This window comes from Salvelinus sp. IW2-2015, unplaced genomic scaffold (assembly GCF_002910315.2).
Source record: "Salvelinus sp. IW2-2015 unplaced genomic scaffold, ASM291031v2 Un_scaffold1464, whole genome shotgun sequence".
NCBI classification, from domain to species: domain Eukaryota; kingdom Metazoa; phylum Chordata; class Actinopteri; order Salmoniformes; family Salmonidae; genus Salvelinus; species Salvelinus sp. IW2-2015.
The window spans coordinates 180,417-252,505 of NW_019942925.1; the positions used below are offsets into that span (position 1 = coordinate 180,417).

General features: G+C 41.6%; 2 protein-coding genes and 1 pseudogene across 3 annotated transcripts; 1 reads left to right on the forward strand and 2 right to left on the reverse strand.

Moving 5' to 3' along the window:
* The window catches only part of LOC112070940 (adenosine kinase-like), a 36,928-nt pseudogene extending 36,519 nt beyond the window's left edge, over positions 1-409 (reverse strand).
* A 23,350-nt stretch (positions 410-23,759) lies between these two features.
* erlin1 (ER lipid raft associated 1) lies at positions 23,760-36,192 on the forward strand. The gene is made up of 12 exons (XM_024138397.2): positions 23,760-23,849; positions 31,718-31,846; positions 31,946-32,027; positions 32,142-32,188; positions 32,278-32,339; positions 32,524-32,649; positions 32,744-32,817; positions 34,495-34,553; positions 34,706-34,797; positions 35,004-35,093; positions 35,188-35,267; positions 35,373-36,192. The coding sequence occupies exons 2-12, from the start codon at positions 31,734-31,736 to the stop codon at positions 35,532-35,534; spliced, it is 987 nt and encodes a 328-aa protein (XP_023994165.1). The 5' UTR covers positions 23,760-23,849; positions 31,718-31,733; the 3' UTR covers positions 35,535-36,192.
* A 12,228-nt stretch (positions 36,193-48,420) lies between these two features.
* Positions 48,421-58,066, reverse strand: spef1 (sperm flagellar 1). 2 transcript variants are annotated; one of them, XM_024138398.2, is made up of 7 exons: positions 57,864-58,066; positions 52,539-52,650; positions 50,571-50,718; positions 50,339-50,384; positions 49,623-49,710; positions 49,324-49,414; positions 48,421-48,922 (listed from the first exon to the last, which is right to left on the reverse strand). In XM_024138398.2, exons 1-7 carry the CDS (start codon positions 57,970-57,972, stop codon positions 48,809-48,811), a joined length of 708 nt encoding a protein of 235 aa, XP_023994166.1. In that variant the 5' UTR covers positions 57,973-58,066; the 3' UTR covers positions 48,421-48,808. The 2 variants fall into 2 exon arrangements, with proteins under 2 accessions (XP_023994166.1, XP_023994167.1); XM_024138399.2 differs by having other exon boundaries at positions 50,664-50,718; positions 57,864-58,056.
* Positions 58,067-72,089: the final 14,023 nt, after the last annotated feature.

The window sequence follows — 72,089 nt, forward strand, 5'->3', positions numbered from 1 at the left end:
TGTTAATAGGCCTCTAGGGAGTTGGCCCGTTCATAATAAAATTATTATCAGTGTTTCATTGACACCCCACCCTTAATACACACAGGTTCCTACTGAACACGCTCTCCATCTGCTCGCTTAAGATTACAGAGTGGTGAGCCAATTTCCCTACCACCAGACCAGCTACACCATCACCATCATTTCAGCATCCTACCATCCACTGTATAGATAGACCCAACACCTCAGCATTGAACCATGTACTTTACAGACTATATAACACAATGCACATCAGGTCCTCTCCCTAGTCTAGTGTCCTTACCGTGCTGCTGGCATGGTGTGCGTCTTTTTGTCTCAGTAACAGTTTCACTCTGTGTAACAGACCTGTTGGCCGCCTCAGACAAACCAGCCAAAAAGGACTCTTCGTTCCCAAACCTCGGGTTAAAATCTCTCTTGATGAATCGCTTGAATCGATTTTTTTCTGAAAGCCTGACCCCTCCTTTCTAGCTGGTCTGATAGGCTACGTGAGAAGAGGGCGTGACAAAGTACTGCTGTCTGGATCTGTGATTGGTGAGCTTCACTATTTTGTCTCCCGGCCGTTCATTATTACAGCGTAATGTGTGTGACAAAATGTGCAGATCATATTCAGACACTTTCGCGATAGAATAACACCCACACCAAGTATCAGAATAGCTAACGTTAGCTGGCTAAATTAGAGGGCGATGTACAAGTATTTAGAAAATTGCGTATAATAATGATGCAATGAATCAATTGTGAACACGCGGGAGGCATGCATGCATTTACTAAATAACGTCCAAGTCGTTATCAGAGCAACTCAGAAAACACATTCTTGTAAATTATAATTAGCTGACGTTAGCGAGCCTAGACGACGAGCTAGCGGAGTGGGTAGCTCCCGGTGACACGACAGTGACATTGAAATTATGCTGAGGAAAGCGCTACTCAGCCTCAGACTAAACATTAGTTTCGTCGGTGCTTCAAGGACTTTGAGTCACAGACAGACCGAGACTTGGGTGACAATGTATTGAGCCCCTACCACAGACAGACCGAGACTTGGGTGACAGTGTATTGAGCCCCTACCTCTGACCCCTAACCTACTATGAACGCAGAGAACTTCACACGCTAACTACACCGGCCACGCGCGTGCTCATGTTGATTTTGTCCATCCACACCAACTATATTAATTTGGGGACAGGTAGAAACATTAATGGGCATTTAGCAGTAGTGAAAAGTACTTTATTCGTTTTTTGAGAGGGTTTTATATATTTTTTTACTATTATACATTCCTTTAAGAAAATATTGTACTTTTTACTCCATACATTTTCCCATTCCATCTTGTGAATTGAAATAATGAGAAATTAAATTGATTTCGGTTGCAGACAACACTGGTTATTTTACTAAGATTTCTGAAGTCAAGAAGCTACTACTACTAGCTAGCTACATTGACTAGCTAGGCTCACAATGTAAACAAATGCAACTTGTGCAATTAGAGGATAATTTAGTACAACCACTAGTAACAATTTAATGAGTACTTGCAGAAAACTGGACCAAATCTACTGTATTTACACATAATATATTAATTTGGTACAGTACAGTAGATATAATAAAATATAATAAAGTATAATAAAGATATAATAAAATATAATAAAGATGCTCTTCCTCTCTGCTCCTCTCCCAAAACAACGCACTCTGTGTAGGAGGTAGAACTTCAAGCAACAGCTTACATGCTGACCAAACCGCATGTCCGCATGCGCCATCACGTGCAAGTTGATTTTGTTCACCCACACCAGAAGCGACCAGGACACGCAGGTTGAAATATCAAAACAAACTGAACCAATTATATTAATTTGGGGACAGGTCAAAAATAAGTAAACATTTATGACAATTTAGCTAGCTAGCTTGCTGTTGCTAGCTAATTTGTCCTGGTATATAAACATTGGGTTATTTTACCTGAAATGCACAAGGTCCTCTACTCTGACAATCCACAGATTAAAACGGTAAACCAAATTTGTTTCTCCTCATCTCTCCTCGTTCCTTCCTTCAGGCTTCTTTTTCTTCTTTGGACTTTATATGGCGGTTTACAACCAACTTTACAGCATTACTACAACCAACCGGTGTGGTCTTAAATTCATCTTTCAATCACCCATGTGGGTATATGCTCCTAAAAACCAACGAGGAGATGGCACGTGGGTATATGCTCCTAAAAAACAATGAGATGGGAGAGGCCGGACGAGCGTCACAAATAGAACCAATTTCTATTGAGACGCGCGACAGCAGTGTGGGTGCAATGATTGAATAACATGTATGTGCACATTTATTTTGCAACGCGAGCGGTGTGGTCAGCATGTTATAGTGGAGCTGAAATGTAAAGTGTTTATCAGAGTCCAAAACATGTATGTACAGCAGTGTTCTAGACTATTGGTCAGTTGGCTTTCATACTTTTCGATTTTCAGCACAGCTCAAGTAATTTCTCCAACTGTCAACACATTCAAAAGAATAGAAGATGCATTGGTTGGGAATTGTGGGGATGTGTGTGTGTGTTCAGGCTGTGTCCCCCCTGCATATGGAGCCGTGTAGCTATTTCACAATGGGACGCAGGACTATTGCATCCTAGTGTCTGTGGACTATGATTTACTCTTAAGTCTGCACCAACGGTAAGCACACAGAGCAGGCTTTATACATTGGAACACACTGCTACCTCACCTATATATTATGTCAGTGGTGTAGTGGAGGGTAGGCCTATACGTAGGTACARTGCATTCGGAAAGTATTCAGACMCCTTGACTTTTTGCAMATTTTGTTACATTAGTGTTATTCTAAAATGGCTTCAATATTTTTTTCCATCAATCTACACACAATACCCCAAGACAAAGCGAAAACAGAAATACCTTATTTATTTACATAAGTATTCAGAACCTTTGCTATGAGACTTGAAATTGAGCTCAGGTGCATCCTGTTTCCATTGATCATCCTTGAGATGTTTCTACAACTTCGAGTCCACCTGTGGTAAATTCAATTGATTGGACATGACTTAGAAGGCACACACCTGTCTATATAAGGTCCCACAGTTGACAGTGCATGTCAGAGCAAAAACCAAGCCATGAGGTTGGAGGAATTGTCCTTAGAGCTAAGAGACATGATCCGGAGGCACAGATCCGGGGAAGGGTATCAACAAATGTCTGCAGCATTGAAGGTCCCCAAGAACACAGTGGCCTCCATCAATCTTAAATGGAAAAAGTTTGGAACCACCAAGACTCTTCCTAGAGCTGGCTGGCCGGCCAAACTGAGTAATCGGAGGTGAAAGGCCTTGGTCAGGGAGGTGACCAAAAACTCAATGGTCACTCTGTCAGAGCTGCTGAGTTCCTCTGTGGAGATGGGAGAACCTTCCAGATGGACAACCATCTCTGCAGCACTCCACCAATGAGGCCTTTATGGTAGAGTGGCCAGACTGACGCCACTCCTCAGTAATAGGCACAACAGCCCGCTTGGAGTTTGACAAAAGGCACCTAAAGGACTCTCAGACCATGAGAAACAAGATTCTGTGGTCTGACGAAACCGAGATTGAACTATTTGGCCAGAATGCCAAGCACCATGTCTGGAGGAAACCTGGCACCATCCCTACGGTGAAGAATGGTGGTGGCAGCATCATGCTGTGGGGATGTTTGTCAGCGGTAGGGACTGAGACTAGTCAGGATAGAGGGGGAAATGAATGGAGCAAGGGACAGACAGATCCTTGATGAAAACCTGCTCCAGAGCGTTCAGGAACTCAGACTGGGTTCACCTTCTAACAGGACGACACTAAGCACACAGCCAAGACAATGCAGGCGTGGCTTCGGGACAAGACTCTGAATGTCCRCGAGTGGCCCAGCCAGAACCCGGACTTGAACCCAATCGAACATCTCTGGAGAGATCTGAAAATAGCTGTGCAGTGACGCTCCCCATCCAACCTGACAGAGCTTGATGTGATCTGTAGAGAAGTGCCAAAGCTTGTAGCGTCATACCCAAGAAGACTTGAGGCTGTCATCGCTGCCAAAGATGCTTCAACAAAGTACTGAGCAAAGGGTCTGAAAACGTATGTAAATGTAATCAATTTATTTGTAATAAATCTGCAAAAATGTCTAAACCTGTTTTTGCTTTGTAATAATGGAGGCATTGTGTGTAGATTGATGAGGGGAAAAAACTATTTAATCAATTTTAAAATAAGGCTTTAACATAACACAATGTGGAAAAAGTCAAGGGGTCTGAATACTTTCCAAATGCACTATATACCCACAAATTTCTCAGTAGGCATTGTGTATAGGCCTACTCACTTCTTAATCCCCACGATTCGTATCAAAGTAGTGTAGTGGTTATATGCTGTATCAATTAATAAGGTTGATGGAATAGATCAAAATGTTTAGCTTAAAATGTTTAACTTTTATTTCTTCACATTTTAGGCACTACAATGTGCACACAGTGGTAGGCCTATGCAGGAATGTTCTAAAATTATATTTACGGGAAAATGCCTAAAATGCGCACAGCACATGCAAGCGGTTTCACAGATAGAGATGGAAATATCTGTTTGAAATTTAGAGAGGGGAGATCTAAAGATGGATCAACTATCATGGGTTGCTAATATGACTAGGATAAAGCCTTTGGCTGCTAGATAATTAAATAAAGTTGAAAGAAAACCAATAGAACAGTATAATAGAACAGGAGAACATCAACATTTATTATGAGTATTTCTGTGAATTCATGYGGCKCTCTGCAATATCACTGCATGTTTTGGAACTACTGAATCTAACACGCCAATGTAAAATAAGATTTTTGGATATAAATATGAACTTTACCGAACAAAACATACATGTATTGTGTAACATGAAGTCCTATGAGTGTCATCTGATGAAGATCATCAAAGGTTAGTGATTCATTTTATCTCTATTTGTGCTTTTTGTGACTCCTCTCTTTGGCGGAAAAAATGGCTGGGTTTATCTGTGACTTGGTGGTGACCTAACATAATCGTTTGTGGAGCTTTCGCTGTAAAGCATTTTTTAAATCAGACACTGTGTCTGGATTAACGAGAATTGTATCTTTAAAATGGTGCCTAATACTTGTATGTTTGAGAAATTTGATTTATGAGATTTCTGTTTTGTATTTGGCGCCCTGCAAATTTATTGGCTGTTGGCGAGGGGTTCCGCTAGCGGAACGGGGTACATGCATACTGCATGTAACAACCAGTTACATGACCTACAGCGTGGTCAAGCAAGTTAATGTTAATCATTTTTAGACTACTAAACAACTATTGATTTAGAACCACAGAGTTACTGCAAGTCGCAAAGAAAACAGGAGCTGCCTCCACTATTCCAGCACCATCAAATCACCTATGCTTAGTCTAAYACAGTGACAACTAAAAGATAACAAAAACAATTTAGTCCCATCAACGTACRCTAAATATGATGTGGCTGTCCATGGTTCTGATTTGTGTGTGTGTGTCTGCGTTCGTGCAAGTAGAAAAAAWTGTTGACTCACCCTACTTGTAGAGAAATGCCAATGCCATCCTCCTCTCTTTCATGTTGACGAAACGGTCTATGACTATGCCATACAGTAGGCCTAAACGCTTTTACCACRAGTCCAAATCCCCATCTCCATCCATGGCTAATTTAGGAAAAGGACAATTTTAGCTAGCTTGCCAGCCACTAGAGGACAACAACGTATTTTTCTTGATGCGATAGGAGTGATGCCAAATACAAACTGGCTTCCCTTGACACTTTTTTTTGGTGCGCCAGGACCATTCACATTTGAGCTCACCCAGTTGAGCTCAACGCTGATTGGCTATTATTTTATACTTAATTTTTTATCAATGGAGGCCAAATTCCATTTATCAAGGGAGGCTTGCTTCCATTGCATTCAATGCTACGGGTGGCAACAATGTCATGCTGTTTCTCTCGTTCGGATGCTTTCTCTGGTGAGATACATTCAGCCTCTTGGGAATTTAAGGAAAATTACGAAAATACAAAGACGAAAGATATATTTTTATATCGTTTTCTTGGTCCATTTTTTGAGAAGCCTGGCTTCACTTGGCATCCATGAATACACGGCACTGGTATTTCAATAGTCCACCGAAATATTTTTTCTGCATTAAAAAAAATGGCCTAGAGTAGTGTCCCAGTTTGACAGTGGGCGATTGGCATACCGGGACACTGTCAAAATGTCAATATTCTAAAAAGGTGTGAGTAGTAAGGATAGCATTAACAGTCATTTTGACTTACAATTACATCCCATTACAAAATGTTGCAATGACACTGAATATCCGTAATTTTTTTATAACCCTAGCATGATTTACCTCAGAACCCGTCATTTTCCTTACCAGGCAGTGTTTCAAACTCATAAACCCTCATCCACTTATCCTCGCCTTATGCCTGTGGGATAATCCCCGCGGCCATATTTGTTGTTGGTCCAAATGATTAGCCAAGCAAGGGAAGTTTTTGCAACGTAAGCCCCTCAGCCCTCGTTTTTATTGGAGTTTGTGAGTGTACAATTATGTTCACTTCGGGGCCTGAAACGTCCTATAATTCAATTTGCGATGATTGTACATCCGCTAGAAAAGTCACGTTAGTAACGTAAGTTAGCTAATTAATTGGCTAGCTTGCATACAGTATGCGTATATTGATAATAATATAGTTAATATAAGTAGACATGCAATTATAATTGACTGTAGCACATTTAAAGCACCACAAGCTACTGGTGGCTGAAAACACAATTGTCGCAGGACAAACGAATGACGAATTTCCGGGCAAGGGCAGGCCATTTAAAATGTATTCCTTCCTCCCTCACCCCTTGCCCTGCAAGTGTAAACTCATCAGACATCANATACCACGCGGTGTCAGAGGAAGGCCCTAAAAATGGTCAAAGACTCCAGCCACCCTAGTAATAGACTTATCTCTGCTACCGCAAGGCAAGTTATACCGAAGCGCCAAGTCTAGGTCCAAGAGGCTTCTAAACTGCTTCTACCCCCAAGCCATAAGACTCCTGAACATCTAGTCAAATGGCTACCCAAACTATTTGCAATGCCCCCTCCCCCTCTTTACACCACCGCTGGTCTCTTTTGTCATCTATGTATAGTCACTTTAATAACTCTACCTACATGTACATACTACCTCAACTAACTGTGCACTTGTGTAGTGCACATCAGAGTGCAGATGGTGTTCACACCTGTTCAAACGAACCAAACATAGAGGGTAAACGCACCAGAGTAAAAAACTAAACAAAAATCCTAACGAACTAGGTGTGAAAGCCACCGACGCCCCTTCCCCAGTGACTCACTTTTCCAGGAAGTCCTTGTCCACGACGGCTGAGATGTCCAGCAGGGGGTTCCCCATCCCGAACAGAGAATTAGGGCTGTAAAACACACACACACACACACACACATTATTACCAGTCACAACATTAGTTTTGTATTGTTACAAACCCTCAGAAAATGTCATATGCATATGGTGGAATAACATAGTCTATGCGTTCCATCGACCGTCCCATAAGTGCCCCGTTCACGCAACGGCAGAATTATAGGTAGGCCTAAACCGTCTAACGTCAATAGGTGAGAATATGGACTGTGAACACAGATGGTGTTAACACAGATGTGATAGAAGCCCTATGTTCATTCATGCATCATCACATGACATATTTCACGAAAAGGCACCATCAGGAGGATAGCAGTGTGTGTGTCTTCCAGGGATGAGTGGAACACAAAGCTTGACTTTGTAACAGTTGTGGAGTCTTGTGACGAGCGTTATCCCAAACATGTTTCTAAACCAAGGTCTCTCCATACCCACCTCTCCTCCCCCTCTGAGACCCAATAGTAAAACAGAAGACTGAACAAACAGACCTGCCTGCCTGCGTGTGTGGGAGAGTGTCAGGGAGTTTCAGCTACGAGTCAAAAGACTGACACCACTGAGGGACACAGTGCCAGAGTGATAAGCATATTAAAATCAGGCTTCAGTTCACACACACGCACGCACGCCTTCGGTATAATATTCAACCTTAAGAAAAAGAAAAGCGGACAGGCTGTGCAGGGTCAGGGTGAACCTTGTTGAACTCTCTCTCGCTACTGTACATCTGGGGTGTATTCATTAGTGCACACTGCAGCGAAACAAAAATAAGTGTTTCTTGATGGACAAGTTCAGGTTATTCCCTCCCTGTTTCAGCCGTTTGCTTCCTGCACAGCCTTGTAGCAGTGTGAAAATGTATCAGGTAACAATAACGTAAATTCCTGCGCCAAAGCCTGCTACCTTATCCTCCAACGGAGACATTTCTTTATAAGTGCCTAAATGTCCTTTCATCTACTGTACTTAATTGTTTTGCATACATGTTTATAAATGATGTAATGTATAATAACTGATACTAATATATACTATAGAGGATTAAATGTATTATGACGCCAAAGGAAATATGTACCATGTTTGATTATGATTGTTTTTTAGTGTCTCAAAACTCTTTGAGTGGTCCACAATGTAGTTTAAAAAAATATGTATTTTGTATTCTCAAATTGTATCAGTCTGCAGTGACACTTCAATAAAATGTAACTTACTATAGTCTTCATTAATACACTATGTTAATAGGCCTCTAGGGAGTTGGCCCGTTCATAATAAAATTATTATCAGTGTTTCATTGACACCCCACCCTTAATACACACAGGTTCCTACTGAACACGCTCTCCATCTGCTCGCTTAAGATTACAGAGTGGTGAGCCAATTTCCCTACCACCAGACCAGCTACACCATCACCATCATTTCAGCATCCTACCATCCACTGTATAGATAGACCCAACACCTCAGCATTGAACCATGTACTTTACAGACTATATAACACAATGCACATCAGGTCCTCTCCCTAGTCTAGTGTCCTTACCGTGCTGCTGGCATGGTGTGCGTCTTTTTGTCTCAGTAACAGTTTCACTCTGTGTAACAGACCTGTTGGCCGCCTCAGACAAACCAGCCAAAAAGGACTCTTCGTTCCCAAACCTCGGGTTAAAATCTCTCTTGATGAATCGCTTGAATCGATTTTTTTCTGAAAGCCTGACCCCTCCTTTCTAGCTGGTCTGATAGGCTACGTGAGAAGAGGGCGTGACAAAGTACTGCTGTCTGGATCTGTGATTGGTGAGCTTCACTATTTTGTCTCCCGGCCGTTCATTATTACAGCGTAATGTGTGTGACAAAATGTGCAGATCATATTCAGACACTTTCGCGATAGAATAACACCCACACCAAGTATCAGAATAGCTAACGTTAGCTGGCTAAATTAGAGGGCGATGTACAAGTATTTAGAAAATTGCGTATAATAATGATGCAATGAATCAATTGTGAACACGCGGGAGGCATGCATGCATTTACTAAATAACGTCCAAGTCGTTATCAGAGCAACTCAGAAAACACATTCTTGTAAATTATAATTAGCTGACGTTAGCGAGCCTAGACGACGAGCTAGCGGAGTGGGTAGCTCCCGGTGACACGACAGTGACATTGAAATTATGCTGAGGAAAGCGCTACTCAGCCTCAGACTAAACATTAGTTTCGTCGGTGCTTCAAGGACTTTGAGTCACAGACAGACCGAGACTTGGGTGACAATGTATTGAGCCCCTACCACAGACAGACCGAGACTTGGGTGACAGTGTATTGAGCCCCTACCTCTGACCCCTAACCTACTATGAACGCAGAGAACTTCACACGCTAACTACACCGGCCACGCGCGTGCTCATGTTGATTTTGTCCATCCACACCAACTATATTAATTTGGGGACAGGTAGAAACATTAATGGGCATTTAGCAGTAGTGAAAAGTACTTTATTCGTTTTTTGAGAGGGTTTTATATATTTTTTTACTATTATACATTCCTTTAAGAAAATATTGTACTTTTTACTCCATACATTTTCCCATTCCATCTTGTGAATTGAAATAATGAGAAATTAAATTGATTTCGGTTGCAGACAACACTGGTTATTTTACTAAGATTTCTGAAGTCAAGAAGCTACTACTACTAGCTAGCTACATTGACTAGCTAGGCTCACAATGTAAACAAATGCAACTTGTGCAATTAGAGGATAATTTAGTACAACCACTAGTAACAATTTAATGAGTACTTGCAGAAAACTGGACCAAATCTACTGTATTTACACATAATATATTAATTTGGTACAGTACAGTAGATATAATAAAATATAATAAAGTATAATAAAGATATAATAAAATATAATAAAGATGCTCTTCCTCTCTGCTCCTCTCCCAAAACAACGCACTCTGTGTAGGAGGTAGAACTTCAAGCAACAGCTTACATGCTGACCAAACCGCATGTCCGCATGCGCCATCACGTGCAAGTTGATTTTGTTCACCCACACCAGAAGCGACCAGGACACGCAGGTTGAAATATCAAAACAAACTGAACCAATTATATTAATTTGGGGACAGGTCAAAAATAAGTAAACATTTATGACAATTTAGCTAGCTAGCTTGCTGTTGCTAGCTAATTTGTCCTGGTATATAAACATTGGGTTATTTTACCTGAAATGCACAAGGTCCTCTACTCTGACAATCCACAGATTAAAACGGTAAACCAAATTTGTTTCTCCTCATCTCTCCTCGTTCCTTCCTTCAGGCTTCTTTTTCTTCTTTGGACTTTATATGGCGGTTTACAACCAACTTTACAGCATTACTACAACCAACCGGTGTGGTCTTAAATTCATCTTTCAATCACCCATGTGGGTATATGCTCCTAAAAACCAACGAGGAGATGGCACGTGGGTATATGCTCCTAAAAAACAATGAGATGGGAGAGGCCGGACGAGCGTCACAAATAGAACCAATTTCTATTGAGACGCGCGACAGCAGTGTGGGTGCAATGATTGAATAACATGTATGTGCACATTTATTTTGCAACGCGAGCGGTGTGGTCAGCATGTTATAGTGGAGCTGAAATGTAAAGTGTTTATCAGAGTCCAAAACATGTATGTACAGCAGTGTTCTAGACTATTGGTCAGTTGGCTTTCATACTTTTCGATTTTCAGCACAGCTCAAGTAATTTCTCCAACTGTCAACACATTCAAAAGAATAGAAGATGCATTGGTTGGGAATTGTGGGGATGTGTGTGTGTGTTCAGGCTGTGTCCCCCCTGCATATGGAGCCGTGTAGCTATTTCACAATGGGACGCAGGACTATTGCATCCTAGTGTCTGTGGACTATGATTTACTCTTAAGTCTGCACCAACGGTAAGCACACAGAGCAGGCTTTATACATTGGAACACACTGCTACCTCACCTATATATTATGTCAGTGGTGTAGTGGAGGGTAGGCCTATACGTAGGTACARTGCATTCGGAAAGTATTCAGACMCCTTGACTTTTTGCAMATTTTGTTACATTAGTGTTATTCTAAAATGGCTTCAATATTTTTTTCCATCAATCTACACACAATACCCCAAGACAAAGCGAAAACAGAAATACCTTATTTATTTACATAAGTATTCAGAACCTTTGCTATGAGACTTGAAATTGAGCTCAGGTGCATCCTGTTTCCATTGATCATCCTTGAGATGTTTCTACAACTTCGAGTCCACCTGTGGTAAATTCAATTGATTGGACATGACTTAGAAGGCACACACCTGTCTATATAAGGTCCCACAGTTGACAGTGCATGTCAGAGCAAAAACCAAGCCATGAGGTTGGAGGAATTGTCCTTAGAGCTAAGAGACATGATCCGGAGGCACAGATCCGGGGAAGGGTATCAACAAATGTCTGCAGCATTGAAGGTCCCCAAGAACACAGTGGCCTCCATCAATCTTAAATGGAAAAAGTTTGGAACCACCAAGACTCTTCCTAGAGCTGGCTGGCCGGCCAAACTGAGTAATCGGAGGTGAAAGGCCTTGGTCAGGGAGGTGACCAAAAACTCAATGGTCACTCTGTCAGAGCTGCTGAGTTCCTCTGTGGAGATGGGAGAACCTTCCAGATGGACAACCATCTCTGCAGCACTCCACCAATGAGGCCTTTATGGTAGAGTGGCCAGACTGACGCCACTCCTCAGTAAWAGGCACAACAGCCCGCTTGGAGTTTGACAAAAGGCACCTAAAGGACTCTCAGACCATGAGAAACAAGATTCTGTGGTCTGACGAAACCGAGATTGAACTATTTGGCCAGAATGCCAAGCGCCATGTCTGGAGGAAACCTGGCACCATCCCTACGGTGAAGAATGGTGGTGGCAGTATCATGCTGTGGGGATGTTTGTCAGCGGTAGGGACTGAGACTAGTCAGGATAGAGGGGGAAATGAATGGAGCAAGGGACAGAGAGATCCTTGATGAAAACCTGCTCCAGAGCGTTCAGGAACTCAGACTGGGTTCACCTTCTAACAGGACGACACTAAGCACACAGCCAAGACAATGCAGGCGTGGCTTCGGGACAAGACTCTGAATGTCCRCGAGTGGCCCAGCCAGAACCCGGACTTGAACCCAATCGAACATCTCTGGAGAGATCTGAAAATAGCTGTGCAGTGACGCTCCCCATCCAACCTGACAGAGCTTGATGTGATCTGTAGAGAAGTGCCAAAGCTTGTAGCGTCATACCCAAGAAGACTTGAGGCTGTCATCGCTGCCAAAGATGCTTCAACAAAGTACTGAGCAAAGGGTCTGAAAACGTATGTAAATGTAATCAATTTATTTGTAATAAATCTGCAAAAATGTCTAAACCTGTTTTTGCTTTGTAATAATGGAGGCATTGTGTGTAGATTGATGAGGGGAAAAAACTATTTAATCAATTTTAAAATAAGGCTTTAACATAACACAATGTGGAAAAAGTCAAGGGGTCTGAATACTTTCCAAATGCACTATATACCCACAAATTTCTCAGTAGGCATTGTGTATAGGCCTACTCACTTCTTAATCCCCACGATTCGTATCAAAGTAGTGTAGTGGTTATATGCTGTATCAATTAATAAGGTTGATGGAATAGATCAAAATGTTTAGCTTAAAATGTTTAACTTTTATTTCTTCACATTTTAGGCACTACAATGTGCACACAGTGGTAGGCCTATGCAGGAATGTTCTAAAATTATATTTACGGGAAAATGCCTAAAATGCGCACAGCACATGCAAGCGGTTTCACAGATAGAGATGGAAATATCTGTTTGAAATTTAGAGAGGGGAGATCTAAAGATGGATCAACTATCATGGGTTGCTAATATGACTAGGATAAAGCCTTTGGCTGCTAGATAATTAAATAAAGTTGAAAGAAAACCAATAGAACAGTATAATAGAACAGGAGAACATCAACATTTATTATGAGTATTTCTGTGAATTCATGYGGCKCTCTGCAATATCACTGCATGTTTTGGAACTACTGAATCTAACACGCCAATGTAAAATAAGATTTTTGGATATAAATATGAACTTTACCGAACAAAACATACATGTATTGTGTAACATGAAGTCCTATGAGTGTCATCTGATGAAGATCATCAAAGGTTAGTGATTCATTTTATCTCTATTTGTGCTTTTTGTGACTCCTCTCTTTGGCGGAAAAAATGGCTGGGTTTATCTGTGACTTGGTGGTGACCTAACATAATCGTTTGTGGAGCTTTCGCTGTAAAGCATTTTTTAAATCAGACACTGTGTCTGGATTAACGAGAATTGTATCTTTAAAATGGTGCCTAATACTTGTATGTTTGAGAAATTTGATTTATGAGATTTCTGTTTTGTATTTGGCGCCCTGCAAATTTATTGGCTGTTGGCGAGGGGTTCCGCTAGCGGAACGGGGTACATGCATACTGCATGTAACAACCAGTTACATGACCTACAGCGTGGTCAAGCAAGTTAATGTTAATCATTTTTAGACTACTAAACAACTATTGATTTAGAACCACAGAGTTACTGCAAGTCGCAAAGAAAACAGGAGCTGCCTCCACTATTCCAGCACCATCAAATCACCTATGCTTAGTCTAAYACAGTGACAACTAAAAGATAACAAAAACAATTTAGTCCCATCAACGTACRCTAAATATGATGTGGCTGTCCATGGTTCTGATTTGTGTGTGTGTGTCTGCGTTCGTGCAAGTAGAAAAAAWTGTTGACTCACCCTACTTGTAGAGAAATGCCAATGCCATCCTCCTCTCTTTCATGTTGACGAAACGGTCTATGACTATGCCATACAGTAGGCCTAAACGCTTTTACCACRAGTCCAAATCCCCATCTCCATCCATGGCTAATTTAGGAAAAGGACAATTTTAGCTAGCTTGCCAGCCACTAGAGGACAACAACGTATTTTTCTTGATGCGATAGGAGTGATGCCAAATACAAACTGGCTTCCCTTGACACTTTTTTTTGGTGCGCCAGGACCATTCACATTTGAGCTCACCCAGTTGAGCTCAACGCTGATTGGCTATTATTTTATACTTAATTTTTTATCAATGGAGGCCAAATTCCATTTATCAAGGGAGGCTTGCTTCCATTGCATTCAATGCTACGGGTGGCAACAATGTCATGCTGTTTCTCTCGTTCGGATGCTTTCTCTGGTGAGATACATTCAGCCTCTTGGGAATTTAAGGAAAATTACGAAAATACAAAGACGAAAGATATATTTTTATATCGTTTTCTTGGTCCATTTTTTGAGAAGCCTGGCTTCACTTGGCATCCATGAATACACGGCACTGGTATTTCAATAGTCCACCGAAATATTTTTTCTGCATTAAAAAAAATGGCCTAGAGTAGTGTCCCAGTTTGACAGTGGGCGATTGGCATACCGGGACACTGTCAAAATGTCAATATTCTAAAAAGGTGTGAGTAGTAAGGATAGCATTAACAGTCATTTTGACTTACAATTACATCCCATTACAAAATGTTGCAATGACACTGAATATCCGTAATTTTTTTATAACCCTAGCATGATTTACCTCAGAACCCGTCATTTTCCTTACCAGGCAGTGTTTCAAACTCATAAACCCTCATCCACTTATCCTCGCCTTATGCCTGTGGGATAATCCCCGCGGCCATATTTGTTGTTGGTCCAAATGATTAGCCAAGCAAGGGAAGTTTTTGCAACGTAAGCCCCTCAGCCCTCGTTTTTATTGGAGTTTGTGAGTGTACAATTATGTTCACTTCGGGGCCTGAAACGTCCTATAATTCAATTTGCGATGATTGTACATCCGCTAGAAAAGTCACGTTAGTAACGTAAGTTAGCTAATTAATTGGCTAGCTTGCATACAGTATGCGTATATTGATAATAATATAGTTAATATAAGTAGACATGCAATTATAATTGACTGTAGCACATTTAAAGCACCACAAGCTACTGGTGGCTGAAAACACAATTGTCGCAGGACAAACGAATGACGAATTTCCGGGCAAGGGCAGGCCATTTAAAATGTATTCCTTCCTCCCTCACCCCTTGCCCTGCAAGTGTAAACTCATCAGACATCATGTAAGTTACCAGAAGTGTCCACTTAATTTGAGGGCTGAGGGTGTGTCTGTTAAGTGTTTGGAATGCAGCCTATGACTCTAGAGACACGTGACATTACACGGGATACCACGCCCACAATGATGACGGCACACCCAACGAACGCATTTTATCATCACATACTTCCTCACTAACAGTCATTGATTGTTGGTTGTTATTGTACACATTTAAAGATATCCATTACAAAGCGTAAGTGTCCCACTTAAMCAATACTCACCCACAGATAATGAGGCTCAACAATGAAGCCAAATCATATAGATCTACATTGTGATTGATAGGCCTATATATATATTTATTCAGTAATTGAATCTTCTTTGCTTGATGAATTGTTCAATAATTATAATAAACAAATGTGTTTATTAACTATAAGACATGATTTGTAATGTCAGTAGCCTATAGGCTATTTAGGGGATAAACGCTGACGTTCTGTACATTACCTTGGAAATAATGGACAATGCCGCGGGAAGAGGCGGAGCCGAGTACTATAATATTCTTATAATAAAGTTTTATGATAATCTTATAGGATTGCTATAGATTTTTTTCTGTAGGGGAAAGSGTAACGTCACTCAAACCTAAATTTTTTACATTTTTCTCAGACTTCAAAAGTGGTCTAAGCATTGTTACCGTTTTCAATATTGTACCACCAACTGAATTTTGCTCTGCCCGGATTCTCTCTTAAGTACCCCCTCAAGTGCATTTTAGCAGTAGAGACCAGCCTATGGTCTCATGAGTGGATAGGCCAAGTACCCCTAGGGGTGCCAGTACCCCTTTGTTGGGAACCACTGAACTTTCAAGTTTGTCTTTCCATTTTTAAACTAAAGTGTGACAGAGCGAAAACCTGAACAACAACAAAAAAGGGAAACTCTTAAACCTGTGAATTTCTTACTCAATTGACAGCCTAATTTATCAGTTTCAATAGTAGGCCTACTATTTGCTTCTTGCACAGTACACATTAGGTTGGCCTGACTGTGAAAGATAATATGAGATTTATCATTTTAGGTCACCACTAAATAATGCTTCCACACACAACTAGCGGACAAAACATGTACGCATTGCATAAACTAGCTAGCTGATGTTACATTCTTTCCATTGACGTGTTCAGACTAATAATGAATGAACGATGCTGAAGTTTAAATGCTTGGTCGATATCTCATTGATTCAGAGTTCACAGGCTAGCCCCTTGCCTCAAGGTTTTGGCAAACATCTAAAGCATAAGCACGTGTACAGTATTTAACTAGCTAAAGCTGCAGCCAGACTCGTGTAGTCAGTAGCCATGCTCAGCAGAGCTGCATTCAGTTAACTATAGCTACCCGAGTTTGGTCGGGGTTTTCCTTGAACTCTCTGAAGTTTTCTCTGGGGTCTTCTTTTCTGGGGTYTTCTTTTCTGGGGTTTTCTTTTCTGGGGTTTTCTTCTCCTTTTTCTCATCTGACAGTCGGAGTTTCTTCGCTCTTGGTTCGCCTGACGCCATGGTTCTGAAGGAACACGCTGCAACCTCCTCGAGTAAAGGTAGCTATCGTGGATATTAATCAAGAGGCAGATAGAGAGCGGAAACGGCTATTAGAATCAACAGACGGAGCCCAAATGTAGCTGCCCACAGACTGCGCCTGACCAGAAAGACAGGAACTTTGGTCAGAAGTTGATGACTTAGTTGTGCGCACTTCGGTCAGTGCATATTACACACAGATATTCACTCATGTCAAGGTTGAATATTTAAAGGTTTTATGTAAAGTTTGATTGTGCTGATAAGAGAGCATAAGTGTGCATGGTAAATCAGGCTTCTGTGTATTCATAGGTCGCACCTCTGTCACATCACGTGACGGAGGTGCGATGCCATGCGATGCCATGCCTAGCCGCCCTCTACCGGCGGCACCATAGTGGCAGGGTTGAAATAATTATATATTTTTTAGGAGAAATCCCATGGCCGTATATATATATATATCAGGCAGTGAGCGTGCTTTCAGATGAAGTTTTAGTGAATTAAACATGTTCAATTGCTTTCATGAGCTTTTTCTCTCACTGCCCTGAGTTTAAGACAAGGGTTTAGCTATCTTGGAATTTAAGAACATTTCCAAGAACTTTATTTTCAAGAATCGAATTTCTTATTAACTTTTTGCTTAAGGAGAAACATAAGAAATAGCGCAAGAGACTTTCCAACAACCTTTCGGAGGAATAACAACTTTGCTTAACTTTCTTCTTAAGTCTATAGTTAAGGGAAAAATGGCAGTTAAGAATACATTTCTTCTTAAGGTTTTGTGAATCCGGACCCTGGTTGTTACTGAGTGAGTGAACGGTGGGGCGGTCCGGAGTGGTGTGTATGCTCGCACCTGATTAGACTACAATCACCCCATTAAAAGGAGGAAACCATCGTACATATCACACCATTCATATGGTACTCCACATGTGTGGTACGCGTTACCTTTTAATAGTGATTCAGAACCACACATCGTACTGTGTGCATYATAGAAGCCAAAGCCGAAACGTTTCCCGGGAGTTTTTACCGTCACATACCTGGGTTTCGCRGGAAATTGTGGTTGAGCTTTTGATCTGGGGTGTACAGTGTAATATTTACAGGCACACTTGCCCGCACCATGCTGGTGTCAGATGTGAGTCCTAAAATGTCACCAGGGTGTCTGGGGTTATCTCCCAACTTCATGAACATTTAAAATATAACAAATCTTCCAAGTTGTATTTTGGTTGTTAATATAGGGTAGACAGACAAGTTCTCTACTYTTTCCCTTTTTCACTTGCCTTCTTTTTTGCAGTAATGCTGMAATCAGTTGGTTGCATGTACAGTATTATGAATAGGATGTATGCATATTGTTAATAAAGAGAATAGCATTTTTAAACAATCTGCCCATTTGTTTTTGTTGGCATATAAGTATTTGTAWTGCTCATACCAACTGAGCCATATGTTTAAAACTGTCAGCGCTGTCATCCATGGTCCAGATAAAATGACATTCACTGTAAATGTTTCTTATCAATTCTGGAAGCAGTAGGCATAGCACACATGCGTACTACCTTATATTACGRTCACTGTCCTTAATGTCATTACTTAAAGGGCTGTGAAAACAATGAAAATGTCAGAATATATTTAGAGATACAAAAACCAGATAGGAATCATGTGTTGCTCTATTGCGGTGGACGTAGCATCTTCGTTTCTCAATCCATTTGGTAAATGACTTTAAACTGYGTGTTTCTCAAATTGATTTAGGATGTTAACTAATGGGCCGTAGATGATGATCTACAACATCTCACCAGATAAAGCAAAGGGTGTGGTTGAGTGTGCTTCAGGGTTCAAATGGCTCCGTGTAGGTAAGTAAAGGAGGAGCCTCGGCTTGTGCAAGCCAGAACGGCTCATAGGAGCAGCAGGAAAAATGCCTCTGCTAAGTCGTAGAAGCAGATCATTCGGTCAACTTTCCTTCCAGTCCTAGACTATGGAGACATCATCCACGTAAGTATGTGTGAGTTATTTTGCTGTATAAAGACATTTCTGCCCATTGCAACACTACAATAATACCTTTCTAAAATGTAACTTTCCGAATCCAACAATTAGTAAGGCCTATCCAACCGTATCACTCCTATTTAGTGGAATGTTACCCAACAAATACATTTAAGCAGTGCATTKTAGGTACACTACACCACAATTTCAAATGGTAGGACATAYAGTAGGTACTCTTTCCATTTGTCCTATTGAAGCACACAAACTATAGTATTTAGCCTAAAGCAGCATATGATTTTACAGTAGACTATATGTAACAGTATAACTTTACATCCGTCCCCTCGCCCCGACCCGGGCGCGAACCAGGGACCTTCTGCACACATCAACAACAGTCACCCACGAAGCATCGTTACCCATCGCTCCACAAAGGCCGCGGCCCTTGCAGAGCAAGGGGAACCACTACTTCAGGGTCTCAAAGCGAGTGACGTAACCGATTTAAACGCTATTAGCGCGGACCACCGCTAACTAGCTAGCCATTTCACATCCGTTACATATAGATGTAGGCTACAGTATAGTCACATGGCATGATGTTAATATGTTAGCGCAGCACATTGGTCTAAACAACTTATAGCCTCTTAGTGAATGTCTCTTAATGAGAAAAAATCATAAATGTATGAGAATGTTGCATTTTGAAATTTAAATAGTGATTCTGACATTGGACCTGYGTGAGGGGTATGTCAACTGAATTGGGGCATTTTGGAGGGGCTGAATGATGCACCATTAAAGCCTAGGCTACAGCCGGGCGCCTCCCGTGGTATTACTTTCTCCTGATGAATTTGCATGGGTATGACCGACAGACAAGAAGTCAGAGAAATATACAGTAAGTAAGCAACGTCAAAAAAGGATAAAGACAAATTATCGGCCTAACATCCAAAACACGGAGCTGCGGTACAGAATGAACCATTGGTAGTCCACTTTCCATAATATTAGGCTAATTGTAGTCTACTTAAGGCCAATATTTTTAATCGATTCGTAACAAGGAAGAACAGTCGATGTTGTTATGTGGCCGACTTAGCCTACGCAATAGCCTATTTGAAGGTATCGGCCTATGCGATAATAAGCACATCTTTATAGTGGAGTTTATTATAGACGCAAGGATGCGATAGGTGCATATCTGCTTGGGCTCTATAGGCTTCTACTTGACATTGATCTATATGGCAACACACTTATTTGCATGGTTTTAATATAGGCTATGTTCTAACGTATGGTGGTAGGCTGCTTGCATCATATGGCGCTGCAGCTTATAGGTCATTTATGCGGGTGGAGAACATGTACCCATCTGCTTGAACCCTACTTGTCTTTGGCAAACATCATCAAAAGTTAAAACACAAATCATGGCCCTCTATTTGCATGATAATGAATTCAGTGCATTATTGTCAAGCAATATCCTAAATAGACATAGGGCCTATGATAATGTGCCAGTATAGGCTATAGGAGGTTTAATGTCCATATATATGATATAAAGACTAAATAATTTTTGTTTTTTTGAGGCTCTAATGTCGATATAATTTTGGTTTTATATATACATTTACATACTTGTTTGGCCTATTATTCAGCTTTTGATGCCTTAAAACCCTGTGTGTTTCTCAAGCCAGATCTTTCTTGTATTTTGTAGCTCAGACTTGGGGTTTGGCACAAATACACTGCTCAAAAAAATAAAGGGAACACTAAAATAACACATCCTAGATCTGAATGAATTAAATATTCTTATTAAATACTTTTTTCTTTACATAGTTGAATGTGCTGACAACAAAATCACACAAAAATTATCAATGGAAATCAAATTTATCAACCCATGGAGGTCTGGATTTGGAGTCACACTCAAAATTAAAGTGAAAAACCACACTACAGGCTGATCCAACTTTGAGTAATGTCAAAATGAGGCTCAGTAGTGTGTGTGGCCTCCACGTGCCTGTATGACCTCCCTACAACGCCTGGGCATGCTCCTGATGAGGTGGCGGATGGTCTCCTGAGGGATTCCCTACCAGACCTGGACTAAAGCATCCCCAACTCCTGGACAGTCTGTGGTCAACGTGGCGTTGGTGGATGGAGCGAGACATGATGTCCCAGATGTGCTCAATTGGATTCAGGTCTGGGGAACGGGCGGGCCAGTCCATAGCATCAATGCCTTCCTCTTGCAGGAACTGCTGACACACTCCAGCCACATGAGGTCTAGCATTGTCTTGCATTAGGAGGAACCAGGGCCAACCGCACCAGCATATGGTCTCACCAAGGGGTCTGAGATCTCATCTCGTACCTAATGGCAGTCAGGCTACCCTGCGAGCACATGGAGGGCTGTGGAGGGCCCCAAAAAATGCCACCCCACACCATGACTGACCACGCCAAACCGGTCATGCTGGAGGATGGTGCAGGCAGCAGAACGTTCTCCACGGCGTCTCCAGACTCTGTCACGTCTGTCACATGTGCTCAGTGTGAACCTGCTTTCATCTGTGAAGAGCACAGGGCGCAATGGCGAATTTGCCAATCTTGGTGTTCTCTGGCAAATGCCAAACGTCCTGCACGGTGTTGGCTGTAAGCACAACCCCCACCTGTGGACGTCGGCCCTCATACCACCTCATGGAGTCTGTTTCTGACCGTTTGAGCAAACACATGCACATTTGTGGCCTGCTGGAGGTCATTTTGCAGGGCTCTGGCAGTGCTCCTCCTGCTCCTCTTTGCACAAAGGCGGAGGTAGCGGTCCTGCTGCTGGGTTGTTGCCCTCCTACGGCCTCCTCCACGTCTCCTGATGTACTGGCCTGTCTCCTGGTAGCGCCTCCATGCTCTGGACACTACGCTGACAGACACAGCAAACCTTCTTGCCACAGCTCGCATTGATGTGCCATCCTGGATGAGCTGCACTACCTGAGCCACTTGTGTGGGTTGTAGACTCCGTCTCATGCTACCACTAGAGTGAAAGCACCGCCAGCATTCAAAAGTGACCAAAACATCAGCCAGGAAGCATAGGACTAGAGAAGTGGTCTGTGGTCACCACCTGCAGAACCACTCCTTTATTGGAGGTTTCTTGCTAATTGCCTATAATTTCCACCTGTTGTCTATTCCATTTGCACAACAGCATGTGAAATTTATTGTCAATCAGTGTTGCTTCTAAGTGGACAGTTTGATTTCACAGAAGTTGATTGACTTGGAGTATCATGTGTGTTGTTTAAGTGTTCCCTTTATTTTTTTGAGCAGTGTATATATAAAATCACACACACTGCCGAGTTCCAAACTGCCTCTGAAAGCAACATCAGCACAAGAACTGTTCGTCGGGAGCTTCATGAAATGGGTTTCCATGGCCGAGCAGCCGCACAAGCCTAAGATCACCATGCACAATGCCAAGAGTTGGCTGGAGTGGCGTAAAGCTCGCCGCCATTGGACTCTGGAGCAGTGGAGACGTGTTTTCTGGAGTGATGAATCACGCTTCACCATCAGGCAGTCCGACAGACGAATCTGGGTTTGGCGGATGACAGTAGAACGCTACCTGCCCCAATGCATAGTGCAACTGTAATAATGGTCTGGGGCTGTTTTTCATGGTTCGGGCTAGGCCCCTTAGTTCCAGTGACGGGAAATCTTACCACTACAGCATACAAAGACATTCTAGACGATTCTGTGCTTCCAACTTTGTGGAAACAGTTTGAAGGCTCTTTCCTGTTTCAGCATGACAATGCCCCGTGCACAAACAGAAATGGTTTGTCGAGATCGGTGTGGAAGAACTTGACTGGCCTACACAGAGCCCTGACATCAAATTCATCGAACACCTTTGGGATGAATTGAAACTCTGACTGCGAGCCAGGACTTATTGCCCAACATCACTGCCCAACCTCACTAATGCTCTTGTGGCTGAATGGAAGCAAGTCCCCGCAGCAATGTTCCAACATCTAGTGGAAAGCCAACTACATATTAATGCCCATGATTTTGGAATGAGATGTTCAACGAGCAGGTGTCTACATACTTTTGGTCATGTAGTGTGTATATACAATGCTATATTTGTACCAGTGTCTTCATAACTCATCTTCTGCACATCTATCTCTCCAGTGTGTAATTGCTATATTGTAATTATTTTGCCACTATGGCCTATTTATTGCCTTACCTCCCTTATCCTACCTCATTTGCACACACTGTATATAGACTTTTTCTATTGTATTATTGACTGCATGTTTGTTTATTCCATGTGTAACTCTGTGTTGTTGTTTGTGTCGCACTGCTTTGCATTATCTTGGCCAGGTCGCAGTTGTAAATGAGAACTTGTTCTCAACTAGCCTACCAGGTTAAATAAAGGTAAAATAAAATAATGCCAGATGCACACTGATGCACATGGGCTTTGCAAGGCTGCAGAAAGGTTTGCAGCATGGAGAAGGTTATTTTGGCTGTAGTCAGTTGAATGTGAAATACTTAGCTGGAAAGTGGAAGCTAGGTGCTGGCAATTTCTTAGCTAAACTATCTAGAAAAGTGGTTAGCTTTTTTGTTAGATAGCAAGCTAACTGGCTTGACTGTTTATGAACTTCCGTTTGTACCACCACAGTCAAGCAATGCACGAGTTGAAAATATTGAACACGTGTTACACCGAACGCACCGCAACCTAGTGTGGCATCCCCAACCTAGCGTTGCGGACTGCTTATTTGACATTGGAACATGTTTTAAAACAAACATTTAATGCAAATTAGATATGAACAAATATCATTGTTCATGTTTAGACAAATATTATTCATACATTATTCATAAATATAGGTTAAATATACTACAGGTTAATGATACTTTTCTATTGCGTGGAGGACTTTAATTTTAACCACTATAAATTCCGTGGCCCGGAAGTACTTCAGTGTTGCTGACGAGGTGCTGATGGGTCGATGTCAACTGGATGAAAATACAAGATCTATCGCTTCAATACACTGGTAAGGTTGTATGAAGCCCGTCAGTCTGCACATTAACTAAACTGGAACTAGTAGCTAGTTTTGGCGTATGTATTATTTTCAGGCATGACGTGCGATTTGCCAAGGTAGCAGGACTGAACTAGCTAGCCAGCTAACACGAATCATATCAGATAATAAATTACCTAGCTAGCAAACTTGGTTAATAGCTTTTATTGCAGTGATTATTGGCTGTTTTTAACTTGATATAATAGACTTGATAGCTAGCGTTAGCTGTGACGAGGCAGTATTTCTAACCTATAACGGTATTATACACCCATACTGTTACATCAGAGTTTCTAAATCCAGAGGCGCAAATTGCGAGACTTCCGGGAACGTTCGCGAAACAGACCAGGCCTGGGTTTGAGAAGGCAATGAGAGAAGTGGGAAAAAAAATCTTCCTTCATTTTTTTCGAAATCTAAAGACACAACCTAGATTCGAGCCAATGTCTTAAGTAGTTGAACATGTTATTACTCCAACCTTGTGAAAGTGACAAACTGGCACGTTTTCGTCAAGAACAACTTKATATCAAAGGAGTGCCTTTGATTTGACTGCGTGCACATGCGCTGTTTGGCGCAAGACGACCGATCCGATGACGTATTTTTTTGCGCATGAGCGTAGCTATTCAACTTCGCCATGRCATCGCCTACAAGTGTGATCGGGGATTTCTAATGGAGAAGCAGTTTCTTCCTGTCTTTGGTTACATGCCTGACCCAGAATCTGGGTGTATAGCGGATGTTGAATATGGCGATTCTCCATTAAACCCAGGAACCAGTTTAATGTCAAATCGGGTACAATAAGTTTTATATTGGATATTMGTTTTTTCTRTMATCAATAGCTATTGAACCAAGCATGCCATGACTGAAAATCGAGAGGCTATACGGTCTCGCCTGGTGCCCAAATTGATTACGTTTTGTCGTGCAGAGAGAGTCCATCCTGATGAGCCTTTCCCAGCCAACAACAAATATTCCCACAACTTTAGAATTTTCCCTTAAAGTGGAAACTGACAGCGTTTTAATTACTTTGCAGCTAGGAACACAAGCATTTCGCTACACCCGCAATAACCTCTGCTAAATATGTCTGTGACCAATATTTGATTTTATTTCCCSGTTTATGCTGCAAAACCAACTTTATAAGAGGTTTTAAAAATAGGTTATGTTTGAATAAACAGTCCATGATGTACACTAAGACATTGACAGAATAGATGGATGCTGTTCAATGCATGATTAATATAATTCGTCAAACTTTCTTGGTTGTCCAAGAAATATAGCTATCAGGTTGTAAATTACAGCTGGTCTCGTACATTATTTGCAGCCTCCATTCAGGATGCACTGTTTGTTTCAATGACTCAATATTTTGGACAAAAACAGATGAATGTAACTCAGGCTGGGAATGTCAAGATCATCAAACTAGCAAGGACAAGGATCACAAGTCGTTTATAACATGGCTAATAGGCTAGCGTATCTATTAGGCTAGCGTATCTATTAAACTTGGGCGGTATACCTTATACCGGGGTATATGGCCTACAAGCCCTCAGTCCAGCCTCTGTCTGCAATAGGCTGAGAGTCTGAGCACTGATGGAGCGATTGTGCGTTCCTGGTGTAACTTGGGCAGTTGTTGCCATCCTGTACCTGTCCCACAGGTGTGATGTACCGATCCTGTGCAGGGGTTACACGTGGTCTGCCACTGCGAGGTCGATCAGCTGTCCGTCTTGTCTCCCTGTAGCGCTGTTTTAGGCTTCTCACAGTACAGACATTGCAATTTATTGCCCTGGCCACATCTGCAGTCCTCATGCGTTCTTGCAGCTTGCCCAAAGCACGTTCACGCAGATGAGCAGGGACCCTGGGCATCTTTCTTTTGGTGTTTTTCAGAGTCAGTAGAAAGGCCTCTTTAGTGTCCTACGTTTTCATAACTGACCTTAATTGCCTACCCGTCTGTAAGCGGCTTAACGACTGTTCCACAGGTGCATGTAATTGTTTATGGTTCATTGAACAAGCATGGGAAACAGTGTTTACACCCTTTAAAATGAAGATCTGTGAAGTTATTTGGATTATCTTCGAAAGACAGGGTCCTGAAAAAGTGATTATTTTTTATATGCATTGTAGGTAGGTTGCACAGTGGTAGAATAATGTAAAAATAGKCCTAGGCCAACTACGCATMATTTCTTTCATAAGCTTTCCTCAGCTGTAGCCAAAGTGTTTTTTGTTATTTTTTTAACTCATTAGATTTTTCCATCTAGGTATTGTTTGCKCAATTTCAGTTTCTGGCCAACAATATTTTTTTCATTCAAAATAAATCTGTGAATGAGAATAGCATRGACCTTGACTTTCATAATTATTCCCATTTAAAAGCTGAATCTTTAGCACATTTTAAATACTTTATTAGAATAGTTTGGAAAATACTCTTAACTTTAATTTGTCTTAATGCCTTTGATATTTCAGTTRGTAGGATTAGGCTTTTGGTTGCTTGGTTCGCAATGGCAAGGAGGGATTTGTTTTCTAGCCTTACATGCCTGCATTATTTCAGTCTTCTAATGCTTTGCTCAACTAAGGTTTGTTCAAATTTCTCATTAGATTTTTAGATATTGCTACTATTTAATCTGTCKCTCTCATTATTACCTTAGGCCTCCCATGTTTTGGGGTTATTCAAAAACCACTTAACYTTCTGAGATATCTAGCAGAGTTTCATTAATTCATTAATTGTTTGATCATGAAATAGTGTGGCAGGAGAAATCATCTAGCATGCATTAAACTGAAAGAGTGGCTTAGTAGGCCAATTCTTATATCAAATGGAGAGAGAATTTGGGCTTCTATAACAAGACAATGGAGTATCCGCTAAATATAGATTTCGGCTATTGCTAAAGATCATCCAACATTCAAGATTTTTTTCATTTTCTGACCAGATATTTTGTGCTGCTTTGGTGAGACTCACACTTTGCTCCTACTACATTGTTCTCTTGCTTTGTGTCAATATAGCATGTTTATTGAAATAGGCTATAGGAATATAGGCAATTTACTCAATGTCAGCCATGCACTGCTGTGCTGTGAGCTGCCTGATCCAGTTCTGATCAGAGTAATTTGGATAACCGAACTCTATATTCTGGTGGTCTGACTTGTTAAAATATATTTTTAAACTTAAAAAAAAAAAAAAACTTGCACTGAACAAGCAGACAAGCGTTATTGTCGAGCCCTGGTTTAGAACATAGGATATTCAGTCATTGTCCCCTAGTTTTTTTTTTTGTCTAGTAGGGCTGTCCCCGACCCCAAAAAATGTTGGTTCGACATCGAGTCGTCTGTTTCGATTGGTCAATGTTTTTAAACGGGTATTATTCCCTATATAGACACCCTATGCGTTTTAACTATGTCGGCTACTGAGCTTGTCTGATGTTTAAGCACACTGATGAATTCATCAAGACACACAAATGACTTGAGGGAGCCAGAGCTAAAGATAACCTGGTTACGCTCCTGTTCTTACGCTCCTAATAGGCTACACAAGGGGTTGCCAACCTTTTCCATTTGGAGTTCCAATTTATCTTACCATTTCTACCGACATGCTAGTTATGATTTTTATATGGACCTTTTTCGTGGAACAGTTTCATTTATACTAGTCTTCGTATCTCAATTATCATGTGATTAATCAAAATTCTATAAGTAAATTCTGTTGCCATTACCAACTAAGTAAAAATACCCTACATAAAGGCAACAAATAAAAACATTGCAGCCTGCAAGTAGAAACTATCTTGATTTTAAAGATAAATATCTTATAAATCACATTGGCTATTCATGGCCTGTCTGCAAGGAACTTGAAACATTGTATCAACTTAACTTTGGTCTGGCCTGAAGCTCAAGCTAGCGAACTTGCAACATTGTATAAAATATTCTAGGCCCTCAATTTCCACTCCAGTGAGCTCCAAACAGACATAGCATTTCATGGCTACAGATGTGATTGCTACGGGGTGAAGCACGGGGGTGGCAGCATCATGTGGGGGTGCTTTGCTGTAGAAGGGACTGGTGCACTTCACAAAATAGATGACATCATGAGGGAAGGGAAATTATGTGGATATATTGAAGCAACATCTCCAGACCTCAGTCAGGAAGTTAAAGCTTGGTTGCAATGGGTCTTCCGAATGGACAATGACACCAAGCATACTTCCAAAGTTGTGGCAAAATGGCTTAAGGACAAAGTCAAGGTATTGGAGTGGTCTTCCCAAAGCCCTGACCTCAATCCCATAAATGTGGGCAGAACTGAAAAAGTTTGTGCGAGCAAGGAGGCCAACAAACCTGACAATGGGACAAAATTCACCCAACTTATTGTCGGAAGCTTGTGGAAGGCTACCTGAAATGTCTGACCCAAGTTAAACAATTTAAAGGCATAGCTACCAAATACTAATTGAGTGGATGTAAACTTCTGACCCACTGGGAATGTGATGGAGAAAAAAAGCTGAAATATTATTATTCTGACATTTCACATTCTAAAAATAAAGTGGTGATCCTAACTGACCTAAGACAGGRACTTTTTACTAAGATTAAATGTCAGGAATTGTGAACTGAGTTTAAATGTATTTGCTAAGGTGTATGTAWCCTTCCGACTTCAACAGTACATAGAACAGGCCAAGACYTGCAGATTCCTGCTTTAAGGAAATGTTCTCCTAACTCTAACACCAAAACATGCTAAATTGGTTGTCAGAAGGTTTTTGCTAACATGGAATGTTCACATAACTAATGGAAAACTGGACACTCAAACATCAGGAGAACATTACAGGTAACATTACAAAAACATTCTCTCTCCCTTGAATTGTTAGCTGGATTCCCAGCTAGCTAGTTTAATGATTGGCTAGAAACTTCAGCGAGAATTTGAAACTTGTCTGCTGAAGTTGGGACTTGGGAGTATTCAGAATCATTCTTTTTTTTATAGCGTTAGACATTATGCCGTAGTTCGGTGAAAATCACTACAAGAAATGTGCGTTAGCTGTCATCCTGGCCTGATATTGGCTACAATAGCATTTCCCAAACTAGGGGTCCTGATTTGAAAATGTGGTCGTGAGAGAAACTCTGGAAAAAAAATAAAAACACTCTGGTTCATAGAACCGGGTTTACGGTACTAATCTCCGTTAGTCGCTAGATGCGATTGTAATTAAGAGCCACGTTTGTTGTAAGAAGAGCAGTTTCTGTTTCCTTCCCCATCTACAATGCCCACAAGCCGGCCAGGACTCATTAGAACAGAGTGGCAGGCACTGAATCAGACTTGCGAAAAGACCCTTGATGTTCTTTTCTATACAGAAGATCATACAAAATTATTGCCCGATCTTCTGAAATTCCCAATACCTTTCTGATGCATTTGTCACTTCAAACCATACTTCCTTCAGATTGGAATACTGTCAAAAGTACTGTCAGACTAATTGTTCTAGCCCCAATTTAAAAAAGTATATGTTGGATGTTAATTACATCACTACTTTTTTTACATGGTGGGGTTGCAACAAAAAAAAAGTGTTATATTTTGGGGTCGCGGGACAAGAAAAGTTTTGAAACCCCTGGGCTACACTATCTAGCTACTTCCCTCTCCCTTACTGCGGCGACCGGGGTCGAAGGACGCCCTGTACCGCTTTGTGTTGTCGACTTGCTGTGCAAACTCTCCACATTGAGCAGTGTGTCATGGTGACATCCAGATGGTTACTACCAATATTACAAGTTATTTATTGTGTAGGCTGCTATTCTACTCTAAATAAAATCAAGTGGGAATGGAACAAATTAGAGATGGTGACCAATAGTACAAGTTAAACTACATGACCAAAATTATGTGGACACCTACTCGTTGAACATTTCATTCCAAAAATGATGGGCATTAATATGGAGTTGGTTCCCCCTTTGCTGCTATTCCAGCCTCCACTCTTCTCCGAAGGCTTTCCACTAGATGTTGGAACAWTGCTGCAGGGAYTTGCATCCATTCAGCCACAAAAGCATTAGTGAAGTCGGGCACTGATGTTGGGCAATAAGGCCTGGCTCGCAGTCAGTGTTCCAATTCATCCCAAAGGTGTTTGATGGGGTTGAGGTCAGGGCTCRACAAACCATTTCTGTACGGACCTCACTTTGTGCATGAGGACATTGTCATGCTGAAACACAGGTCGGCTGGTCCAGCAGCAGGAAAGGTCATTGATTTTTATCACCTACAGCAGTGTGTGAATGTCATATCGATCTGTTTCACCCGTGCTACACGGAATGCAATATTTCATGCAAGTAGATTAAGTAGACCATATAGGGTACTTTTTACACTTGTATGTTTCTAGATGGCCATATTCAGTGTTTTCATTCAATTTTTTATATTGCAGGAGGTGCAGAAGAGATGGATTTGGCTTATGCAGAATACTTAGATTCTCTCCAGACAAGGCATTTTTTTTCGGTTGAATGTAACTTTTTATTTGGACCTTTTTTGGAAGTACGCACAGTTCGTAACTGCAGTAATGACGATAGTTGCTCAGCAAAACTCCATTCTTTGCTATGTACCGACTGTATTTTGACATTTATTAAGCTTGAAAAGCTGGTGAATGGCAAGTTGAATGGCTGCTTCGGGAAGAATCCCGGAACATATTCCAGTCTGTGCTAGCAAAATAGTCCTGTAGCTTAGCATCTGCTTCATCTGACCACTTAAAAAAATAATAATATTGACCGAGTCACTGGTGCTTCCTGCTTTAGTTTTTGCTTTTAAGCAGGAATCAGGAGGATAGAATTATGGTCAGATTTGCCAAATGGAGGGAGAGCTTTGTATGTGTCTGTGTGTGGAGTAAAGGTGGTCCAGAGTTTCTTTTTTTTTTTTTCTCTTTCTCTGGTTGCACATTTAACATGCTGGAAGAAATGTAAGTTTCCCTGCATTAAAGTCCCTGGCCACTAGGAGTGCCACCTCTGGATGAGCGCTTTCCTGTTTGCTTATGGCCGGATACAGCTCATTGAGTGCGGTTTTTGATAGTGGTGTGTGTGTAGAGCGGTAGTCTGTCTGTGACTGAGGGAGATAAAGTGTGTGTGTTTGCATCCCTCTAGTCTAGGTGAATGCTGGCCAGAATGAGGCTGCACAGCATTGTTTGTCAGTTCTGATAGACATCTCTCTTTATCAGTGTTTCCCCTATATATATGTTTTTAGCAGTGGTGGTAAAGTGAGTGGGAGGGGAGGTGGTTCGCGTAGTGGTTGTAGCCAATGGCATGGTCTCAGACAAAATTTTAAAGGCCTGGCTCTTGGTCGAAGTGTTTTAACCTGTTTGGCGCAGGCGTGCCGATAGCAACCCACCTCGACAACATCCAGTGAAATTGCAGAGCGCCAAATTCAAACTACAGTATTATAAATATTTAACTTTCATAAAATCACAAGTGTAATACATCAAAATAAGCTTATTTCAGTCAATTCTACACATTTTGCCATGGGTAGAGACAACATTTTACAGTTTTAAAGTGCATTTCCTGCATTTCTACACATTATGTCATGGGGCTGAGAATTTGTGGCTTTGAAGCTAATTTCCTACACATTTTGCCATGTCTTATGCCGTGTTCTAATTCTGAGTGACTCAAACATAAAAAAATCAATGCCCCATTACTTGAATTTTAGATTCAAACTCTTAGTTTTATTTAGATGATTGTTAGTTCTCAGATGATCTTATAAAAAAAAATATATAGCTCCATCTTTATACAGTTTACACTGAAAATGTTTTACCACCCGAAAATTGTGTTTAAAATAAATACAAATTGTAAAAAAAAAGTTTAAAAAATTGTAGTGGTGGCAACGATTTGGCAGCGGCAGCCCACCGCTGCTAAATGAATATATGGAACGCACTGCTTTTTTGTTCTCTCACTGTAACTATGTGTTGTAGGTGAGTTCGGGTGAGGATGACAATGACTCACGTGGGGGCAGTAGTTGGTGCAGTAACTGCAGTGATGGCCATCCTGCTGCACTCCTCCATTCACAAGATAGAGGAGGGACACCTAGCTGTTTACTACAGGTATGATCCATGACCCCCAACCCTCTGTCATCCATTCACCAGGTAGTGAAGTACTGTGAATAGAAGATTCATATTATTGGGTAATTTCTGTGTTTTTAGAGGAGGAGCTTTGCTTACCACACCCAACGGCCCGGGATACCACATTATGATGCCCTTTCTTACCACCTACAGATCAGTACAGGTACTACCTCTCTTACCTTTAAACCCTGACCCCTGACTTCTAACTCTGGCTACCACATCATGCTGGCCTTTATTACATCTACAGATCAGTTCTAAAAAAAACTTTCTCTTCCAGACGACTCTTCAAACTGATGAGATAAAGAACGTGCCTTGTGGAACTAGGTAAATCTAGAACGGTTGCAAGGTGTTTGTGTGTGGCGGAGGACGTCGACCATGTTTGTGACCATGTTTCTGATGTGTTCTCTCCACAGTGGGGGAGTGATGATCTACTTCGACCGTATAGAGGTGGTCAACATGCTGGTGCCCTCATCTGGTAAGACCTTCAGAACTACTAGCTAACAGAGTGGATCCCTAGGACACACTTACGTTGTCCCCGTTGCTATGTAGGTGGAAAGGGGGGGGTGACGTTTCTACTTTCCTAGTGTATACTAACCTCTGTGTCTCTGTGTCTCTCTCTCTCTCTGTCTTTGTCTCTCTCTGTCTCTCTCTCTTCGAAGTGGTGGACACGGTGAAGAACTACACAGCTGATTATGACAAAACTTTAATTTTCAACAAGATTCACCACGAACTCAACCAATTCTGCAGCGTACACACTTTACAGGAGGTCTACATTGAGCTGTTTGGTGAGTACGCACTCACTCACTTGTATATCTGTTGAGACACTTTCTATACATCAGTGTAACTCTTTTCTTTCTCTCCTGCGTCTTGGTCTGTCAGACATCATTGATGAGAACCTGAAGATCGCTCTGCAGAAAGACCTCAACTCTATGGCGCCTGGACTGACGATACAGGTACACACACACACACACCAGGGTTGGGGTCGATTCCATTCCAATTCAGGAAGTAAACTTGGCGCAAAGTTGTAATTTCACTTTACTTCGTGATTTGACTGAATTAAATGGGAATTGACCCTGACACAAACACATTCACCTGAGTGGTCGGGCGCATTCAGCAGGAAGCGATGTTTTGGAACATTCAGAAGAATATGCTATGTAGAACAATAATGCCTCTCTGACATGTAGAATAAGGAATCATGTCAGTGCTATTTGTGGCACGTCTATCTGCAGCGTTTGACAACCAGGGCCTAAAGTTAGCACCTGCCAAATGCGGGTAGATTTTGACATTGGCGGGTAAGATGTCTATTTCACCAGCCACGTTGGAGGGTGGTTTGTGTTCCACAGTGGCCAAGTATGATCACATTTATAGCAAAAATAAATGCTGCAGTAGCTGTTTTCAAAGTATTTCTGGCGTTTTTGTTTCATAGTTGGTAAATTAATCACACAAAGTCAAAGCACTACACTGAACAAAAATATAATCTACTTTGACCATGTAGCGGTGGTMAATACGCACAAAAAGCTTATTTCTCTCTAAAAAAAAAAGCACAAATTTGTTTACAACCCTGTTAGTGAGCAATTCTCCTTTGCCAAAATAATCTATCCACCTGGCAGGTGTGGCATATCAAGAAGCTKATTAAACAGCTTGATCATTACACAGGTGCACCTTGTGCTGGGGACAATAAAAGGCCAYGTTAAAAGGTGAGGTTTTGTCACACAAAATAATGCCACAGATGTGTCAAGTTTTGAGGGAGTGTGGAATTGGCACGCTGACTGCAGGAATGTCCACAAGAGCTGTTGCCAGAGAATTGAATGTTCATTTCTCTACYGTAAACTGCCTTCAATGAATTTGGCAGTACATCCAACCAACCTCTCAACCGCAGACCACGTGTAACCATGCCCTGTCATGTGAAATCCATAGATTAGGGCCTAATGAATTTATTTCAATTKACTTTTTTCCTTTATATGAACTGTATCTGTAAAATATTTGAAATTGTTGAATGTTTATTTTGGTTCAGTATACAAATTTTACAATGACCTATCCCACCTTGCGCTGCAACACTGCCTGGCTTGGGGCTGTGCACATGTAAAGAGCTGAGTGAAAGATTCATTTTTAGAAGTGCTGCGCACAGGTATAAAAGTTGGTCTCATTTACTTGAAAAGAAAGTCTACTAAAGTGAGACTGTCCATGTGTTTCTTGGCTATTTACATTTTTGTTCACAAGCTAGGTTGTTTTTCAATGTTTGGGAAGAGAAGACAAAGCAGCTACTAGTCAGACTCATTCTCACAGGCACAAACATGACTCAAGTCACATTACCACGGTAATCTCCCACCCTTAAAGGGGCAGGTGCCATGTTTTGTCTCTCCTGTGTTCTTTTGGTTAAAAGACTCGGGACACCAAAAATGAAATTAAACARTATACCACAATTCTTCTTACTCGTAATGCATGTATTGTTTCAGAAACATTACAAAGCATGTTCATTCGTGTTTTGTTGGTGTAATTGTAGGGGGGAGGGATGTTGGGCTGGTTAAAAATCTGAGTGGCWGGTGGACCAAAAATGTRRTGTTATGCCCTGCGTTCGGCTACTGAACTGGGCTCTGGATTGTATATACTGAGTGTGTCTTATGTCCCAGGCTGTCCGAGTCACCAAGCCCAAAATCCCAGAGGCCATCAGGAGAAACTTTGAGCTCATGTGAGTGTTCTCACTCTCTCTCTCTCTCTCTCTCTCTCTCTTTTTCATTTGTCCAGTGTCTCACTCTATTTATTTTTCATTCTCTATTTGTTTCGTTCTTTCTATAACCCTCACTTTGTGACCTGCTCTCTTCTCTCTCACTGTGTGTGTAGGGAGGGGGAGAAGACTCGTCTGTTGGTAACAGTTCAGACTCAGAAGGTTGTGGAGAAAGAAGCTGAGACCGAGAGGAAGAAAGCCGTCATCGGTAACGTAGCAACACTCCATCTCATTAGTATACACACTTACAGTATACACAATTGGTTGTATCTGAAAACAACCTGTACATCTGAAATAACTGGCGAGCTAAGTGGAGCTAATACAACACAGGTTGTATTTTGTACTCCTTTCAAAACCGTAACACTATATTCTCTCTCTTCCTTTCCCCACCGCACACCGCTGTCTTTCTCTCAGAGGCTCAGAAGCTGGCTGAAGTAGCACAGATTCATTTCCAACAGAAGGTGATGGAGAAAGAGACTGAGAAGAGGATCTCTGAGATAGAGGGTGGGTGTCTGTCTGTCTGTCTGTCTGTCTGTCTGTCTGTCTGTCTGTGTGTGTGTGTGTGTGTGCATATTAATGAACTCTGTGTCTATTTCAGACACTGCGTTCTTGGCAAAAATGAAGGCCAGGGCTGATGCGGAGTATTATACAGCAGCTAAGTTTGCTGAAGCTAACAGGGTATGACATGTCTATATATATATATATATATACACACACACACACACACACACACACACACACAAAAACACACACTCTGACATCATCTCTCTCCCATCTTTCCAGTTGAAGTTAACACCCGAGTACCTTGAGTTGATGAAGTACCAGGCGATAGCAGCCAACAGTAAGATCTACTTCGGCCAGGACATCCCTAACATGTTTGTCGAGGGACACAGCCCTACCCAGGACCCTGAGCCCCCGAAAGCCTCTGAACAGGCCAGACGCTAAGGTCCGAGACTAGCTGTCTGTCAGTCGAAGGGTTTGAGGGACAAAGGAATGTGAGGAGTCATTCCCCTAATTGGGGTGCGTAAGGCTTTAGTCTTAATTCTATCGGYCAGAGAGGGGGAGGGAGAATGGGGATTGGTTAAAAAAAAAGGATGGGGGAGAGAAGCACGGAAAGAGAAATTTAAAAATAAATAAAGAAAGTGAGGGGGTGGGGGAATCGCAGCGTGCAGGGAGAAAGATAGAGGGAGAGAGCGAGCGGGTCTGTCTACACCTCTGTTGAGCAGGCAGTCGGTGGGAAGGATCAGTAGAGGCATTAATGCTGATATCTGGGCTGGGTTGAGTGTCAGGCAGGTGGCTCTCAGGCGCCCTGCTCTACATGTGCAGCTTTGCATCGGATGCAACTCTTGGCTTTGTTTTTTGGAATTGTATGATTTTTTGTTTTTGTTTGATGCTTTATGCAAAATAATGAATTTATATTTAACTTGAACATTAAGTTCAGCCTTACTGTCTAATTTGTTTTTAGCCTAACTAGAATGTAAAGAAGGCAACACTAATTCTGAACTAAAGGGTTTCTGGTTCTGATTCTAAATGGGGGTGGGTTTATTTGTACTCAATCTCTTTCTAGTCATCCACAGTTTGTGTGTTTGCATGTGTGAGAGMGCAAGAAAACAAGCAAGTGTGTGTGTGAGCCCATACTCCACTCTAACCCYAGAGCAGATCTGAGCCAGGACAACGAGACACTACAAACGTTCAGACTGTCTGTCGGCATACATGGGTTGGACTTCTTGTAAGCGCATAAACACACGGTGGAACTCCTTAGAACCTAAGTGGTTCTATTATAACTCTGGGGGCGACTGAGTGAAAATAGTTTTTCTGTAGTGGGCCTAAGGGCTGCGAGAGTACTGGCTTGTATTGCCATTCTTAGCTAAAGGGCTTCTGGGTAGTGTAGTCTTGGTGTGTATTTTCAGTTKGGAATCTAGTGTCAGTGGAATAGTTGTAGTTAGATGGGTTGATTTCTGTTTGAGGGTGAGGTGAAACAAATGATCTAGGATCGGGTAAACTGGCTGGCCGAAAGACACTGACGTCAGACTTGCCCTTATTATTTTTCTGTTTACTGTGAAACACCTCCAGTAAGAGAATACAGGACTACTAATATAAGGGCTGTTGACTGTTTGCCTGGAACCACTACACTGCATGTCTGCTTGTTTGACTGGGTGTCGATGTAGAGTGCAGTGAGCCATGTGTGGCTATTGAATGCAAAAGCAGACAAACTGGCTCCGACTACATTGACACAGGTAGAGCGGAAGGCYGACGCTTCTCTCACGCCATCGATCCGTTCGAACTGAGCTGGCTCTGATATTTTTATTTTCACATCGTCCATTTCAAYGTTTTCAGCATGATTCCAGGCCAACAACTGTGGTTGTGTAACCAAGCCAGCTCAGTACATCTTGGTTTTACATCACTCGGTTCAGCTCTGTAGTTTTTTTTAGTTTGTATTAGTAGGTAGAGAGGTAGCGTTAGTGTTAACTCTCAGGAAAGAGCTTGAGGTGACTAGTGACTTAGGCAGACAGCGTCATACTGTATAATATATATATATATATTACGTGTATATCTCATATACGTGTATATCTATATGGCTTGTATATCCCTATATGGTTCTTTATACAGAATGGCTGTATTGCCACGTTCAGGCTCAGAAATGACAGGCGTAGGAATTGATAGGTTTACAGAGAGACTTCAGTTCAGTAAAGCTACTAGGGCGCTTCAGTAGATGAACCACCACTAACAGGGAAACTACTCTGGAGGAGTGTAAACACAGTGGGTTCACAGAGTTAGCCAGCGAACTTTGATCAACGCTCAGATGTAGGCTAGCTCTTGAATTTCCGGTTCGTTAAGAAAAACTCTTATCAGTCGTTTGGAATGTTGAGTGAGTCAGTTACTGTGCCAATTTCAAGTGTATATAAATTTGGAACATATGAATCCAGAATATTTAGGAAAGTTAGCTGGCGAACTCCTTCAATCGTGCCCTGTGACATCACGCTACCGTGCTGCTGTTTACTGTACTTGATCTCACCAATCGTCTTTCTCCTATGGCATTGGTGGCGGGTTTAAATTAGAAAATGCAGAAAAGGATGGAATTAAATTTGTCATGGAAATAATTAACACTTTTTTGTGAATGTTACTTTTGTACAATTTTCATAATTTGAACGGTCTTATTTTAAAAGATTTATATGCAATTAAAAGTTCAAGTTTTGACAATGTTCGAATATGTAAAATAAAACCTATTTTGATACCACAATGTGTGTCTGTGATTTTTAAAACTGCAGCCTGAAGCTGGGTTTTGTCTAGTCACAAAATGGGTGAAAATAGTCGGAAACGGAGTGAAACGAGGTAGCCTAAAATTTTTCGTTGTACATTTTTAGAAACAGTGTGCCCTAGTGCCAGTGAAGTAAAAAAAATTAAGTACTAAAGTAGTTTTTGGCGCATATGAACTTTACTATTTATATTTTTGACAACACTTTCTTCACTAAATTCCTWAAGAAAATAATGTACTTTTTACTCCATACATTTCCCCTGACACCCAATAGTACTCATTACATTTTGAATGCTTAGCAGGACAGGATAATTGTCCAATTYATACACTTATCAAGAGAACATCCCTAGGTATCCCTACTGCCTCTGATCTGGCGGACTCACTAAACACGAATGCTTCGTTTATAAATTACAGTGCATTATGAACGTATTCAGACCTCTTGACTTTTTCCACACTTTGTTACAGCTTTATTCTAAAATGGATTTAATAGTTTTCCCCCCATCAATCTATGAACAATACCCATAATGACAAAGCCTAAAACTGGTTTTTAGACATTTTTGCAAATGTATTAAAATATAAAAAGATCACATTTACGTAAGTATTCAGACCCTTTATTCAGTACTTTGTTGAAGCACCTTTGGCAGTGATTACAGCCTCAAATCTTCTTTTGGTTATGACGCTACAAGCTTGGACAACCTGTATTTGGGGAGTTTCTCCCATTCTTCTCTACAGATCCTCTCAAGCTCTGTCAGGTTGGATGGGGAGCGTTGCTGCACAGCTATTTTCAGGTCTCTCCAGAGATGTTAAAGTCCGGGCTCTGGCTGCCACTCAGAGACTTATCCCGAAGCCACTTCTGCATTGTCTTGGCTGTGTGCTTAGGGTCGTTGTCCTGTTGGAAGGTGAACCTTAGCCCCAGTCTGAGGTCCTGAGTGCTCTGGAGCAGGTTTTCATCAAGGAACACTCTGTACTTGCTCCGTTCATCTTTCCCTTGATCCTGACTAGTCTCCCAATCCCTGCCGCTGTGAAACATCCCCACAGTATCATGCTGCCAACACCATGCTTCACCGTAGGGATAGTGCCATGTTTCCACCAGACATGACACTTGGCATTCAGGCTAAAGAGTTCGATCTTGGTTTCATCGAACCAGAGAATCTTGTTTCTCATGGTCTGAGTCCTTTAGGTGCCTTTTTAAGGCAAACTCCAAGTGGCTGTCATGTGCCATACTGAGGAGGTAGAGTCTGGCCACTCTACCATAAAGGCCTGATTGGTGGAGTGCTGCAGAGATAGTTGTCTTCTGGAACGTTCTCCCATCTCCACAGAGGAACTCTGGAGCGCTGTCAGCACACAGCCAAGACAATCCCACTTGACAGTGCATGTCAGAGGGGAAAAAAACAAGCCATGAGGTCGAAGGAATTGTCCGTAGAGCTCAGAGACGACAGGAAACGTCTTCCATTTAAGAATTGGAGGCCACTGTTTTCTTGGACCTTCAATGCTTCTTTCCCAGATCTGTGCCTCGACACAATCCTGTCGTCTCTGAGCTCTACGGACAATTCCTTCGACCTCATGGCTTGTTTTTTTTCTCTGACATGCACTGTCAACTGTGGGACCTTTTATATAGACAGGTGTGTTTCTTTCCAAATCATGTCCAGTCAATTGAATAAAACTACAGGTGGACTTAAATCAAGTTTGTAGAAACATCTCAAGGATGATCAATGGGAACAAGATGCACCTTAGCTCAATTTTGATTGAAAAGAATACTGAATACTTATGTAATTAAGGTATTTCAGTTTATTTACATTTTTTAAATACATTTGTAAACAGTTCTAAAAACCTGTTTTTGCTTTGTTGATAGGGTTATGTGGTAGATTGAGGAAATCAATTTATGTAATAAGGCTGTAAGTAACAAAATTTGGAAAAGGTCAAGGGGTGTGAATACTTTCCAAAAACACTCTAAATTAGTTTTATATTTTATTTATTACAGAGGTCGGGACCTCTGTGTCCTCATCCATAGCTATGGCCCTGGCAGGTGGTCCGCAGCCAGATCTCTAAATATATATATATATACATATAAACAACCGCAGCAAAAAAGAAATGTCCCTTTTTCAGGACCATGTCTTTCAAAGATAATTTGTAAAAATCCAAATAACTTCAAAGATCTTCATTGTAAAGGGTTTAAACATTGTTTCCCATGCTTGTTCAATGAACCATAAACAACTAATGAACATGCACCTGTGAAACGGTCGTTAAGACACTAACAGCTTACAGACGGTAGGCAATTAAGGTCAGTTATGAAAACGTAGGACACTAAAGAGGCCTTTCTACTGACTCTGAAAACACCAAAAGAAAGAATCCCAGGGTCCCTGCTCATATGCGTGAACGTGCCTTAGGCATGCTGCAAGGAGGCATGAGGACTGCAGATGTGGCCAGGGCAATAAATAGCAATGTCTGTACTGTGAGAAGCCTAAGACAGTGCTACAGGGAGACAAGACGGACAGCTGATCGTCCTCGCAGTCGCAGACCACGTGTAACAACACCTGCACAGGATTGGTACATCCTAACATCACACCTGCGTACAGGATGGCAACAACTGCCCGAGTTACACCAGGAACGCACAATCCCTCCATCAGTGCTCAGACTGTCCGCAATAGGTTGAGAGAGGCTGGTTTGAGGGCTTGTAGGCCTGTTGTAAGGCAGGTACTCACCAGACATCACTGACAACATCACCTATGGGCACAAACCCACCGTCGCTGGACCAGACAGGACTGGCAAAAATGCTCTTCACTGACGAGTCGCAGTTTTGTCTCACCAGGGGTGATGGTCGGGATTTGCCATTTATCGTTGAAGGAATGAGCGTTACACAGAGGCCTGTACTCTGGAGCGGGATCGATTTGGAGGTGAGGGTCTGTCATGGTCTGGGGCGGTGTGTCACAGCATCATCGGACTGAGCTTGTTGTCATTGCAGGTAATCTCAACGCTGTGCGTTACATGGAAGACATCCTCCTCCCTCATATGGTACCCTTCCTGAATTCCTGGAATTCAATAAGAGGGATGTGCTCAGTTGCGTCCCCGATGTGTCTGTCTTCATTCACTTGTAGCCTACTTCTTAGCTGAAATGCCTGTGAGAAGGAGCACGTGATGATCATTTGCTACATCTGAGAGAGCCATGTGAGTGAGAGGTGCTTCGGAGCACAGCAGCCGGGAGAAGTGAATTATAATTAGCCTATTATATTCAGCCCAAGGGCACAATGGCCACTTTGACTGCAAAAGGCATGGATTTCTTAGGGGGCATTACAGCCACACAAGGGGGATGCCGCCGGAAATACGAGGCCTGGTGAGAAAATTATCAAGTGCTTGTCAAATTGTGAATGAGAGAATGATGAAGTGTGTGCAGCTTGCAACATTTCAAATTATCATTAGAGTCCCATCATGCATCCTTAGAATGTATTAAAAATCAAAAGATATAGCCCAACGTTTGTATCACAACTAAAGTTGCATAAATAACTCTAAATTAAGCATATATGACCAGTTTCTTTGTTAACCACTCAACACAGAATAGCCGCATGTGCTCACTTCCTTTGAAATCATTTGGAGAAAATAATCTTTCTATTTTATTAAGATATCTTCAATTGTATTCTTCATACTATAAAATAATTTAAAAAGAATGCCACGGAATTCTAAGCAAATCTTGTCAGCTAAATGAACTAGTGTAGCCCACAGCCATATGGCATAGCCATATCAGGGCCTAATATAAGGACAAGTGTCTAATAAAATGTCTAATAAATCAAAAAGAAAGGAGGATCAAGGCACTCTTCATATAATTAATTAAAATACATTTATTTGTATGGCATACTCAATGGAAACAAAGTTTAAAAACTCTGACGCATTTCGGCTGCATAGCCTACGTTAAAAACTCCCTGACGAAGGCCATGCAGCTGAAACGCGTCAGAGTTTTAAAACTTTCTTTCCGTTGAACATGCCATACAAATAAAGGCATTTTAATTAATTATATGAAGAGTGCCTTGGACCTCCTTTCTTTTGGATGTTCCAAGGGTCTGCATCAGTGGCTTGTAGGCTATGAGGTGGAAGCCAGGAGATGCTAAACGTGTTGATGCTAATTACGGTCAATTACCATGAAACTGACAGTTATTTGCTTGACAATCACCGGCTGAATTTTTTTTATGACCACCAAAGCCCTAGTCACTGCACCCTCATAAGCCATGCCTTGAAATATGCAGACAGACGGATTAAAAGTACATTTACATTGTAATACTTCTAACTCCGTCCATAACCTTTGGACTTTATAGCATTCCCAAAAGCCATGGATTATTGAGTAATTGTTAGTCATTAAGACATGACTCTGCCATTGTTCTGTAGAATTTGTGAATTTTGTATCTTGTGTAATACGGTCAACAGCACTGCACCCCCCACAGCAACTCGCCCAAGCCTTCCCCATTTATCCTTCTCCCAAATCCAGTCAGCTGATGTTCTGAAAGAGCTGCAAAGTCTGGACCCCTAAAAATCAGCCGGGCTAGACAATCTGGACCCTTTCTTTCTAAAATGATCTGCCGAAATTGTTGCAACCCCTATTACTAGCCTGTTCAACCTCTCTTTCGTGTCGTCTGAGATTCCCAAAGATTGGAAAGCAGCTGCGGTCATCCCCCTCTTCAAAGGGGGGGGACACTCTTGACCCCCCCCAAAAAATAGTTTTTTAAAAAGTCAGAGATAACAAAAACAAATAATTAAAGAGCAGCAGTAAATAACAATAGCGGGCTATATACAGGGGGGGTACCGGTAGAGAGTCAATGTGCGGGGGCACCGGTTAGTTGAGGTAATATGTACATGTGGGTAGAGTTATTAAAGTGACTATGCATAGATGATAACAACAGAGAGTAGCAGCGGTGTAAAAGAGGGGGGAGGCAATGCAAATAGTCTGGGTAGCAATTTGATTAGGTGTTCAGGAGTCTTATGGCTTGGCGGTAGAAGCTGTTTARAAGCCTCTTGGACCTASACTTGGCGCTTCGGTACCGCTTGCCTTGCGGTAGCAGAGTGAACAGTCTATGACTAGGGTGCCTTCRGAAAGTATTCAGACCCCTTGACTATTTCTACATTTTSTTACGTTACAGCCTTATTCTAAAATGGATTAACTGGCAGCTTCATTAAATAGTACCCACAAAATAGTACCCACAAAACGCCAGTCTCAACGTCAACAGTGAAGAGGCGACGCCGGGAGGCCTTCTAGGCAGAGTTGCAAAGAAAAAAGCCATATCTCAGACTGGCTAATAAAAATAAAAGATTAAGACGGGCAAAAGGACACCGACACTGGACAGAGGAATATTTGAAAAAAGTGTTAAGGACAGACGAATCTAAGTTTGAGGTGTTCAGATCACAAAGAAGAACATTCATGAGACTCAGAAAAAATGAAAGATGCTGGAGGAGTGCTTGACGCCATCTGTTAAGCATGGTGGCGGCAATGTGATGGTCTGGGGGTGCTTGGTGGAAGTGAAGTGGGAGATTTGTACAGGGTAAAAGGGATCTTGATAAAGGAAGGACATTTTTTATCACTCYATTTTGCAACGCCATGCCATACCCTGTGGACAGCGCTTAATTTGAGCCAATTTTCTCCTACAACAGGACAATGACCCAAAGCACAGCTCCAAACTTTGCAAGAACTATTTAGGGAAGAAGGAGTCAGCTGGTATTCTGTCTATAATGGAGTGGCCAGCACAGTCACCGGATCTCAACCCTATTGAGCTGTTGTGGGAGCAGCTTGACCGTATGGTACGTAAGAAGTGCCCATCAAGCCAATTCAACTTGTGGGAGGTGCTTCAGGAAGCATGGAGTGAAATCTCTTCAGATTACCTCAACAAATTGACAACTAGAATGTCAACGGTCTGCAAGGCTGTAATTGCTGCAAATATATCCTTGTCAACGTCTTGACTATATTTCCTATTCATTTTCATGGAAAACAAGGACATTTCTAAGTGACCCCAAACTTTTGAACGGTATGTATGTATGTAAATTGTAAATTATTTTGTCTGTAATGTCTTTTTCCTTATGAGTCGAACCCCAGTAAGACTAGCTGTCGCCACCTGGGCTCCCGAATGGCGCAGTGGTCTAAGGCACTGCATCCCAGTGCTAGAGGCATTACTGCAAACCCTGGTTTGATTCCAGGCTGTATCACAACCGGCCGTGATTGGGAGTCCCATAGGGCGATGCACAATTGGCCCAACGTGGCCGGGTTAGGGTTTGGCCGTGGTAGGCCGTCATCGTAAGTAAGAATTTGTTCTTAACTGACTTGCCTAGTTAGATAAAGGTTAAATAAATAAACAAATACATAATATGTCTTACAGAGCCTTTCCATAAGTCCACTCAAGTTTCTTCTGACTGTGATTAGAGCGATGTGGATGATTCCAGACTGGATTTGCCGATCGCCCATCGTCTTCAACCATCAGTGAGTCGATGGCTTGAATAGTCTCGCTGGAAATTGTCATGAAAAGCACTATACAAAGTACATTTATTATTTATTATGGTCTTATTTATGTTCATGTGAATGTTTTTTTTTAGGCTTAGGCCATTTCTTCTCCTTGGGGGATCAATAAAGTATATCTTATCTCACAGACTAATATATCAGCCTAACGCATAATGTATTTATAAAGACTACCTGTCATTTATCACATCATACAAGCAATATTATATCATATTTCTTATATCTCTAATAATGTTTTATATTATCTAGATGGCTTTGGTTATTACCTAACTGGCTAAAATAATTAGCTAGCTAGCCTGCCAATTGACCTAACTAGCTAGCCAGCCCACTTTTGGCAGATTAATTGGGTGGACATATTTGGTGGACAAATTTTGGTGCTCAAATTTTGGCGGACAACTTTTGGTATGCAATGCAATGACATTGGCCAACAGGACCATCGGATTCAGATGCAGGATTTCGCATGAATTTAGCTACATGGTCTCTTCTTCATGGTACATAATAGCTCACCAGTGCCAAAAATTGGTTTGGAATGTAATGACATGCTAGCATGATAGCCAGCTGGAACTAGCAATGTATCCAGTTCTCCATATGACGTTGAGAAATTGTGCATTGTGGGAAGTTCCGAAGATATCTGGAAATAAGTTCATAAATATGTAAAAACACAAAAACATAACTATGTTTGTAGCTATAGGTAACCAGATTGTGACTATAACTAAGTTACTACGTTTTTGACCACACTATGTTGTAACTTTGGCCAAACCTTTTTATTTTACAATTATTTTGCACTATATGGCCCAGATCGGGCCACATCTTTTAGATTTAATCATTTTACAGTATGTGGGCCAGAGCTAGGCCACACCTTTCTAATTTGATCGGTCTGCAGTGTGTGGGCCAGATCTGTGCATCTGATGGTGATGCAATATGTACATCAGCTTTGGGCCGAGGACCCAGGCGTATACTGGGCCAGAAAAACAAAGTATGTGGCCCACAGCTGCACCGGAGTAATTTTGCTGACTGGGTAATAAAAGCCAAAACATTAATAGCATCAGAGATTCTGTAAATTAGGGACCCTCTCTGATAGCTGTAGGCCATKTTTTGCTTGTAATGACCTAGCAAATTCGATGACTTGGAGGTTAAATATATCACATTTCTTTTTAAAATAGGTATTTCATCACCTGCCGAATAAAAACCTCAAATGGCCCTACTCCTGAAAAAGTGAATCAGGCCAGATAAGCTGAAGTGGACTCGGCCTGAGTACCATTAGCCGTGGCCCAGRGGGATATGATTCTGCCGGACTCATTTTACTGACTCGGGAAGACTCGGCCCGGATGAAGCCCCCCGAGTCCGAGTCCATTGGAGTCCCCTAGTCTCAATTGGAATAGGCCCGAGTTCAGCGTGTTGACTGGGTACAGTATGAACACCTTTTGGTGCGCTCTGCCAGCTGTTGTTTGCCAACTGTGTTAAGCTGAATCATGCAAGCCCTGCTGAAAAAAAAAMAACTCAAATTTGTATCATTATAATGGTTCTAGTGACTTATATCCAATGGGTGCATGGCCCAAAACACTATGCACATGTTTAGATCGGTGTCTATTAATTGAGTAGCATTTAGATAACTGGTCAGTAGTTTAATTAGATCTCAACCAAAATAAGACACCTTTTTCTTGAGACTGAATGCTAGAGATGGCAGAATCTAAACACTGGGACGATGAAGAAAATCTGTCAAAAAGCCTCAGGCAGTTTGAAATGACTCAAATAATTGTTTATTGCAAATCCGATTCTGTTCTTTTTCCTGCAATCTGAACAGCCAAAAAGCACATGGAATAGTATTGTTATTAATCTGTTGACAGTTTGACAAGAATATGTGGTAGCTTGACCAGAACACAAAAAAATGGTGAATGTGCTAGAAAGCTTAAACAGCTACCTAGCTAGCTAGTTTAAAAAAAGGGCTTATTTTGAAACTCATCTTATCCTTTGAGGCTTAAAAAGGGTTCTGACACTATGATTTTGAACATTCAAAGCAACTGGGAAACGTCCATAGCATGCATTGTTGTCATCTTAGCTTGCTACATAACTTCTGAGTGATAGGAAGCAGGAGAACCACCAATCAGTCTACCACTGCGCACACACCCGTCGTTACTATGACAACTAGCATAGCCATGTCAGCAAAGGATGCTGTCTGAACATACACAAATCTGATTTGGTCACTTGTAACTTACTGTATAGACAGTCAGTATTCCAAAACGGATTTGAAAACAAAACTGATTTGAGTATCAAGGTCTGCAGTGTGAACAAGGCTTAAGAATCTGACGACCACACACACACACGCACACGCACGTATCCAGCTCACTACTCGTAAGTCTTCTGCACTGTTGGACCATCAGCTGTTTAGAGAGGAAGGAAGGACATGGGTTAGGGTCATGGTTAGGGTGTGTGTTTGTGTGTATGGTGGGGTGGATGACCTTCGTTTGCTTACTGCTCCCCACTTCCCACACACAGCCGGCCATTCTGCTTTCATGTTTTGCGTTAACGGCACCAGCAAAATTCTTGATTGCCAGAGTGAGTTGTGTGTTTCTATCTCAGAGTTAGGTGTGTGTGTACAGACCCTTCTCCCTAATCCTCTTCTCACCAGACTGATTGTTGGTCTGCACAGTATGTTTGCAAATTACGTCTGGCACTCTGTTCAGAGGTGCTAAGTACTCTCGGCTGGCAGACGCTCGACAAACCTACTGGTCTGTGCTTGTCAAAAACCTGATTTTCCTGTGTTTTRTATATATTTACACACTACGAGGTTGGARAAATAGCATGRAATTGTGAACATTTTGATAATGCCCTTTTAGTGTAGGAACTGTGTGAAAAGYCCGCCTGAAATTTCAGCCTGTTTTGGTGGAATGGAGTTTTAGACTGCCCGGTGACAGTTAATAGGYCAATAAGAAAGAGAGCTACAAACCTCTCTGCCAATAACAGCTACTTTTTCCACATTTGTGACCAACCGGCTCGATTCTGTCGGTCACATGCGCTGAATTTGTCACATGCGCCGAATACAACAGGTGTAGACCTGACTGTGAAATGCTTACTTACAAGCCCTTAACCAACAATGCAGTTCAAGAAATAGTTAAGAAAATATTGACTAAATAAACTAAAGTACAAAATAAAATAAAAAGTAACCCAATAAAATGACATATTATAAAATGATATATTATCACACACTCAGTCATAGCACAAGATTCTTACTGGAAGGAAGGAGTAACCCCTCTGAAGTCTCTCTTCCCCCCACAGTTCAAGGCCAAGCATATATGCTATATGTAGTGTGAATAACATTTACATGTGGATTTGTTTCCCTCCTTTAAACAAACGGATGTGGTTGTAAGCCCTGAACACACATGATGTGATACATTTCTCAAGGTGTGAACAATGGTAACAATTTCAGTTTYATTTATTTAAAAATACCCTGTATACTCACTAGGTTATTCAGCACAGTGAACCTGAGCAATGTTGCCTCCCCTCCCTCTAAAATTAAACTAGGAATAAGTTTGTTAGTTATATGACAATGAAGATGGTCAATGCTACTGACTCCCCTAACCTTATTCCCAGCATTAGCCTTTGGTAGGAGCGAGATTACTGGCTCTCCTACACTCATCTCCCTGCATGTTACAGGAGCACATCAACCACTTCTCCGGTTTTAGATTGTTGCTCATCATTAGAATAAACCCGAGTTTCAAAGAATCACGAATAACCCTACGAGAGCCCAGTCACAAAACCACACTAACCTCTTCCCCAGGCTCAACTGCTAGAGCAGATACAATTTGTGTGTGCGGCTGTGGTTAGGGCTGGATGTGGGTAGATGTTCTGATGAAATAACTTATCTCCTGCGCTAAAAACGGCTGTCAGATTTGACCCATTAAATTGAGTGAGAATTTAATCAGATTTTTAAATCCACATGAGACATTTGGACATGTCAGACGACTGAGTAATAGAGTTTAGTTTCCCCGTCATGTCCTCTACTTTATTTCCCCTCTCGTCTCCTATCTCCTCTCCTCTCTCCTGTTAACACAGCATATACGCACGGATCAGAAAAGAGACTAGACAGATTTAGTGTCAGTGTTTTACTTAGGCAGCTTCAGAGGTTAGTGGTCACATGGCTGTTATAAAAGGCACAGCAATAGACACACATCAGATCCACACAACAAACCTTATAGACACTATGGTCTAGCAGTCCACTCAATCTAGCACATTATAGATGGAAAACACRCACATTCTCAATACAATATCATCCGTTATGATCGAATACATTCAACTATTTAACAAATGCTTCACAAAACATTCAGTGCTAGCTTATAGAAAAGTACAGGCTGATAGAAAAACAAGCATTTCTTGTTAGAAAAAATTTTATTTAGAAAAAGGAGAGGTGTGTTTGTTGTTTCTAGTTGTGTCTGAGAGTTAAGTGTGTGTTTCTGTGTGTGTCCGCTTCGGTATGTATCAAGGCACGTTAGATCTGGCCTTGTATCTCTCCAGATGGCGTGTCAGGTCTTCAAGTCTCATGTCCTTTAGCTGAACCAGGTGTTCCAGTCTGTTCACCTTGATCTGCAGGATCTACACACACACACACCTCAGTGTAAACAATGTATTTGAATTCACACACACTAACTATCTCCTATCAAAGAACGGATGTGACAATGCAGTGATCTTGCTGACCATTTTTAACACAGTCATGATAAAAAGACATTAGTGGAAACCCACAGCTGATGTCTGCCTGAAAAGCCTCACCGACTCACATGCTTACACACACACACACACACACACACACACACACACACACACACACACACACACACACCACACACAACCACACAGGAGACATATCTGCTGACGGATAGTGACACACTCCCACTTCCTCTACACTACAGTCAGAAAGTGTCACTCAAGAGGCCAGATTACACCTGTAACCCTGCCGCCAAAGGAGTGTGTGTGTGTGTGTGTGTGTGTGTGTGTACCTCCACAGTCTCCTGTAGGGCAAGTAGAGCTTGCTCCTTCTCCTCCAGCACAAGACGGATGGTTGGGTCCACCTGAGAACCTAGCACAGTGCTACACACACACATTATAGAAAAGTCCAGATTGTACACTATTGTTTGCTGTTGTGCTGCACATCTCAGAGGATTAATATAACAAATGAATATGGTTCCTCCTCCAGGATGTTTGAGGTCTGATCATCTGTGCAGCATGACTACGGTGGGATGACCTGGAACACATCCATTACATTTAAAGACTGACACACCGTGAGTGYTAGTAGTACCTAGTCTTGTCTGTGTGTTGGTGCACGTGTGCCCTCTCCTCCTTCTTCCCCAGTCCTGGTTTCTTCTGGGCGTCGTTGGGAGGTGGCTCTGAGGGACAGAGAAGATGGAGAAACAGAGACAATCCACTGAGTGATGTTACATTTGCACCACAACATCTAATCTGTCTATCTTGTCTGTCTGTCTGCCCGTCCGAAGGATGCCTCTCTATCCGTGTGTCTATCTGTACGTCAGCAGGAGAAGGTAGATAGAACCGTGAGACTACTGGCTTTGGGCTGAGAGGACACAGCCTGGGCATCCTATGGACTGAATGGGAGGTCTGGGGGGGTTAGGGTTTGCTTACAGACAACAGACAGAGTTACATGGCTACTTCTAATGGAGACAGTGATGTTGTTGTTGGATGCTCCCATACATTCTCAGCCCTTTAAAGGTCATTACTGACCGCAGCGGCTCCTGACCCACTTTTGTGTGTGTGTGTGTGTGTGTGTGTGTGTGTGTCTGTCTGTCTTTGTCTCTGTGTGTGTGCAGCTGACCAAGTTCTGACTCAGTCACCTCCTCTAACTACCAGCTAACTGAAGGTGCTGAGTAGATCTGGGTCAGCAGAAGAGTCACCCTATGTATAACTGTGTATAAGTTTGTCTTCACTGCAGAGAGAGAACCAACAGCTCTGTACACAGGGCCTGAGTCAGGGGTTAGGTCAGGGGTCAGGTTTCTGTACCTGTGAGAGGTTTCTCTTGGTTCCTGTTGTTGTAGTATTCCACATCCTAGGAGACAGAAGAATAGTTAGTGTGTTTTTATTTTACACCTCTGTTCTATGCTCTACCCTAGGAACAGGGACTGGATGTGTGCATGATGAGAATGGAATGTTTGATCAGCAAAGGTTGTTTGATCGAATGTTAGATGGTCTCACACACACACACACACACACACACACACACACACACACACACCAGTAGTGTGTCGTCAGTGCATTGCTGTCTCTTGTCGTCAATCCTTTCTCGGAGCAAACACAGGACAGGCTCTATTACTCCAGCAGTGCTCACCACTATCCTCTTCACTGTCTCCTCTGGGATCAAGTTCAGCTTGGAGAACACCTTCCTGTCAACATGGAAACACGCTGATTTTGGTCAGTTTTGCATTCTCCCACTAATGGTTAAGGTTAGATTGGGAGGGGGAGCTGTACCTAGATCTGTAGCTAGGGAAACCCCCCCCCCCCCCCCCCCCCGGCGCCGAGAGTAGAGGAAACATATGTTAATGTGTGCAATTAGCGCTATGTTATGGATCGGAAGTCGGAAGTTTACATACACCTTAGCCAAATACATTTAACTCATTTTTTCACAATTCCTGACACTTAAAAAAATGCCCTGTCTTAGGTCAGTTAGATCACCACTTTATTTTAAGAATGTGAAATGTCAGAAATAATAGGAGAGAGAATGATTTATTTCAGCTTTTATTTCTTTCATCACATTCCCAGTGGGTCAGAAGTTTACATACACTCAATTAGTATTTGGTAGCATTGCCTTTAAATTGTTTTAACTTGGGTCAAACGTTTCGGGTACTGCCCACAATTTCTTATGGGATTGAGGTCAGGGCTTTGTGATGGCGACTCCAATAAACTTGACTCTTGTTGTCTTTAAGCCACAACTTGGAAGTATGCTTGGGTCATTGTCCATTTGGAAGACCCATTTGCGACCAAGCTTTAACTTCCGACTGATGTCTTGAGATGTTGCTTCAATATATCCATATAATTTTCCTGCCTCATGATGCCATCCATTTTGTGAAATGCACCAGTCCTTCCTGCAGCAAAGCATCCCCACAACATGATGCTGCCACCCCCATGCTTCACCGTTGGATGGTGTTATTCAGCTTGTAAGCCGCCCCTTTTCCTCCAAACATAACAATGGTCATTATGGCCAAACAGTTCAATTTTGTTTCATCAGACCAGAGGACATTTCTCCAAATCTTTGTCCCCATGTGCATTTGCAAACCGTAGTCTGGATTTTTTATGGCGGTTTTGGAGCAGTGGCTTCTATTCTTGCTGAGCGGCCTTTCAGGTTATGTCGATATAGGACTCATTTTACTGTGGATATAGATATCTTTGAACCTGTTCCTCCAGCATCTTCACAAGGTCCTTTGCTGTTGTTCTGGGATTTATTTGCACTTTTCGCACCAAAGTACGTTCATCTCTAGGAGACAAACACGCCTCCTTCCTGAGCGGTATGACGGCTGAGTGGTCCCATGTGTTTATACTTGCGTACTATTGTTTGTACAGATGAACGTGGTACCTTCAGGCATTTGGAAATTGCTCCCAAGGATGAACCAGACTGAAGGTCTACAATTTTTGTTGCTTTGGGGTCTTGGCTGATTTCTTTTGATTTTCCATGATGTCAAGCAAAGAGGCACTGAGTTTGAAGGTAGGCCTTGAAATACATCCACAGGTACACCTCCAAATGACTCAAATTATGTCAATTAGCCTATCAGAAGCTTCTAAAGCCATGGCATCATTTCCTGAACTGGAATTATCCAAGCTGTTTAAAAGCACAGTCAACTTAGTGTATGTAAACTTCTGACCCACTGGAATTGTGATACAGTGAATTAAAAGTGAAATAATCTGTCTGTAAACAATTGTTGGAAAAATGACTTGTGTCATGCACAAAGTAGATGTCCTAACCGACTTGCCAAAACTATAGTTTGTTAACAAAAAAATAAAAAACGAGTGACTCCAACCTAAGAGTATGTAAACTTCCGACTTCAACTGTATATAGCTGGCTCCAAAATGGCTGAGGTCCAACCCAGTGGTCAGTGAGTAGGAGTTCTCACGGCCCTGTGTAGTTGCTTAGAAGTAGAATACAGCATCAAATTCTCTACGATTCCCAGAGGAACCTGTTCAGTACATTGACACACACGCACACACTTGCCTGTTGAGAGTGCCCCAGTTGCTGAGTTTTTGCTGTATAGAGTTGGCTGGGGTGTAGTTGTGAAGCTCCACCAGTTTGGGGAAGAAATACTTGACGACCTCAGCAGCCATCACTGGAACAAGGGCCGATATAAACAACACTGCTATGACATGTTTCAGTCTGGACTAACTTTTCTTAGTTGACAACCACAGGACAGTGCTCAATGAAACAGAAAGAAAAGTTATTCATTTAAACATTGAATAAATCATTTAATTATAATAGATGAATCATTTATAAATGATCAGCACCAAAGCTGTTGGTTAACTCAAGTACCTAAGTTAGCCCCTAGGCCAGGGTTTCCCTCTGTCCTCAGAACCTCAAGGGGTGCATGTATTGTTTTCTTGCCCTAGCACTACACAGCTGATTCAAATAATCAACTAATGATCAAGCTTTGATCATTTGAATCAGCTGTGTAGTGTTAGGGCAAAAACAAAAACATGCACCCCTTGGGGTCCAGAGGACCGAGTTTAGGAAACGCTACCCTAGGCCTAGAATAAATTATTGTTAGCCACACCCCGCCTCCACCTCGCTCCGCTGCTGCTACTTCTTCTTCTGTGGTTTTTATATAGCAATTTGCAACCAACTTTAAGATGCTTTACCACCACCAACTGGACTGGAGTGTGGACCAGAAACAGGGAAGGTCTAGCTCCTATCCATTATTCTCATCTCCTCAAGGAAATGAAGGAAACTAAATACATAATTAAATATTACATTGGCACTGAAATAACATGTGTTCCACGGTCTCCATCTCCTCATGATCACACCTCCGGGTCAGACATTTTCCAACCAATTTTAATGTACTGTTGAGCCTTGTGTGTCCCAGAGGAAACTAGTAATATGAATTGAATGGAGTTTCCCCATCTTCCCATTTAGAGTTTCTGGTGCGGCACAGAAATGCCYTTATCCAGGTGTGACAAAGGCTTTTCCTAACAGAGCTGCTAACTTCCTTTGTTGTTACTTTAATGTTGGAACCAACATGCAGTACCTCCAGCAGGAAGAGAGGCAATATAGAGTCTTTATGGATGTGTTATGAATGACCAAAGTTGTCTCACTTCAAACTACAGCTGCTTGCAAAAGTATTCATCCCCCTTGGCGTTTTTCCTATTTTGTTGCAGTACAACCTGTAATTKAAATGTATTTTTATTTGGATTACATGTAATGGACATACACAAAATAGTCCAAATTGGTGAAGTGAAAAAAATTACTTGTTTCAAAAAATTTAAAACGGAAAAGTGATGCGTGCATATGTATTCACTCCCTTTGCTATGAAGCCCCTAAATAAGATCTGATGCAACCAATTACCTTCACAAGTCACATAATTAGTTAAATATAGTCCACCTGTGTGCAATCTAAGTGTCACATGATCTGTCACATGATCTCAGTATATATACACCTGTTCTGAAAGCCCCCAGAGTCTGCAACACCACTAAGCAAGGGACACCACCAAGCAAGCGGCACCATGAAGACCAAGGAGCTCTCCAAACAGGTGAGGGACAAAGTTGAGGAGAAGTACAGATCAGGGTTGGGTTATAAAAAAGATCAGAAACTTTGAACATCCCACGGAGCACCATTCAATCCATTATTAAAAAATGGAAAGAATATGGCACCACAACAAACCTGCTAAGAGTGGGCCACCCACCAAAACTCACGGACCAGGCAAGGAGGGCATTAATCAGAGAGGCAACAAAGAGACCAAAGATAACCCTGAAGGAGCTGCAAAGCTCCACAGCGGAGATTGGAGTATCTGTCCATAGGACCACTTTAAGCCGTACACTCCACAGAGCTGGGCTTTACAGAAGAGTGGCCAGAAAAAAGCCATTGCTTAAAGAAAAAATAAGCAAACACGTTTGGTGTTCGCCAAAAAGCATGTGGAAGACTCCCCAAACATATGGAAGAAGGTACTCTGGTCAGATGAGACTAAAATTTAGCTTTTTGGCCATCAAGGAATACGCTATGTCTGGTGCAAACCCAACACCTCTCATCACCCCTAGATTTTTTTCATCGGCAGGGACTGAGAAACTGGTCAGACTTGAAAGAATAATGCATGGTGCTAAATACAGGGAAATTCTTGAGGGAAACCTGTTTTCAGTCTTCCAGAGATTTGAGACTGGGACGGAGGTTCACCTTCCAGCAGGACAATGACCCTAAGCATACTGCTAAAGCAACACTCAAAAGTTTAAGGGGAAACATTTAAATGTCTTGGAATGGCTTAGTCAAAGCCCAGACCTCAATCCAATTGAGAATCTGTGGTAAAAACTGTGGTAAAGATTGCTGCACACAAGCAGAACTCATCCAACTTGAAGGAGCTGAAACAGTTTTGCCTTGAAGAATGGGCAAAAATACCAGTGGCTAAATGTGCCAAGCTTATTTTTTGTCTTATTTCTTGTTTGTTTCACAAAAATATATATTTTTAATCTTCAAAGTGGTAGGCATGTTGTGTAAATCAAATGATACAAACCTATTAAAAAAAATAAAAAAATAATTCCAGGTTGTAAGGCAACAAAATAGGAAAAATGCCAAGGGGAATACTTTCACAAACCACTGTACGTATTACAGGACAATACATAAAGTGTCAATAAATAGGTTACTAACGTTCTGCCGATTTATGAAGGGGCGGCAGGTGGTTAGAGTGTTGGGCCAGTAACTGAAAGGTTGCTAGATCGAATCCCCGAGCTGACAAGGTAAAAATCTGTTGTTCTGCCCCTGAACAAGGCAGTTAACCCACTGTTCCTAGGCCGTCATTGTAAATAAGAATTTGTTCTTAACTGACTTGCCTAGTTAAATAAAGGTAAAATATGAAGGTTACTGTAAGGTGTGAAAGGTATTTAAATTGATTGATGGACCCGCAAAGCGTTTTTGTGTGTCAGAACCAAAATAACTTGGAGTCGTCCAACCTGAACCCACTGCACCAGGGCTTGATTACAACCTGTTACARTGATGCCAACATTTTGTGGCTGATCTTTCAGAGGGGGAGTGGGTGAATGTGGCAAAGACCTAACCTGGCCCAGCACTGTGCGGTATGGCTCGTTTTTGTTGTGTGCATGTTTGTGTACTGAGGAACATGTAACTTGGTTCCAGAAGAAAGACACTTTCAATTTCTTTAGGTTAGGGGCTTTTATCAAGGTAAGTGTTTTCTGGGATAACGTTGTCCCCAGGCTATTGCACACACAGCACATATAAGCTTGGAATATCAACCATTCAAAGTTGCCCATAGAATTCTATAGGAGTGACCTTACTGAGTAAAGTATTTGTTACCGTCACTACTTAACACACTCAACAATTCGTAATTATTTCAAACCCTCCCATTTCCACAATTTATCTTCTTAAAATGTGATTTTAAACCTTACCCTAACTAATGATGGCCAAGTTTGATGCATTGGTCCACCAGACCTTCCGTGCATTTGGGCAGAAGTGTCTGGGAACAATATTAGGTGTAATGTGACTAACATGACATCACTTTAGAGCGTATGCCATCCTTCAGCACAACATTTCACCCTTTATAAAGCACATGACTATATCATATTTGACATAGTGGGTTATGTCATATTGGTGATTATGTGACACAGTTATGCCACATTTATGAATCCTTTATAAAGCATGACATACAGTTATAGATGCTTTGTAACACATTTATGTAGTGCTTATGAAGGCATTGTGAAGGCTTTATGAAGCCTTTATAAGCTGAACATCATTTAAAGCGGAACCAAACTGTGCACCTTCACAAACGCCTGGGCTAACATCTATACATTCTCCATGTCTTTCACTGCAACAGTCTCCCCACATTTCAGCACAGGGAGATCCCATTCTCGTCTGACSCCACTCATCCTCTTAATCATCCCCCATACCACTCCCAGAGGAGTAGTCCTGCCTATGTTTCCACAAAACCAACGCCAATACTCCCTCTTGACTGTCCTAATGGTCCTACTTACTACAGCTTAGGCTTGTTTATACTGTATCAGGTGCTGGTAGTTATAGGACCCTTTAAACATCCTTAAAGCACCGTTCCTACTCACAGCTTCCTTCTCTGCACTCTTCAGTCCACCAGGGAACTGCATTCCTCCTTCTCCCACCTGTACCCATCACCTGCCTTGCAGCCCCTACTATTGCTCCTCTTACTACATCAATCACTGTTTCTATATCTGCACTGAATTCTATTGTGGACTACAGGAAAAGGAGGACCGAGCACACCCCAATTCTCATCGACGGGGCTGTAGTGGAACAAGTTGAGAGCTTCAAGTTCCTTGGTGTCCACATCACCAACAAACTATCATGGTCCAAACACACTAAGACAGTCGTAAAGAGAAAAAGCCTAATCCCCATCAGAAAACTGAAAAGATTTGGCATGGGTCCCCAGTTCCTCAAAAGGTTCTACAGCTGCACCATCGAGAGCATCTGACTGGTTGCATCACTGCCTGGTATGGCAACTGCTCTGCCTCCGACCGCAAGGCACTACAAAGGGTAGTGCGTACGGCCCAGTACATCACTGGGGCCAAGCTTCCTGCCATCCAGGACCTCTATATCAGACGGTGTCAGAGGAAACTGTCAAAGACTCCAGCCACCCTAGTCATAGAGTGTTCTTTCTGCTACCGTACGGCAAGCGGTACCGAAGTGCCAAGTCGAGGTCCAAAAGGCTCCTTAACAGCTTCTACCCCAAGCCAAAAGACTCCTGAACAGCTTATCAAAGGGCTACCCAGACCCCTCTTTTACGCTGCTGCAACTCTGTTTATAATCTATGCATAGTCACTTTAACTCTACCTACATGTACATATTACCACAATTACCTCAACTAACCGGTGCCCCCGCACATTGACTGTACCGGTACCCCCTGTATATAGCCTCGCTTGTTATTTTACTGCTGCTGTTTAATTATTTGTCATTTTTATTCAAAAACAATTTTTGAATAAAAAAACACTTTTAAAAAATGTACTTCCAACTTATTAAAGCATTGTTGGTTATGGGCTTGTAAGTATTTCACTGTAAGGTCTACACCTGTTGTATTCAGTGGCATGTGACAAATACAATTTGATTTGAATTCACCTGCAACAGCCCTCAACTCTTGAAAATATAATTTGAAAAATATCTCCTCATCCCATTTCCTGCTGTATCTTACAGTACACTTGATTGGGGAGTGATCACTACCCCATGTAGAATCCTCCCATACCTCCCAGCTACATCTGCCTTCCATCATTGAACTAGAGATCAGAGTAAAATCCAGAGCAGATTMATTTCCTGTTAACGTACTGGGTCTCCCCCTCTCTAACGACGTCGTTCATTTAGATACCCTACCTCCGTCGCTGAAGTCTCTTGTTATATTCCTCTTAGGTCTGGACAGTGGTATTTTGTCTATCCAGGCAAACAAGTCTTGCAATATTTCTTCGTTTAATTCTTTGTCCATTCTGTATACTGGTCCTTCATCGGACAACTTTGCACTTCGATTTGCAGCTAGCCTGTATCGTTAGCTAGCTAGCTTCCCACAATGGTCGTCAGTAGTTACCATAGACACAAAGTCATAAACCCCGCCCATTTCTACCATTTCTCTTCTTAAAATCTGATTTTAAACCTAACCTTAACCACACTGATAACCGTATCACTAACCCTAATCTAAAATTAAGACCAAAAGGCAATRTATATATATATTTACGATATAGCCAATTTTAACTTTGTGGCTGTGCTATCTAGTAGAAAAAGGTTGTTTGTTTAACTCGTTGCTAGGTAACCAATATCCAAGTATGGAATCTGAGAAAAGACAAACCTCATCAGTAATGAGTGAGCCCATAGAAATAGAATTATGAGTGAGCTAGAGACAGTGGGGGGAGTGAGCTAGAGACAGTGGGGAGAGAAAGAACAACACACTGAAAAGTGTAGACATGTTATTATTTTATAACAGACAACATATTTTCCAATAAATAGCATGTCTACACATTCGTTGTCAAGTTTTTATATGGTATAAAATGTGGACTGAGATGCAAAGCAGAATGCATAGACCCTTCAAAACATTACAATCAACATCATACATACATTCATCATACACCAACAGTAAAATAAGGTTTAACATTTTAATAATGACAAGATAAACCAGTGGTCCAAATGGACCCTTAGCCAATATCTGACCCAAGGCATTCCTCCCTAGCCTTCACCCTGGGTTCGTCCAGCAGGATGCAAAGTTTTATAATATATACAGTATGTCTTTTATCCAAAGAGACTTACAGTCATGCATGCATACATTTTACATATGGGTGGTCCCATGAATCAAACCCACTACCCTGGCATTACAAGGGCCATGCTTTACCAACTGAGCTACAAAGGGCCACGTTTAGATAGAAATACACTATGTAGAACAAACATGCCTCTCTGCATGGTTGTCTAGGTTACTTTCTAAATGTAATTTGTTACAGTTACTGTACTAAACAAAAATATAAATGTAATATGCAACAATTTCAACAATGTTACTGAATTATAGTTCATATAAGTAAATCAGTCAATTGAAATAAATTCATTAGGCCCTAATCTATGGATTTCACGTGACTGGGCAGGGGCAYAGCCATGGGTRGGYCTGAGAGGGCATAGGTTCAACCATTTGGGAGCCAGGCCCACACACTGGGGAGCCAGGCCCAGCCAATCAGAATTAGTTTTTCCCCGCAAAAGGCTTTTATTACAGACAGAAATACTCTGTTTCATCAGCTGTCCGGGTGGCTAGTCGCAGCTGACGAAGCCGGATGTGGATGTCCTGGGCTGCCGTAGTTACACATGTTCTGCGTTTGTGAGGCCGGTTGGAAGTACTGACATATTTTCTAAAACAATGTCGGAGGCAGTTTATGGTAGAGAAATGAAAATTCAGTTCTCTGGCAACAGCTCTGGTGGACATTCCTGCAGTCTGCATGCCAAGTGCACGCTCCCTTAAAACTTGAGACATCTGTGACATTGTGTTGTGTAACAAAACTGCACATTTTAGAGTGGAATTTTATTGTCCACAGCACAAGGTGCATCTGTGTAATGATCATGCTCTTTAATAAGTAAAAAAAAAAAAAAAAAAAAAAATTAATTGAATATCAGAAACATACAATATACTTGCAGTGAAGCCGCTCAACAACTACATCATACCAGTCATTCAACAGATTCCCATTCAGAGCGACACACAGAAGCATCCAGGGTCAATGCCCTGCTCAAGGGCATGTTGACCGATCTACCACCAGGACAAAAAACGTGAACCCGAACCCTTCAAGATCCCCCCACAGTTCCCCAATAGCTGTCCCTCAACCATTTGAGACCCCTGCCACAGCCCCCCCAAGAAGAAAAATAAAAAATACAATTAATTCCATTCCCCACCCCCAGAACTCCCCAATGCACCAACAACCAAGAGAATGAACTAAAGAGAAAAAAGGAAAAGACAGAAGAAAAACAATGCAATCATTTTTTTATTTTTAAGAATACATTTAAAACAAAGGACATCAAGGACAACTAAAATTATAACAGCAATGCCAACTGTATATGTTTGTGTGCATGTCTGGCACTATTAAATGTATGTGTGTGTTCTTGTATGTGTTTATTTGAATGAGAGTGTGTTTATATGTATGTGTACAAACACCTGCACGGCATCAGCCTCAGGCAAACCGGCATTAGATGTAAAAACACTGCCCTTCAGTGTCATTCAAACTGACTTTTTTATTATGTTTTATTTAGACTTTTCTTATTTCTTTTCTTTTTCTTTTTTCTTTTATCTTTGACCATCATTCTATCTCCCACACAGCAACTCCACTCCCACTTGTCTCTAATTCCACATCCCAACCCTCAGCTTCCCTCAGACCATCCCATCTATCTCTGCTGGCCACCCACTTCGGGTTTCTACGCAACACATATCTTTCAACTATGCTGTGATGTTTAACGTACAATTTCAATCTATCTAATCAAATAGAATCCACAGATTRYGAGTTGAAGATAAATACTTTTACTAAGAGTATTAGTATATTAGTAATTGACTGACCCGGTCTCTCCAGATCTCCTAACAGTACTATTTCTAGGGTCAATTTTAGATCAATGCTATGCATTTTCAGCCATTCCTGAACCAGAAACAGGCTACCTGAGGGCAATACCAAAATAAATAGTCTATTGATTCTGTATCCTCACAACAAAATCTGCAGAGCTTCGATGACTTTATGCCCCAAATATTCAACATTTTGTTCGTGGCAAGAATGATATATTATAATTTTAGCTGAAAAGTACGAAGTCTTGAATCTTGCATTCTTTTATATATCAACTCATACACCCTGTACCATGGAATCGGTACATCAAAAATCTCTTCCCAACTATTTTGCAATCTGTATGGCACAGTTGTCAACATCCTGGTCCTGAAATGAAACTGGTATACTTTCCTGTTTATGCTATTTTTATTCCTCCGCCAATTTTGATCCTTTATATTGGGCAGACAGACCAGTTCCCTACCTCCTTCCGCTGCCACCTGCCTCCTCCATTTTTGGGACAATGCTGTAATCAATTGGTTGTACTGTTGGATTGAGCAGACCTTCCCGTACAATTCAGATAACTCCATGAAGGACATAACTCTACCATTCCAATTTACAATATCATTTAAGAACAAAATTCACTTTTCAAACATCTTTCCCATAAATACAGGTATTTTATCAACCAGCACATTTAAATTCAGCCATAATATTTGTTCTATATTTTCAGGGGGATGAAATTGAAATTGTAGCCAGCTCTGCAATGCTTGTTTGAAAAAGAGAGATACTTTGAAAAAAGTATCATTTTCAATTAATCGAAAATGAGACATGGCAATCTGCACAAAGGCAAAAAGGCAATTTTTAAACAATGAATGAGCTTTTCTTAGCAATCTACTTGAGAACCATTTAGGGTTCAAATAAAACTTTTGAATGAGTGAAGATTTTAGAGAGAGGTTTAGTGCTTTTATATTTAATAATCTCAACCTACCCAATTCATATTCATTATATAGATAGGCACGTTTTACTTTGTCTGGTTTAGCGTCCCAGATAAAGCGAAATATCTTTTGCTCATATGATTTGAAAAACGAATCATCAGGAGCAGGCAGCGCCATGAGTAAGTGAGTAAACTGAGATATGACTAAGGAGTTAATCAGGGCAATTTGTCCATAAATAGACAAGTATTTACCTCTCCATGTTTGCCAGAGCTTGTCTATTTTTACAAGTGTTCTATTGAAATTCATTGTGGAGAGCTTATTTATATATTTTGTGATATGAGTATTTTTTAAATATCTAATATGTAATATTGTACACTTATTATAATTAGGTTTTAGTCCAGAGTGTACAGAAAAGTTATCTAGATCTTCATTGAGACATTGCAGGGATCTAGCTTGCAGACTTAATATAAAACTTGAATCATCGGCATACCTTTGTTTTTAAGCCTTGGATTTCGAATCCTCTAATGTTGTTATTGGATCTGATTTTTATAGCTAGCATTTTGATGGCCATAACAAATAGATATGGTGACAGCGGACACCCTTGTTTAACTCCTCTTGACAATTCAAAACTCTCTGAGAAGTAGCCGTTATTTACTATTTTACACCTGGGGTTGCTATACATTATTTTTACCAATTTTATAAGAGAATTACCGAAATTGAAAAAATCCAGGCATTTATAAATAAAATCCAGTCTTACTTTATCAAATGCCTTTCAAAATCCGCTATAAATACCATTCCTGGCTTCTTATATGTTTCATGTTGTTCTATTATTTCTAGTAGTTGTCGTATATTAACTCCAATGTATCGTCCATGTAAAAAACCTGTCTGATCAGGATGAACAATACCTGCTAAAACCCTTTCAATTATGAGTGCTATGCATTTTGCTAGTATTTTTGCATCACAACATTGAAGTGTAAGGGGCCTCCAGGTTTTTTTAGATAGACTGGGTCTTTATATTTGCCATCTGGGTCTTGTTTTAATAATAGAGAAATCAGACCTTCCTGCTGAGTACCTGACAGACTAACATTTTTAGAGGAGTAGTTAAAACAATCTAACAATGGAGCTTTTAGTATATCAAAAAATACTTTATATTCCTTTACTGGTATGCCATCAAGCCCTGGGGTTTTTCCAGACTGAAAGGATTTAATAGCCTCAAAAAGTTCTTCCTCTGTAATTTGGCATTCGCACTGATCTTTCTGTACATTTGTTAATTTTCCATTTTTTATATTATTTGGAAAAATTCCTTAACATAATCTTCATTCAGTGGGAGAGGATGAGACGTAAAAAATAATTCGCTCCCTCTTTTAAAAAATCATTCGGAGAATCATGGATGACTCCATCTTCAGTCAAGAGTTTCTGCAAATTGTTTTTGTTAGCGTTCCTGTATTGGAGATTCAGGAAGAATTTTGTGCATTGTTCTCCATATTCCATCCAGTTTGCTTTATTTAAAAAAAATAAGCTTCTTGATATGCCACACCTGTCAGGTGGATGGATTCTCTTGGCAAAGGAAAAATGCTCACTAACAGGGCTGTAAACAAATTTGTGCACAACATTTGAGAGAAATAAGCTTTTTTGTGTGTATGGAACATTTCTGGAATCTTTTATTTCAGCTCATGAAACCAACACTTTTTAAAATTGATTTAACTAGGCAAGTCAGGTAAGAACAAATTCTTATTTTCAATGACAGCCTAGGAACAGTGGGTTAACTGCCTTGTTCATGGGCAGAACGCCATATTTTTACCTTTTAACCTTTACCTTTTTTACCAGATTTTCACCATTTGGTTTCCGTTTTATACATTTGTAAATGTTTGGTCATTTTTCCGGTGTTCGGAAAATTCCACCAGATGGCGACTGGTTGCTTATTGCAAATGGACAAAACATCACCAAACGGACATGGCCGTTTCTACTAAACGAAAAAGATTTTGAAGACTCGGTGAGCACAGGTTTGGCCAAATGGGCTTTTAGCCCAGAAACAAGATGGCATCAAGGACTCAACTCTTTCTGAGTTAAGGCCCATTTTCTGGGATTAAAGGTCAAAAACGGTAATACAGCGCTAATTTGACCACTTCACGTCAAAGTACATAAACCTACGGTGTAATTAGAAAAAGAACCAGCCATTTATCTATCGTACTTTAAGAGAAATAATTCAATGTCCTTTTGTTAATGGTTAAAGAAATGTGTTTATATTTTTCCCAAAAAGTTATAAATCCAGTTGTGGCGTGTTTAGACAAATCCGTTAAGGTGGGTTTCGGAGCTCTACGTGATTTCTGTGATTTTCTGAACTCACACACACAGTCAATGGGGAGTAACACAGTGTGAGGCTTACAGACACACAGAGCCTGCAATAGTTACCTGCGTTCGAACTATCAAAGAACCATCAGACCTAGAGCTCTGAAACTTTACATACATGTTCTAGAGCTTAAGTCAATAGTGCACGGTGAGTTATGTGGCTCTAGAAGGTTCTCAGGCTGAGAAACAGTCCATTTGCAATGACTTCAAATCATTTTGCACATCGCGAAAATGACGACATTTAGAAAAGTCCCAGAATCACAAGACTAGGTGCGTTGAAACCACCTCGGCCCATAGAGACGGACCCTAAAGTTTCTGTCCGATAGATCTTTCAGGGACCCCGTAGCAACACCCGGAAAAAGTGCATTTTCAGCACTAATTAAGGTCGCAGCTCGGGCTCCTATCGAGCCAAAACTCTGGATTTGGGGTCGCCTCAGCTAGGCCTACACATGTCAGAATTGGACCCGCAGCTAGAACATTACTACGTGTTTTAAGTTTTTATTATGGTTTAAACAGAAGGCGCTGTGCATTTTGGGCCTACTCTGAAATATGTGATAGTTGGCTTCTAAACGTGTTGGACAAAGTGGGTTTGGTGTCAGTATGTATCAGTTTGGTGTCAGAATGCGATCTTATTGACTGATGGATGCTGACATGATGACTGACTTTTGTCCGTTTGTAATAAGTTTCAACAGTGATGAACCATCACCAAATGGACAGGCTGAAATCAACACCAACGAGCGATGGAGAGGAACCACTATCACTAATGCCTTTAGGGGGTGCAAGGGGTCCATGGCCGGATAGGGAGCACCCCCCACCCATGCCCATCCAATATGGGGCGCCCCTGGTCATTTTGGACATTTCTCAATAAATCTTGTAAAAAACAACTCTCATTGCACCAACGAGCAATGGAGAGGAAGAACTATCACTGCTCGATCATCCCGAGTTCAATGGGCCAGTCAATTGGGCATTTCTGCAGTATATTAGACCATGTCCAATTCGTGATGGTAAATGCCCATTGTAAGACATTGCAAATGGACAGCCGTGCACCTGGTAATCTGAACAGGTTATCAGGAGCAAATGTTTAAAATGGTCTTTAATGCCTTTAGGGAGGGGTGCAAGGGGTCCATGGCCGAGTAGGGAGCACCCCCCACCCGTGCCCATCCAATAAGACATTGCAAATCGACAGTTTACATGTGTCCATTTCCAATGTATTTAACAAGGGATTTTCCATCACCAAATGGACAGGCTGAAATCAACATCAATGAGAAATTCTTACTTTCTATGACTTCCTATGATCAAACATGACAAATAGACCTTCTTGGTTGATTCAGGGCTTAACATAGTGATATATATAATTTGATCAGTATAAATGCCATTTGGACATTTCTTATGCCATTTGGAGATGGTTCACTGACTTTTGGGTTCGGAAGCCGACTTCCTATAATCATATATTGCAAATGGACAAAACATAGGCCTTATGGACAAACTCAATAAAATAAAACAAATGTTCATTCGGTTATTACATATGTATAATTGACAATTTCACCCTTGGGTCTTGACATTATGACCATTTTCCATATGAAAATCTATGGTGTAGCACACTCGCCATCTTTGGGATTTTTGGGGTGTTCCGCCTGCCAAATGGTGTTGATGAACTGCTGTCCATTTGAGTGGTATTTGCGATTGTGTAAATGGTTCGCCCAATGCCAATAAGTTGCCATTCATTTTTGTCCATTTCATTTTTGTCCATTTTGTCCTATGACTATGACTCACACTGTCCCCTTTTCTCATGGCCTTCTCGGCTCTCCCCTCCTGCTCCGTGGCTGAATGACTCATTACGAGCTTACATTTCTGGAGGGAAACTAAACTCCCGGAGGACCCATCATCCTTTCAGTCTCTCCTCTCTACCTTCTCTTCTTTTGTATCCACTGCTAAAGCCACTTTCTATCACACTAAATTACAAGCTTCTGCCTCTAACCCTAGGAAAATCTTTTCCACCTTCTCCCTCCCTCCTTAATTCTCCACCCCTCCCCCTGCCTCTCTGCAGATCACTTTGTCAACCACTTTGAAAAGAAGATTGATGACATCCACTTCTCATTCACTCAGCCTGTTGAGTTCCCTGGTCCCACTAATACAGAACTACCTTACGCCTGGACATCTTTCTCCCCTCTCCCTTCAGATGAAATCCTGCGACTAGTGTGGTCCGGCCGTCCGGCAACCTGCCCACTCAACCCCATCCTGTCCTCCGTTCTCCAGGCCATCTCTGGAGACCTTCTCCCATTCCTCAATTCCCTCATCAACTTATCCCTGACCACTGACTGCGTCCCATCTGACTTCAAAATGGCCAGTGTTGCTCCCCTCCTCAAGAAATCAATACTCTACCCCTCTGATGTCAAAAACTACAGACCGGTATCCTTTCTTACTTTTGTTTCCAAAACACTTGACCAACTTACTCACTATCTCTCTCAGAACGATCTTCTTGACCCTAACCAGTCAGACTTCAAGACGTGTCACTCAACTAAGACTGCTTTTCTCTGTGTCATAGAGGCTCTCCGCACTCCAAAAATTGACTCTCTCTCCTGTTCTCATCCTCCTAGATCTATCCGCTGACTTCGACACCGAGAACCATCAGATTGTCATTTATTTGACTAATGGGTCAAATCAGTGGTCATGTATAAAAAATTACTTCATAATCAGATAATACATCCATGGGGTGTATTTTGACTGGACAGCAAATAAACGTAATTTTTTTTGTTTTGAATTTTACCCCCTTTTTCTCCCCAATTTCGTGGTATCCAATTGTTAGTAGTTACTATCTTGTCTCATCGCTTCAACTCCCGTACGGGCTCGGGAGAGACGAAGGTCGAAAACCTTGCGTCCTCCGAAACACAACCCAACCAAGCCACACTGCTTCTTAACACAGCGCGCATCCAACTCGGAAGCCAGCCGCACCAACGTGTCGGAGGAAACCTGGCGACCTTGGTTAGCGTGCACTGCGCCTGGCCCGCCACAGGAGTTGCTGGTGCGAGATGAGACAAGGATATCCCTACCGGCCAAACCCTTCCTAACCCGGGCAACGCTAGGCCAATTGTGCATCACCCCACAGACCTCCCGGTCGCAGCCGGCTGCAACAGAGCCTGGGCACGAACCCAGAGTCTCTGGTGGCACAGCTAGCGCTGCGATGCAGTGCCCTAGACCACTGCGCCACCCGGGAAGCCCAGCAAATAAACTTTAAAGCAATTTTTCTCAGTTTCACTGCTTGCGTAGTTAATCCTCTTTGTCTTTGTATGGCAGAGCGGGTAACTGCAGTCAAAACATGGTGGAACAAAGCCAAAGTGCAGTAACTTAATTTACTGTTGTTTGCCTTGGTTTTTACTTGGATTTGGAAATTTACTGCAAATTTCACGATCCATTTTCTCTGAAATGGAACAATTGAACCAAAAAGCTTGATTTCAGTATTAACTACATTTTTAGCTAAAGACAGGAAAACATTCCCCACACCATTATACCACTGTCACCAGCCTGTACTGTTGACACCAGTCAGGATGGGGACATGGACTCATGCTGCTTACACCAAATCCTGACTCTGCCATCAGCATGACGCAACAGGAACCGTTCCAAGATGCCGTTCTACACACCGCTGTTGTACTGCGCCGTTATTTGCCTGTTGTGGCCCACCTGTTAGCTTGCACGATTCTTGCCATTCTCCTTCGACCTCTCTCATCAACAAGCTGTTTTCGCCCACAGGACTGGCGCTGACTGGATGGTTTTGTTTGTCGCACCATTCTCGGTAAACCCTAGACACTTTTGTGCGTGAAAAGCCCAGTGGGCCGGCCATTTCTGAGATACTGGAACCGGCGCGCCTGGCACCGATGATCATACTACTCTCAAAGTCGCTTAGGTCACTCGTTTTGCCCATTCTAACGTTCAATCGAACAATAACTGAATGCCTCAATGCCTGTCTGCCTGCTTTATATAGCAAGCCACGACCACGACTCACTGTTTGTAGGAGTGAATCATTTTTGTGAACAAGGGGTGGTGAACCTAATAAACTTGCCACTGAGTGTATTTGAGAGACAACAAGTGCTTGTGTGCAAATGCATTTTTGTTTTCAATAAACATTTGGAGACAAAATATAGTTTACATGCTGTCAACAATCCATGCCTACCCCATAATGTCTGTCCCATAGTTGCGCACGCATTGGTTTTGTTGCTTAACAACCAACCTGTCTATTAAATCCCCTATCTGAAGACAGTAGGGGTCTTAAACATGTAGATTATCAAGGTGGTTTGGAGTACAATGTTCAACCTAGTATCCAGAAACTGAGCGTCCGTTGAATTTTATTGGTCTTCCAGCAGGACAACGACTTCACGAAAAGCACCCAGAAATGGTTCAAGAAGACATGCTGGACTGTTCTGGAATGGCCAGCGATGAGTTCAGATCTCAATCTCATCGAAAACCTACGGCGAGACATTAAACAGCAGTTGGTCAAAGGCACTCCTCAAAGGCACTCTTCAACAAAGGTGCAGCAAGCTCATTGATGGCTACAAGAAGCATTTGTAGCCATCAGCCAAAAGCTGGGCAACGAAGTTCTAGCTCTGGGGTGCCAATAATTTTGTCAATGCCATTTGTTTTACTTTCTAAATTAAAATGGTAAACTTAGAAGAAATAGGGAAATATTTAAGAAAAGTGCAAGGGTGCCAATATATTTGGCCGCAACTATATATCGTCAATTTGCTTTGTTTCATTTACCTTCTCAGTCAATAGCGTAAGCACTTAAGCGAGAGAAAGAGAGAGTGTGTGTTTAGTTTATTAGGATCCCCAATAGTACTGCTCGTGCAGCAGCTACTCTTCCTGGGATACACATAAAATGTACAAATACATGACCAACTACAGAACAGTTTTAGACAAGAACAACATAAGATATTACATTAAATTAAAAATAAATGAAGAGTTATCTTTTGGAAAGACCCCAAGAGTCAACAACAACACTATTTACACACCATTCGATAGCCAATATATATTGTAGGTATTGGTTGAAGCTCAATATTATATTCAAATCTCCCTACTCTCATATCTAAGCCAATATGACACCAATCTCAATTAAAATTTGCAAATCAACTTGAATGGAAGTACAAAACACACTCCCAACCTCTTGTCATGAGCCATCCCACCGTTACCGAGAACCACATACCAGATGTTTTTAACAGAGTCGTAAGCAATTGATTTTTAAGAGTATTTCTTGCGCCGACCTACTCAAATTCTAGACGTTGGATTAAAAAGAGACTATAGCATCCATAAAGCGACCATTCGATTGAAAAAATGCTGGATTGACTAAATTTGTAGGTGCAACAGTTTTCATAAAATGTGTAATTTATCACTCTCACATGCTCATTTCTGTCCATTAAGAACCAATTATGTGCTACCGTTTTGTAGTATTTTTGACAATGCTTATATCTTTTTTAGCCGAAACTCAGAGTTCTAACACCGGGTTGGTTGCTCGGCAACAACACATCTGCTTGCACAATGCTCCCATTCCTCTTCATTGGCTGTGCGAAGTTGCTGGCTATTGGTGGAAACTGGAACACGCTGTCGTACACGTTGATCCAGAGCATCCCAAACAGGCTCAATGTGTGACATGTCTGGTAAGTAGGCAGACCATGGAAGAACTGGGACATTTTCAGCTTCCAGGAATTCTGTACAGATCCTTGCGAGGTGATGGCGGCGGATGAATGGCATGACAATAAGCTTCAGGATCTCGTCACGGTATCTCTGTGCATTCCAATTGCCAATTTGCCAAAATGCAATTAAGTGTTCATTGTCCGTAGCTTATGCCTGCCCATACCATAACCCCTGCCACAATGGGGCACTCTGTTCACAACTTTGACATCTGCCCAGTACAGTTGAAACCGGGATTCATCTGTGAAGAGCACACTTCTCCTGCGTGCCAGTGGCCATTGAAAGTGAGCATTTGCCCACTGAAGTCGGTTAAGACGCCGAACTGCAGTCAGGTCAAGACCCTGGTGAGGACGACAAGCACGCAGATGAACTTCCCTGAGACGGTTTCTGACAGTTTGTGCAGACCCACAGTTTCATCCTGTCACGGACCAAATGCAAACACCAGCTGGTTGACAGAGGGATAATGGGTCATTTCTATGCGCTTGTTGATGTCCTTCTCCCACTGGAACGTCCAACTCCTCCATTGTGTGATGTCAGAGCAGACCACCGTTGTCCCAAACTTGTACTTCAAACTATGGATAGGCAGGTTGCTTAGGATTCAAACCTTCTTTCTACATTGTAGAATAATAGTGAAGACAGCAAAACTATGAAATAACACATATGGAATTACGTAGTAACCAAAAAAGTTTTAAACAATTCAAAACATATTTTATATTTGAGATTCTTCAAAACCTTTGCTTGATGACAGCTTTGCACACTCTTGGCATTCTCTCAACCAGCTTGATGAGGTAGTCACCTGGAATGCATTTCAATTAACAGGTGTGCCTTGTTAAAAGTTAATTTCGGGAATTTCTTTCCGTCTTGATGCGTTTGAGCCAATCAGTTGTGTTGTGACAATATAGGGGGGTATACAGAATATAGCACTATTTGGTAAAAGACCAAGTCCATATTATGGCAAGAACAGCTCAAACAAGCAAAGAGAAATGACAGTCCATCATTACTTAAAGACAAGACGGTCAGTCAATACGGAAAATTTCAAGAACTTTGAAAGTTTCTTCAAGTGCAGTTGCAAAAACCATCAAGCGCTATGATGAAACTGGCGCTCATGAGGACCGCCACAGGAAAGGAAGACCCAGAGTTACCTCTGCTGCAGAGGATAAGTTCATTCGAGTTACCAGCCTCAGAAATTGCAGCCCAAATAAATGCTTCACAAAGTTCAAGTAACAGACACATCTCAACATCAACTGTTCAGAGGAGACTGTGTGAATCAGGCCTTCATAGTCGAATTGCTGCAAAGAAACCACTACTAAAGGACACCAATAAGAAGAAGAGACTTACTTGGGTCCAGAAACATGAGCAATGGACATTAGACCGGTGGAAATTTGTCCTTTGGTCTGGAGTCATAGTTGGAGATTTTTGGTTACAACCGCCATGTCTTTGTGAGATGCGCTGTGAGTGAACGGATGATCTCCTCATTTGTATTTCCCACCATAAAGCATGGAGGAGGAGGTATTATGGTGTGGGGGTGCTTTGCTGGTGACACTGAGCACAGGAACGCTGTGTGCTGTAAAACCTTGGTAGAGCATGGGTGGTATAGGCAATGTGGTGTCTTTTGGGTTCAGACCAATGCCTATTCTCACTTAAAACTTTGTTTATTTTTAAAATATATATATTTATATTCTTATATTCATACATTGCAGCTAAATTAGATCTTTGGAAAGAGTAGAGGCGCTGTGATACAAGATGTTTTTTTAATCTGTTTTTTGAAGCTAAACTTGCTTTTTGCCTGAGTAACCTCTAGTGGCAGAGCATTCCACGATGACATGGCTCTATACATAAATGAGCAACGCATTAAATTAGATTTGGATTTGGGTACCGTGTAGAAACCTATAGTGGCGTGTCTAGTGGGGTATGTACAGTGCCTTCAGAAACTATCACAACCCTTGACGTTTACAAGGTGGGCAAAAAAAAGTATATATTTTTTGCCAACGATCGACACAAAATACTCTACAATGTCAAAGCGGAATAAAAATTCGAACATAAAAAAAAAGAATACATAATACAGAATACATAAATATTCAACCCAGGAACTCAGGAACATTCAATAATGTCTTGGTAAGCAACTCCAGTGTACACTAAGTGCACAAAACATTAGGAACACCTTCCTAATATTGAGCTTCACACCCTTTTCCCTCAGAACAGCATCAATTCATCGGGGCAAGGACTCTACAAGGTGTCGAAAGCGTTCCACAGGGATGCTGGCCCATGTTGACTCCAGTGCTTCCCACAGTTTTGTAAAGTTTGCTGGATGTCCTTTGGCTTATGGACCATTCTTGAAACACATGAGAAACTGTTGAGTGTGAAAAACCCAGCAGGTGCCTGGCACGTACTACCACACCCCGTTCAAAGGCACTTAACCGTTTCACTCATTTTTTTAATGTACTGTACGTGATGACAGAATGCACTCACTGTTCCAAAATATGATTGTTACACAATAGGACAGTTAACCCTCGCTGTCCCCAAACCAAGACACACTGCCTGCTAATTATCTGTAGGCTATGATTCCACTTGTCAATTAAAAATATTGTCTAACA

Coding starts and splice junctions, on each gene's coding strand:
- erlin1 (XM_024138397.2), top strand. CDS start 31,734: ATGACAATGACTCACGTGGGGGCAGTAGTTGGTGCAGTAACTGCAGTG. Junction 32,650..32,743: donor GGTCTACATTGAGCTGTTTG/GTGAGTACGCAC, acceptor TTGGTCTGTCAG/ACATCATTGATGAGAACCTG. Junction 34,554..34,705: donor AGGAGAAACTTTGAGCTCAT/GTGAGTGTTCTC, acceptor CTGTGTGTGTAG/GGAGGGGGAGAAGACTCGTC.
- spef1 (XM_024138398.2), bottom strand. CDS start 57,972: ATGGACAAAGAATTAAACGAAGAAATATTGCAAGACTTGTTTGCCTGG. Junction 49,711..50,338: donor CCAAGAGAAACCTCTCACAG/GTACAGAAACCT, acceptor TCTGTCCCTCAG/AGCCACCTCCCAACGACGCC. Junction 48,923..49,323: donor CCCTACAGGAGACTGTGGAG/GTACACACACAC, acceptor GTGTGTGTGTAG/ATCCTGCAGATCAAGGTGAA.